General features: G+C 58.3%; 2 protein-coding genes across 2 annotated transcripts; one reads left to right on the top strand and one right to left on the bottom strand.

Annotated features, from left to right (window-relative positions):
• The first annotated feature begins 23,414 nt into the window (after positions 1-23,414).
• On the top strand, positions 23,415-28,339 carry HMX1 (H6 family homeobox 1). Its single transcript, XM_043448011.1, has 2 exons — positions 23,415-24,084; positions 26,951-28,339. Exons 1-2 carry the CDS (start codon positions 23,691-23,693, stop codon positions 27,601-27,603), a joined length of 1,047 nt encoding a protein of 348 aa, XP_043303946.1. The 5' UTR covers positions 23,415-23,690; the 3' UTR covers positions 27,604-28,339.
• Positions 27,717-37,111, bottom strand: LOC122428165 (collagen alpha-1(I) chain-like). The gene is made up of 12 exons (XM_043447973.1): positions 36,775-37,111; positions 36,583-36,722; positions 35,883-35,966; positions 34,595-34,603; positions 34,093-34,258; positions 33,903-34,001; positions 33,184-33,852; positions 32,772-33,070; positions 31,416-31,467; positions 29,720-30,687; positions 28,391-28,505; positions 27,717-27,865 (listed from the first exon to the last, which is right to left on the bottom strand). The coding sequence occupies exons 1-12, from the start codon at positions 37,109-37,111 to the stop codon at positions 27,717-27,719; spliced, it is 3,087 nt and encodes a 1,028-aa protein (XP_043303908.1).
• Positions 37,112-68,755: the final 31,644 nt, after the last annotated feature.

Genomic DNA, 68,755 nt, shown 5'->3' with positions numbered 1-68,755 from the left:
GTCTCCCAGCTGCTGTCCAGCCCACCCGCCTGCCCTGCTTCCCCGGTCCCCCTACTTCCCAGAGCAGAGGGCCCCAGGCCCGAACTCTTGAAGAAAGAGACGGAAAGGCCTGAGAGAGGCCCATGAGTTTGTGGGGACCTGTCCAGTCACGCTGGGCCCGATGCTCAGCAAGGCTTTTGGCTGGCGCTGCCTTGAAGTCTTTAGGCCTCTCAATTTGTAAATAAGAGGCCACGTTTTTGCCTTGACTGGGCCTCAGGACTGTGTAGCCCGAGCTGCGGGGCCCTGGGTACCCCGTGGGCAGTGAGCAGAGGGATACTCGGTTCCCAGGAAGATGTTGAAGCGGACAGCTGCCCTCCTGCGGCAGGTGCAGGGGGCCTCGGTCCCCCCAGGCCTCGCAGGCATCCCTGCGCTTCCAGGATGGAGGACCGGAGGGTCTGTCACTCACTGCGGGGTCTCGGCCTCCCTGGCCCCAAGCGCCCCCTGCCTGACCCGGCTGGCAGCGCCCGGCGGGGTGCAGGGTCAGCGCTCGGTGGGAAGGTTAAGCAAGCAGACGCTGCAGCAGAGGGGTGACGCTGGCGGGGGAGGCCCAGTTCCCGTCTGTGGGGGCGAGTCGGCTCCCCGCCCCACGCCGGAGCCTGGTGGGGGTGGGGAGGTCAGCCTTCTGGACGGAAGCACCTCCCGTCCCAAGTTCCCGGTCGGTCTGCCGCCTGCCCCGGGGCACCGGGGTGATGAGCGCAGATCCGGGGAGCGCGGAGCCGCAGGAGCGCAGGGCCGGCCGGCAGCGGTAAGAACTGGGTCACCCGAACCAGGCCGACCCGGGCCCGGGGCGGGAGGCGGCGGCCGCAGGATTCCGGCCAGGCCGGAATGGGCTCAGGGTCCGCGGAGCGGAGCGGGGGTGGCGCGGAGCGGCTGCGGGGATCGTTGGGGTGAGAGGCTGCGGCTTCGTTTGGGGAGTTTAAAACCTAGGGGAGACGCAGAAGCCCCCGAACGCAGCGTCCACAGCCTCGACCCAAGGCCACAGGCAGGGCTTGCGGGGGTCAAGGTCAGACCTGGGTCCCTGGGAACGCGTTCGGCTCGGCCGATAGGGCAGCGCGTAGGGCGAGCGCAGCCAGGCTCCGCAGGTTCCGCGCCGGGGGCTAGGGTTGCGCAGGTTTTCTGCGTCGGGGAGGCCCGGGCTCCTGGGCTTTGGGGCACCTTTGCGGGTTCGTCCATGGCGCTCCGGTTCTGACGAGGGGCACAGGCTATGGTGGATGGGCGACGTGCTCTGGGCTCATTTTTAGAGAGGGCGTTACTGCCTGCGGGCTTGGGGGAAACGGAGGCCGGTGATCCGCACACTCAGCCTTGCAGAGGTCACTGGATCCAGTTTCTCCGTTGGGAAAGTGGAGACCCACGGCGGCTCCTGGCAGAGGCCACGGGGTGGAGGGCGGTGGGGAAGAGCGAGAGTGCTAATGTCTCATGTCAACAGTGGCTCTGACCCCCCACCCCCAGCTTTAAAGGCCCAAGATGCTCGGGGAGCCCCATTCTCCAACGGGAATCCCTACTCTGGAAGCCCTTCGCCAAACCCGAAGCTTAGCGTTGGGGTTCCTGGGGTTGGGCTGCTGCGGGCCAGGCCTGGGGCCACGGGGGGCCCTCGCTGGGGGCAGCGGGTTTTCCTGTGCTGGGGGTCGGGGGCAGGGGGCGGGCTCCAGGGGCAGGAGACCTTCTGGGGATGCAGAGACCGAGAAACCAGCGGCCCTGCAGAGAGGCGGCGGCAACCAAAGAGCCAGACCCGGCTCTCGGGGCTTCCTTCTAACCTCTTGGAAGTCCCCTTGCGCCCTGTGCCCGCTGTGGGCACTACTCACTTGGTCCCGTGCCCTCTCTTCCCAGCCGGTGGGGCTGGGGGCTTTGGCTGCTCTCAGGACAGGTGCTGGGTGCCCCGGGAGCTCTCCACCGCCGTGCGTGACCGCAGCCCTTCAGAAGGATGCGCCCATCAGAAGCCTATGGGCTCCCCTTTGGCTAACCAAAGTCGGGGGGAGGCATTTTCTACGGAGTCGGGGGGTTAGTTCTTGGGTCGCCGGCCCTGAGGAGCCTGCAGCCCCGTGCCCGTGGCGTCCGGGAAGTGGGAGGCGCCTCTCTGGAGAGATCAAACCGAAGCCCAGGGAAACCTGGCAAGAAACACGACCACCCAGAGGGAGGCTCTTTGTCCGGCTTAAAATGCCCAGAGGTGGTGGGCCAGACGGCTAGAGGGATGAGGTGAGCAGATGCCCCGCAAGGGGATGAGCCCGCCCTCGGAGCCGTGCCTTGGGACCGCCGCTGCGCTTGGCACCCAGGCCGTGGTGCCCCGCGCGGGACCCAGGCCCAAGAGGTCATGGGAGGCTAGCGAGGGCCTGCTCCGCCTGACTTCCCGTGCGGGCCTCCTCGAGTCCCGGGGCTGCCCGCTGCCCCCTTGCCGCCTCAGGGCGGGTGGCACGCGATAGCCCCGCTTTGGGAGTTGCGGTGAAAGGGAGTGCGCCTTTGGAAGGCGCCTGCGTTTGCGGGGTGACCGCGGGCCCAGCGCACCCGCCGAGCCTCAGTCTCCCGGGCGATAACCCAGGTCGCCCGCGGGGCGCAGAGGCTTCGCTGGGCTTCTTGACCAGCCACCCGCAGCTCCCAGAGGGCCCGAGACCCACACCCGTAGCTTCGCGGGTCGCAGTCTCCCCAGCTAGCTCACTCAGACAGGCCCGCGCTCTCCGCGCGGGGCCTTGCGGGGACAGCTCCGCCGGATGCGGGAGGGCAGAGCCCAGGGCAGGGCGACAAAGACCCTGGGAAGGAAGAGCTAGGCAGGGGGCTCAGTGGGGAGGGCCGCACGGAGGAGGTGGACACAGGCTGCGTGCGCCGTGGAGGTCAGCGGCTGTGCTGACAGTGTCCTCCTGTCGTCCCCCCTCCGCTGTGTCCCCCAGTGGAAAACGGCTTTGTGGGGTCCCAGTGGAACTGGGATTCACTCCCTCCATCAGCAGATAGTTTCTAAGTGTCTTATCTGTGCCGGGCAGGGTTCTAGGCCCCTGGGGGTAGGTGGTGGTAGCCGGGGAAGCCCCGGGGATGGGCTGGGTGGGCAGGGAGTAATTTAGTGAGCGGATGCTGTACACTCTGAGGTTAGGGAGGGTGGCTGGGAGGCATTCAGGCTGGGACTGAGTGGCAAGAAAACCACCTTCTCCTTGCTTGGGTTCGGGGAGGAGAGACAGGACCGTCCAGCACCCAGGGAGGTGGGGTTTGTGGAACTGGAGTTGAAGAGGGCCGGATTTGGGGTCATCGTGCCTAGGAAGAGGCAGCCAGCGGTCCCTGTGGCTGGGGCGTGTGGGTGCCAGGCTTCAGGGGGCAGGTCAAAACTTAGATTCTGGAATTCCTCTGCTGCAGAGTCTTCTCAATAAGACAAGGCCCTTACTGCCCCCCAGCCTCACCAGATGCCGGTATAGCTGGGGCTTCCCGGCAGCCAGGCCTTGCCCCTCCGCTGATCCAGCCTCCCGGGTTAGTGCGGGTGCAGGGTGGTCCCCAGAACAGCCCTGAGAAGTTAGGACCATGGCTGTACCCATTTTCCAATGCAGAAACTGAGGCTCCAAGAGTCACTTAGCAAAACAGCGTTAAACACAGTGGAAGGGGGTGCGCCCGGCTTGGGTCGACTGGAGGTCAGAATCATTTGGGACGGGCTTTCCGGTTCAAGGGACAGCTTAACACGAGGGAAACTGAAGCCCACCCAGGGTTAGCATCTGCCCAAAGCAAGCTCGAGACTGGCCTCTGCTCTGGCACAGCCTGGCAGCATGTGGAGGGACGGGGAGGGAAGGGGAGGTGTGGACGGTTGCTCACGGCTGGGCACAGCCCTGGGCAAGACCCCGGAACCTGGCACTAGGGTGGCCGGGGACACCCGGGTCCACACAGTCTACTGGCCGGCTTAATGGCCGTGTCCAGGGAGGGGAGCGTCAGGGCACCTGGTGGAACTGCCTGGCCCTAGCCAGAGGCAGCGCTCAGATTGGCTCTGAATTGGGATCCGAGCTGCAGCGGAAAGTGGTGAGGTGCAGAGTTTGGAGCAGGCAAACCCTGTTGAATTAAAACGGTGTGAACTGTGGCATTCCAGGTAACCTGCCTGGGCATTCAGTGAGCCCCTCACCTGCCCTCACCCTGTAACTCGGGGGCAGCGACAGCATGTATATGGGGAGGGATGCTGTCAGGCCCTCTAACCAACTAGGTCCTGTGCAGCGGCCCAGGTAGTGGGGCGCTTCTGGGGGTGTGCTCACCACCCCCTCCCATTCTGGGGGGCAGCTGGCCCTGTCCCCCTGGTTTCCATGGCCCCCTTTCCCCCAGGGGGTGGCGCTCAGCCTTTACTTTTAAGGGGGATGCACCCTCTGGCCCTGGAAGCTGGGGGGAGGAGGGTGGCCTCAGAGTCCCCTGGGGGAAATCCCAGCTCTGCCACCTCTAGCGGGCGGCCCTGGGGGAGCGAGTGTCATCACCTCCCAGACTTCTGCTTCTGCAGCAAAGCCTGGACCAGCGCGGGCCTGGCTCAAGACTCTGCCATGGCCATAGGTAGACCCGTCCTGCCTGTCTCCTTCTCTCATTTCAGGTCTGCAGACTGTTCTGCCTTGTACGCAGCGAAAGCTCACACTTGGCCCGGCTCAGACAAGTTGGGAAAGAAGGAAGGGACGGAGGGAGGGAGGCAGGGGAGGAGGGAACGGGAAGAGCCCTCTGCTGGTTTTCAGTCCCTGAGCTGTGCCTGACTCTTTGTGACCCCATGGACGGCAGCACGCCAGGCTTCCCTGTCCTCCGCTGTCTCCCTGAGTTTTCTCCAACTCATGTCCATCAGTGATGCCGTCCAAGCATCTCATTGTCTGTTGCCCCCTTCTCCTTTTGCCCTCAATCTTGCCCAGCATCAGGTTTTTGGTTTATTTTTTTCCCAGTGAGTGGGCTCCTCACAAGGTGGCCAAAGCGTTGGAACTTCAGCTTCAGCAGGCAGCGGGGGAGGGGGGAAGGGTGGCCAGGGGGCAGGGAGGGAGACAGTAGGGCGGACCCCTGCCTCCCCCTGGACCCAACAGAGAATGTTCTAGGACAGCTGAGCTTAGCAGGAGCCCCAGGGCTGTGACGCCAGTAGGCAGGTGTTCACCAGGATGCTGGGGACTCCGGGTCCTGCGGGCAGGGGCTGCCGCCACAGCCCACTTCCCGCACCAGCTTTGCACCGCAGGCTTCAGAACAGAGGCAAGTTTGGGAAGGTGGGTGGGGTGCAGACCCCACAGCTGCAAAAGCGAAGCACATTTGAGAAGCAGTGAAGCAGGGCTCCCAGACAGATCCCTTACAAGCCTGGAGTGTTCCTAGGAATCGGATCAACTCTGCTGTTCCCTCAGGCAGGGTGGAGCGGGGCCCTCAGAACCTAGGAAGTGGCTGCTGCCCATCCCCAGACAAGGGGTTGCTTCTGGGCTGGCCTTTCGGGGGGCTTCTTCCCCTTCTGATGCACTCAGCTTGGCCAGCTGTCTCCTTTGAAATGCTGAATGAAAACCCACAGGGAGAGGCTGGGGGTTGCACCTTGCTCCAGGCACTGGGGGAGGTGAGCCCAGCGCTGCCTCCTCCAGGGAGCTCGGCTCTCCCGAGGGGCTGTAGGAGGAGGGTGCCTGGGACTCAGACTGAGGGGCCAGGTGGCCAGGCCGGGCGCGGGCATTTCCCTGCCCATGGTCCACCTTTCAGAGAAGCCAGCTCTCCGGCTGCTTTCTGGAGATGGTGGCGGCCATGACAGGCCTGAGCTGTTGATGTCAGCCTGGCCAGGAGAAGACGCGGGGAGGAGTCGGGGGTCCCGAGTGTCCCCAGGTCGGGGAGGAAGTGGTCCTGGCTCGCTGGCCTCTGCAGGCGGCTCAGAACCGGGATGTGCGGAGGCCCGCCGCCCCAGGGTTCTGTCCTCTCTCCCTTTGGAAAGGGGGTGGCCTGCTTTCCTTGGGAAACGACTTTTCAGCCACATGGATCAGACTGACGTCTCAAGAGTGGCGGGGTCACCTAGCGGGGTCACCTGGTGGGGTCACCTGAGCTGCAGGGGGAGCAGAGGTGTGCCGCCCGCGGCTGGTGGGCGATCCAGGACCTTCTTGCTGCTGGGGAGGGAACAATGACCCCCGTCCTCATCCTGGTTCCTCCTGGGGTTCAGGTCCCCCCTGCACCCCAAGCTACCATCTCACAACACCTTGGCTATGTCAGTTCTGTGAGCATGTCTATTTTTATTTTATTTTACTATTGGGGTTATCATTGATTTACAGTGTTTATCATGTCCATTTCTCCACTGAGAGCACTGAGATTTAAAGAGGCGTTGGGACATGGAATCTACCAACCGGGGGCGGGGGGGGGTGGTATCCGGAAGCCAGAGGCTGACACAGTCTGGGCCGCAGGGGCCGAGCGGACAGCAGTGTGATATCTCTGGCCTCGACTCTCCCGTCAAGGACAGAGCCCTTGTGCGGTCAGGGGCAGGGACCTGAGTTGCTGTCAGAGACCTTGAGTTGGCCTCACGATGCTGCGTGGGGCTGTGATCCCCTGGCAGATCCCCCAGGACACCGACCTCTTGGTGTCGACCTGGGGCATTGAATGAAGACGCAGGGAAACGTCCTGCACGTGGAAGCCCCGCCCGCCGGCCCACAGACCAGAAGGGGGCATCCAGGAGACAGGGGTCCGATCACATTCCGGGTCTGGGAGTAACACTTATTTAAGTATTTTTCACTGAACACGATGATTTGATTTACGATGTTGTGAGGGGAATTCCACTTTAACAGAGGATTCAGTGAAGGTAAGAACCGTCCCGTGAGGGCCCACGATGTCCAAGACAGAGTGCGGGCTGCTTCCCAGCCGGGACAGGGAGTCTGCCCCCCAAGGCGCAGGCAGGTCACCTCTCCCCCCGACCCGCTTTCCCTCCCGGAGCGGGGCTGTGCTGGGCTCGAGTCTCAGCGACCCTCACACCTCCCACGCTGCTGGTTCTGAGTCTCTCTCAGCCCCGCCTTCTCAATGGTCATTTCATTAAGTGAGGGCTTCCCTGGTGGCTCAGATGGTAAAGAATCTGCCTGCAATGCAGGAGGCCTGGGTTCAATCCCTGGGTTGGGAAGATCCCCTGGAGAAGGGCATGGCAACTCACTCCAGTATTCTTGCCTGGAGAATCCCACGGACAGAGGAGCCTGGTGGGCTACAGTCCATGCGGTCCCAGGGTCAGACGTAACTAAGCCACACACACACACACACAACACTTCTCTTACGTACGAAGGGGAAAGAGTGGAGTTCAGGAAACTGGCGCTCCAGGGCCAGCAGATGACTCCTGGCTAGTTAGGACCTGGTGAGAAAGCATTTTTGCCCTCTGGCCTCTGCAAGTGGTTCTTGTTTTAGGAGGACAGTACTTGTCTGTACCCCCTCCCCAACTTTCTTCCTGTGGACCCTGACTCTGGGGCCCAGTTTATCCTCAGACCCACAAGGGCATCAGGGAAATATGCCAACTATATAAAGGGGGGCGGGGTGAGCCAATCCACCTGTCGTCTACGTGAGCGGCCAGGCTGGGCACGGCCCCTTGAACTTGGGTCTCACGTGGCGAGAGCTTATCATCCTCAGTGGATCCTCAAGGTCGCCTTAGCTCCTGGCAGCTCGGGCGCCCTCCTCCTCCCCTGTGGTCTTCGGCAGGACCATGAGGCGGGGGCCAGAAGGAGACGTGGGGTGGGTCTGCTGTGCCCTGCGCCTGTCCACAGAAGCCTTCATGTGGGTACAGTTCCATGAGACGCGTGGCCGAGGGTCTGTCCTGGCCTCCGCTGTGGGTGAGGACCAGTCTGGCTTGGCCTGGCCTCTCTACCAGAACGGGGCCTGGACGCTCAACTGCATCCTGTCAACGGATGCTGAGCAAATGATGGCGTGAACAGACGAAGTGCCTGTCTGCAGCCTGGGTCCACAGTTTGTGCGTGGAGGACGACCAGGGCTTGGGGGGGAGGTCTGGGTCGGGGGAGGAGGCCTGGGAGGTGGGGAGGCCGGGGCAGGGGGAGGCCCAAGGGGGGGAGGCCGGGTCAGGGGGAGGCCCGGGTGGGGAAGAGGCCTGGGGGGGACATGGTGGGCATCGGCAGCAGCACTGCCCCCACCCCCTGCTGCCCTTCCCGCTTCACCATCGTCCAGCCTTGATGGCCCATCCTGGGGACAGGCTGGGAGTGTAGAGTTCTCCCAGAGACAGTCAGACAAGCATTTTGGGGAATGGGGGAGAGGTGTCTTCAATCTCACTTCAGTCCTTCCTCGTGGTATAGGCCTAAAACTGCACTGGATACTAGTTTAGGGCGACACGTTTGTGGAACAAAATGTGCGGGATGTGGGGGAGCAGGTCCAAACCCGTATTTTTGCTTCGCTGCCCAAGAAAGGAGAGACGTTAAAAAGCAGAGACATTACTTGGCTGACAAAAGTCCGTCTGGTCCAGGCTATGGTTTTTCCAGTAGTCATGTATGGATGTGAGTGTTAGACTATAAAGAAAGCTGAGCGCCGAAGAATCGATGCTTTTGAACTGTGGTGTTGGAGAAGACTCTTGAGAGTCCCTTGGACTGCAAGGAGATCCAACCAGTCCATCCTAAAGGAGATCAGTCCTGGGTGTTCATTTGAAGGAGTGATGCTGAAGCTGAAACTCCAGTACTTTGGTACCTGATGCGAAGAGTTGACTCATTTGAAAAGACCCTGATGCTGGGAAAGATTGAGGGCAGGAGGAGAAGGGGACGACAGAGGATGAGATGGTTGGATTGCATCACCAACTCGATGGGCATGAGTTTGAGTAACCTCTGGGAGTTGGTGATGGACAGGGAGGCCTGGCATGCTGCGATTCATGGGGTCACAAAGAATCAGACACAACTGAGCGACTGAACTGAACTGAACTGCCCAAGGCTGGTATTGGGTTGTTACTTCGCGTCAGTTCCGGAAGCCTCCACACAGTGGTGCTCTTGGGACAGGCCCAGTCCTCCAGGCCTCGCGAAGCTTTTGCTTTTTCAAGCCTTCAGAATAAATCAGCCTTAGATGAATACGTCCACTGTGCACCCAGCCACAGAGGCGAGCGCGTTCCAGCAAAATCTGGCTTATTTATAGATTCAGGTCCAAGAAGATGTTTTGCTTTAGCCCCTCCTCCCCTGGTCCCAAGGATGGGGCGCTGGACGTCTCAAACATTAAATGTGTTTGGACAGTTAACTCAAGAGTGACTTTCACACTGCTATCTGTATTCACCGTCTCCAAGCTGGGGGCTGGCTGGGGGCTCGCACGCTGAGAGCCAGGCCCCATCTTGCAAACCGCTTCCAGGGATTTTTGGCTTATGACGACACAGGACAGGCGATCGCGTCCCCCATCCCGTGACTCCGGCTGGATGAGTCTTTCAGGGGAGCTTAGAACAGCCTGGTGAGTGAGAAGAGAGAGCAACCCCGTGGCTGAGAATCGCAGGCCTAGAGGCCACGCAGGCCACGAGTCAGAGCCCCGGCCGGGGTTCAGGAGTGGCTCCGTCAGGGACTGCACCATGGCCGGGGCCAAGAGCAGCATGCAGGGGGAGCTTCTTGGCTTGTTGTCCATGCAGAGGGGTGTGTGTAGACAGAGGCCTGTCTGAGGGGTTCAGGCGTCCTGGAACCTGGCCATGAGGCTACCACCCCCCCTGCCCCCAGGCATAGAGCATTCAGAAGAGCTGCCATCACCCACTTCCTTCAATGACATACATTTGGGGTGCTTATGGAGTTGGGTGACAAAGGCGTGAGATCCAGTTTCCTCCCCCACTAAAGGTCCCCTCCCTGCTGGCCCCTGACTGTCCCTGACCACACAGATGAAGCTCTGGCTAGCCCCCCCACAGCTGGAGTCTCACCAGCTTCTCAGAAGTGCAGTCTCTCTGCACATCATCACATGCATAAGTAAAGGTGGGGGTGGGAGCAGGAAAAGACGGCATGAGCTCCCGGGGTGGGAGTGAGTTCCCTGTTAGGGGAGGTGTGCAAGCAGCAACTCGACGACCCCCGAAAGGAGATTTCTATACTGAGCCATTGTTTGGGACCCTCCCTTTGAATTGATTTCCCAGATTAACTTAAAAAAAATCCCACTTTCTGGGCTTCCCTGGTGGACCAAGTGGTTAAGAATCTGCCTGCCCACGCAGGAGACACAGCTTTGAGCTCTGGTCTGGGAAGGTCCCACATGCCGTGGGGGCAAGTGGGTCCATGTGCCCTAACCAGGGAGCCTGCACTCCGGAGACTGTGACCCCTAGAGCCTGTGCTCTGCCGCGAGAGAGGCCACCACCCCGAGAAGCCTGAACACCGCAGCTGGAGAGCAGATCCTCCCCCCCTCCACCGCCATAGCTAGAGAAAAGCCCGTGGGTAGCGACGGAGACCAAGCTCAGCCAAAATAGGGAAATAGGTGAAATGGAGACTGAAAACCCCACTTTCTGTAGACATGGGGTAGCCTCACCCAGAGAACTCACTGCTGATGCCCCAACAGGTACAGAGGGACCAGGCCTGAGCTACTGCGGTAGAGGTTGGTGAGGCCTTAAGTGGTGTCATGGGCTGGATCATGTCCCCAGAGGAATCCCCAGGTCCTAGTCCCTGGAATCTAGAAACGTGACCTGACCTGGGAAGAGGGGCTCCATGGACGGGATCAGTTAAGGATCTTGAGAAGAGTCTCCAAGGGGCCTACCTGCCATCACAGGTCCGCTGACAGCTGGAGATGGAGGGAGACTGGTCACAGAGAGGCTCTTCCCGCAGAGCCTCCAGAGGGAGCCAGCCCTGCTGACCCTGGATTTCAACCTAGCCACGCTGATTTCAACCCAGGCACGCTGATTTCACACTCCTGGCCTCCAGAGCTGTGAGAGATTGCATTTCTGTGGTTTTGAGCCCCTAGTGTGTGCTGCTTCATTAATGCTAAGGCCAGGCATCCAGGGACTGGTCCCTGGGGTCTCGCAGACCAAACTCTGAGTCCTGGAGACACTCGGAGCCCAGCCGCAGCTGCGGGGGACCCAGGAGAAGGGCCTTTGTTCTGATGCTGCTCACTCCCTGCTGGTGTCTGGGTGGGGGGCTCCCTGGGGAGAGCCCCCTTCCCTGGGGTCCATACACAAATGCGGGGGTGGGGAGGAAGCTAAATACTGCACCCCGCCTAGTCCTCTTCAAAATCCTCACACGTCATCAAATTTATCCTGCAAATGCCAGAGGTGGGTGCTCTCTGCAGGGCCCGTGATAAGAAACAGCAGAATGCCTTCAACGGGAGGGTCTGTCCCCAGTCAGCCCCCTATGGCCGAGCAGCTCCGGAGACAGGCTATGTGCCCAGTGACGATCTGGTGCTTCCAGTTCAGCCCTCCGTCAGGCAAATAATGCTCTCCTTCCAGGACCTGTGAGAGGCTCACTGTGGTTTGGGCCAGCCGGCTCCAGGGGCAGGGAGCTGATGGTCCCCACGAGGTCTGCAGGGTGCCGGCGGCCCTTCCGTGCTCTGAGCTGTGCCCTGGGCTGGGAGCCGGGTGGGTGCAGACGCTTCCTGGTCCAGGAGCTCGCGGATGGAGCTTCGCGCGGCAGGGAGAGGCGGATGCTCAGAGGTGTTCAGAGACGCCCAAGGAGGAGGAGAAAGAGAGGCTGGACCTGGGCAGTGTAGCGGGGGACTCCCAACGCAGCGCCCCCCGCCCTCCACGGAGTGTGTCCCCATCCACAGTGGGGCCAGGGTGGGACGACTGAAGGAGGGCGCAGCCTCGCCAAACGTCCCCTGACTCAGAGTCAAAGCCGCTTTGCTCCCACGAATCTGGCAAAAAGAATTAAAAGGAGCCATGCTACCTGTTGGCAGAGGACGGAGGAAAGGCGTCCCCAGCCAGCGCTGATGTGAACGTGAAGCCTTTCAAAAGAGCAACCTGGAGCAACGCGTCTCACACACACACACAAGTGTGCACATGCACTGCACACACACTCAGGCTGTCGGCACACCGACGTATTCCAGGAATCTCTCCCACGTGAACCGAAGGACCAGCTCCTGGGGGAGTGGACACAGGTACAGGGTTTCCTGCTGAGATGATCTGAGGCTGGAGGACAGCTTGTCGTTGCCCAGTAGCTCGGTCATGTCCGACTCTTTGTGACCCCATGGACTGCAGCACGCCAGGCCTCCCTGTCCATCACCAACTCCCGGAGCTTGCTCAAACTCATGTCCATTGAGTAGTGATTCCATCCAACCATCTCATCCTGTCTCCTCCTCCCGCCTTCAGTCTTACTCAGCATCAGGGTCTTTTCCCGTGAGCTGGCTCTTGGCATCAGGTGGCCAGAGTATTGCAGCTTCAGCTTCAGCATCAGTCCTTCCACTGAATATCCAGGGTTGATTTCCTTGGTGGAAATACCGTTAATAGGCAGGTGGTGGGGACGTGTGGCCCCTCCGCCAGTAACTGCACAGAGGAGACCGGATGACTGGGGCTGAACTGGGACTGAGAGGGCTTCTGTGGCCCAGTGAGAAGGGTGTTTCCGGGGGTCAGCGGGAAAGGATCTGCCTGAGATGCAGGAGCTACAGGAGACACAGGTTCGATCCCTGGGTCGGGAAGATCCCCTGGAGGAGGGCACGGCAACCCGCTCCAGTATTCTGGCCTGGAGAATCCCCATGGACAGAGGAGCCTGGTGGGCTACGGTCCATGGGGTCACAAAGAGTCGGACAGGACTGAAGCGACTTAGCGTGCAGGCCAGCGAGAAAGGAGGGGCAGAAGCTCCCGTGGAAGCTGATGGAGGCTCCTCCGTTGGTTTCCATGCTGTATACCTCTGTGTTCACACAGATAAAGTGCGTACGGAGAATATACAAAGACGCACGTGAAGCAGGCCACGGGGGTTCTCAGGGGGACGAGACGGACGCGGCAGGGTGCGGACGGGCGGTCCGTGATGGAAGAGAAGCCCTCGGGTGTGACCTGCACCAGGACACATTTGGCATGTTCACCTGTGTGTGGGGGCGAGGTCAAGGGTGTGTGGACGTGCGACAGTGTGCACGGCTGCCTGTGTGTGTGGACCTGTGGGTGCTGAGAGGGGTGTGTCTGCGTGTAAGTGTCGGGGCGGGAGGGATGTAATGCGTGTGTGTGGGGGGCTGCGTTTGCTTGTAGATGTAGATGGTGTGTGTGAATGTGTGTGTAGGATGCGTATGTGTGTGGTTGTGTATGTAGGAGTGTGGGGAGGTGTGTGTGTGTGTGAGGAGTATGGAGGGTGAGTATATGCCGGTGGGGATGTGTGACATTTGTGTGAGGGTGTGGGGGATGTGTCTGTGTATATGGGTGTGTGTGTATCAGTGAGTGTGTATCAGTATGTGTGTGTATACATAAGTGGGTGTGTGTATATCTGTGAGCATGTGTGTATACATAAGTGGGTGTGTGTATATATTTGTGTGTTTGTGTATAAAAGTGAGGGTTTGTATATAAGTGAGTATATCTGTGTCTATATAAGTGTATGTCTGTGAGTTACAGGTATGTGTGTACAAGTGAGTGTATCTGTGTGTACATTAGTGAGTGAGGTGTGGGTGGGGGTCTCTGGTCCCAGGCTGCATCTGCTCTCAACACTGTGGGGCAAGGAGGGTCCTGGGATGTCAGCGGTGGGGTCTCAGGTGGTGGTACCCAGGTGGCCTGCATTATTTGCTCCATCATCAGGCATTTGTCAGATTCTCTGTGTTGAGCATGCATTATTCATATAATAAGCAAGCTGATTTGTTGTGGATGAAAAGCTGGGTTGAGGGCAGAGGCCCTGGGAGGCCAGCAGAGAGCCAGGGGCGCCTCTGCAGGTCGGGGGTGCCCTCGGGGGTGCCTGTCACCAGCATCGTCCACGAACTTCGCTTTCACCGTCTGGGCGCAGTTTATTCCTCCATCAGGTGAGGGAGTCAGGCCGAGAGTGGTCCAGGGGCTGCGGGTGGGCCCGAGGCAGAGCCCAGCACCCCCCAGGGCCTCTAGTAAGGAAGGAGGCAACCCCAGGACCTCACACCAGCCTGGGGGGTCTGGGGGGGGGTCCACCCCCCACGTGGACCTCCCCTCTGTCCCCATTTGAGAGTGTCGGTTGGTTGGTCTGGGGCTTTGCCCACTGAGCTGGTTCCTGACTGCCCCCCCAGGCCTTCTATACCTGCTGTCCCCACCCCCACGTCGATCACAGGCACAGCTGAATGCAGGAGGACCCCGGGCCCGCCAGGATCCCCAAACTTGCTCCTGCATCTTCTGCGCTCATTCCACAGCCTGGCAGCCTTGGGTCCCCCAACCTCATCAGCTTCTCTGCCGAATGCCCCTTAAAGTTCTCCTCTGCCAGGGCGTCTCTGAGGATTTTAACTTTGTCCATTCATTTTGTAAAATCTAGGAGTGCTCCCACCTGGTGCAAAACTCGAACAGAGCAGACAGTGTGGACCTCTGACATCCTTCTACCCTATTGCAGCGCCCAGCTCTCCAGGGTGGGAGCATCCCTCCAGCCCCAGGCCTCCTCCCACAGCGGGGGAAGCTGCACTGTGTCCCATGGCTGCAGGGGGAGGGGGCGGGGGGAGATGGGATCCCAACAGCAGAAGCTAATTGGTAAAAAAAATCCACCTGCAATGCAGGAGACCCCGGTTTGATCCCTGGGTCAGGAAGATCCACTGGAGAAGGGAAAGGCTACCCACTCTAGTGTTCTGGCCTGGAGAATTCTACGGACTGTATAGTTCATGGGGTCGCAAAGAGTCAGGTAGGACAACGACTTTCACTTTCACGACAGAGGTGCGGCTGGGGCCGTTCTCCCCTTGCAGATGCTCTCCCAGTGCATCTGGATCAGCTCCAGCCTGTGGGGTCCCTGCTCGGTGATGCTGTTTCTTTTATAAGGACACCAGTCATAGTGGATTAGAATGTACCCACGCCAGGGTGATGGAATTACCAGTGATGGAATTCCAGTTGAGCTATTTCAAATCCTAAAAGATGATGCTGTGAAAGTGCTGCACTCAATATGCCAGCAAATTTGGAAAACTCAGCAGTGGTCACAGGACTGGAAAAGGTCAGTTTCCATTCCAATCTCTAAGAAAGGCAATGCCAAAGAATGCTCAAACTACCACACAATTGCACTCATCTCACACGCTAGGAGAGTAATGATCAAAATTCTCTAAGCCAGGCTTCAACAGTACATGAACCATGAACTACCAGATGTTCAAACTGGTTTTAGAAAAGGCAGAGGAAACAGAGATCAAATTGCCAACATCTGCTGGATCATCAAAAAAGCAAGAAAGTTCCAGAAAAACATCTGCTTCATTGACTATGCCAAAGCCTTTGACTGTGTGGATCACAATAAACTTTGGAAAATTCTTCAAGAGATGGGAATACCAGACCACCTGACCTGCCTCTTGAGAAACCTGTATACAGGTCAGGAAGCAACAGTTAGAACTGGACATGGAACAACAGACTGGTTCCAAATAGGGAAAGGAGTACGTCAAGGCTATATACTGTCACCTTGCTTATTTAACTTATATGCAGAGTACATCATGAAGAACGCTGGGCTGGAGGAAGCACAAGCTGGAATCAAGATTTCCGGGAGAAATATCAATAACCTCAGATGTGCAGATGACACCACCTTTATGGCAGAAAGCGAAGAACTAAAGAGACTCTTGATGAAAATGAAAGAGGAGAGTGGCTTAAAATTCGACATTCAGAAAACAAAGATCATGGCATTCGGTCCCATCACTTCATGGCAAATAGACAGTGACAGAGTACTTTGGGGAGGCTCCAAAATCACTGCAGATGGTAACTGCAGCCATGAAATTAAAAGATGCTTGCGGCTTGGAAGAAAAGTTATGACCAAACTAGACAACATATTAAAAAGCAGAGACATTACTTTGCCAACAAAGGTCTGTTAGTCAAGGCTATGGTTTTTCCAGTAGTCATGTATGGATGTGAGAGTTGGACTATAAAAAAAGCTGAGCACCGAAGAATTGATGCTTTTGAACTATGGTGTTGGAGAAGACTCTTGAGAGTCCCTTGGACACAAGGAGATCCAACCAGTCCATCCTAAACGAGATCAGTCCTGAATAGTCATTGGAAGGACTGATGCTGAAGCTGAAACTCCAATACTTTGGCCACCTGATGTGAGGAACTGACTCATTTGAAAAGACCCTGATGCTGAGAAAGATTGAAGGTGGGAGAAGTGGACGACAGAGGATGAGATGGTTGGATGGCATCACCGACTGGATGGACATGAGTTTGGTGATGGACAGGGAGGCCTGGCGTGCTGCAGTCCATGGGGTTGCAGAGTCGGACACAACTGAGCGACTGAACTGAACTGAAAGCCAGGGTGACCCCACTGAAGTAACTCACTACCTCTTCAGGTGACCCAATTTCCAGATAAGGTCACACTCTGAGGCTCTGGGGGTTAGGGCTTCAGCATATGAATTTTGGGGAGACACCATTCAGCCCATCACAGGCGTTTACAGAAATGACCATAAATGAATGAACTATTATACCGTGTGCCTGTGTAATGACTCCTGTTTATATTCACTTCCCTGCACTTTGGGTACACATCCTGTACCCCGTTAGTTTGCCTCCCCCAGTCCATCTTCGGTCCTCGGGAGGCCCCCCTCCATCCAGAGCGCCCATTCTTTCTCCAGCAGCGTGTGGAGGTGTGAAGACGGGTCACTGTTTACACAACCCGCTCCCCTCTGCGTGCGGGAAGCGCGGTTCTTGGAGGTCAGGGGTCCTGCCGCAGCGATGCGCTCCGAGTCATCCCTGCCCACAAGGCCTTGCGGGGCTTCTAGTGCGGAGAGCTCACGCTTGCAGGCCGGGATGGGAGGGCGGCCAAACCGGCTGGACTCTGGGCTCTGGGCTTCTGGGGGAGGAGGGTGGGGTTTCCGAGCCCCGCCCACGAGCCCCGCCCCCACGCGCACCGCCCACGGCAGGGATAAAGAAGCGTGTAACTAGCGTTCTGCGCCAAAGATTTCTGCCAGCACCACGAGCTGGGCACCTCCCCCCACCCCAAACACGCCGGGATAGTCCACAGGCTTTCACTCCAAAACCTAGACGGGTCAGCCGGGTCAGACTGGCGGGGCTCCCGTTAGGCCCAGACGAGGTTTCCAAAAACTTCCCTCAGGCGCCTGGGAAGAGATTCCCTGCCCCGTGGTCAGACCAGCTCTTTGTTCCGGCCTCATTTCTCCAACCCCAAGTCACTTGCCATCAAGGTCACTGGCCGCCCGAGCTGTCTGAGGGTCCCCAGCGGTTTGGGTTTGGATAACTCCGCGCGTAAATCTTTGTTCCGCTGTGGAAACCCCCAGGGGTTGAACGCCCCCCACCTCGAGGTGCCCTTCACATACCAGCCAGACATCCCCGCACCCCAAGTCTCAGCGACCACAGCTCCACAAAGGAATCGTGCGTGATTGTATCATCATATTAAAGGATAAGCTTGAGAATGCCCATCCATGGCGTGGTTTTCTTGGGCCCAGTCCTTCCCTTCCTTTTCCAGAAGAGGAGGTGGCGCTTGGGGACAGCAAACAGCCTTGCGTCTCATTGCTGGTCAGTGGCTGGGCTGGGACCCAAATTCAGGGACTACTGTGATGTGATACGGATGTGATAAAGCAAGGAAAATAACATGCTCCTGGGGGAATCTAGATGGTGGGTGTGTGGGTGTTCTCTGGCCAGTCCCTTCAAAATATACCTGCAGAGGAAGAAAGGGTCCCTCCACCAGTGAGCGCTCCCGGCAGGGTCCAAGGTTTGCTGAGCACCGGGGCACAGAGATTTGGTGAGTGCCTGCCCCAAGCAGGGATAAGACGGACACAGCGATCGAGGCCGGGGAGGGAGTGAGCAGGGGGTGAGCAGGGGCCGAGAGGCTGCTTTGGCCCAGACTGGGGCTCCTGGCAAAGGCCCCGAGGGCGGGAGGGGGCGGCCTCCTTGGTCCAGCTTCCCGCTCGCTCCTGGGGGCGGTTTTGTCCCGGCGGTGGCAGGTCTCCTCCTCTGCCGAGCCTCCCGCGGGGCGGCTCTAAGCTGGGACCCTTCCGGGGTCCTCCCGCGGAGTAGGGGACTTCTCGGCTGGCTCCGCAGTTCTACCTGGGGAGGGGTCACCTGCGCTTCGGGAAAAGCGGTTCTGGCCGCGCACACACGAGGCTCTGGGCCGAGTCCTTGAGAACCGCCGGGCGGAACCAAGGGCTCCCACCGGCTCCAGTCCTCCCTCCTGTGCGCCCGCCCCGCCGCGCTAGGCGGATGCCGGCCAAGCCGTCTGCCTTCCCCCACTCCCCGGCCCCTCCTCCTCCCCTCCCCCTTCTCGACCCGCCCCTCCGCCTTCCCGCCCCTCCCCTCCCCTGCGTCCCAACCCTGCCCCCAACCTCCCAGCGACTGGAAACTCTGGGAAGCATCCACTTAACACTGGGAGCACCTTCCTCCCCTTTTCAGTGTTTAAAGGGAGACTCACTCAGAAGGAGGTGGGTCAAAAAAAAAAAAAAAAGGAGGTGGGTCGACCTCAAAAGGCAGCCAAAATCATGCTCAAACATTTGGTCTTTTTCAAAGCAAGCATTTTCACATGCTGGCTCGCTGGCATTGTTATCTCCACTCAACCCGAGGTCAGCCCCTGCACCGGGCAGGTCTGTTATTCCCACTTTGCCACTTAGGACGCTGAGGTCCGCAGAAGGCGGTGACTTGCTCGTGACCACAGTGGGACTCAGCAGCTGGAGTCCTGGACTAGAGCCGGAGCCTGCGTGCACACCTGCACAGCTGCAAGGCCGCGGTCTGTGGCTGGGATGTGGGGAGCGGACCCCTGGACAAGCCCATAAGCACGTGTCCCGAGGCTCCGCCACCCTGCCCGCCCCTGTCCAGCCTGTGGGCCACCGTGTGGACACCTGAGACGAATGTGGCTCCTTTCCATGGCCACTGCCCTCCTGAGGCTTCACTGCTTGCCGCTAGGACAGTGCCAAGACCCCCTTGGACCTTACTGTCTCCCTGCGTCCTGCACAAGCTGGTGCATTCAGGTACTGGTCCTGACGCCCAGCTCCAGCCCTGGCCCTTCCCCAGCTCAGCAGCCTCAGTGGTTCCCCATCACTTTGCAAACTAAGAACCCTGTCCTTCAGCTTCCCAGCACAAACTGCGTCCCTGTTCTCCAGCCCTCCTCCCCGCCCAGGTCCTCCCATCAGGGGCCGCACGGGACCTCCCTCACCGTCCCCTCATCTCCGTGACTCTGGCCGCAGAGCGAAGCAGCCTCACCCTGTTCGCAGCCAGAGAATCAAGACCCAAAACACCCTGGTTTCCTTCTTATACCCTTCACCGAGCCAGCCAGCCAGACGAAGGTCCAGAAAGACCAGGTGCCCATGAGAGGAGAGGAAAGGGAAACTGACACAGCCAGTCTGGAGAGTCTTTCTGAAGTGCTCGGGATCCAGAGTCTGTGTAGATCCGTACCCCGGGAGTGCTGCTGGGGGGGGGGGAAACGCACCCCCAGACGACTCTCCAGCCCATAGTCCTGTTCATCCTGACATGATCCGCAGCAGTGGAGAGCTGGCAGCAACCCTGAAGTCCCCTAATAGGGGGCCCACTATCCTGGGGGCATGTCTCTTCCTGGGTTTTTTATCCTATGATCTGACCATCCATTCACCGGCCAGAGAGATGGGGTGCAAGCCCCTCCCCTTGCACCCCGTGGGAGCTGTGACGTGAAAGCAGTGTAGGGCTCGGAATTCCCGTGACATTCCATGTCCCTCCCACACACACCCCGCCCTCCGCACCCAGGGTACTGAGAACCGGTGTGACGAAGCCCAGGCAGAGGGGTCCCTTCTCTGACACCAGCTGTCAGCTCCCAGATAAAGGAGCCAGGTAACATTCAGGAAAGTCCCCCTCCCCCTAAGCTAGGGCCCAGACCCCATGCAGTGGAGACACCCGACTCCAATCCACAAACGCCACGAACACGCTGGTAAATGGTTGCTTTACACCCTGAGTTGAGGGGAGATGTGTGATTGGTCCGTGGTGACTGGAACAAAGGCATCTCTGACTGCGGGGTTAGTACGCGGTGGTTAGAAAATCACTGCTACATTTATCAGTATCAAATTCCTAGTTTCAGGTGATAAAACTGCGAGATGGAGAGGGTATACAGTAGATACTGCTTCTGTAGATTTATCGCCAACAGCAGGGATGTGGGGTGGCATGCAGTGAGGTGAGGACAATTGGAATTCAGATGAGGGATGAAAGGAAGCAAAAGCAAGGTGAAATCTGAATTGTAAGCGGGCATTCTCTAGAATTATTCTGAAAGGAAAAAGTTTATTAAAAAAATACACGACATGGGAGGGGGGATCAGGATGGGGAACACATGTAAATCCATGGCTGATTCACGTCAATGTATGGCAAAAACCACTACAATATTGTAAAGTAATTAGCCTCCAACTAATAAAAATAAATGAAAAATAAAAAAATTTTTTAAAAAGAGAGAAAAACAATACATGACAGGCAGTGGCTGCTGCAGCTTGCTGACTTCTGATCTATGTTCTTGGGGTTATGCCCACCAGCTCCCTCCCCCTGGTTCAGGCGGCACCTTTGAACACTAGGGCTGGGCTGGGAGGTGACAGGTTCTCCGTGCCCAGTTAAGAAGAGAGCCCCTTAGGCTGTGTTGCTGAGGGTTTTCCCGTGGTCCCACCGCAGAGCGGGGACCTGGTGGTGGACGGAGGATAAGGAAAGAGGAGAGTGGACCGGGCAGTAAGGGAGGGCGGCCGTGGCTCGGGGGTGCGGGGTGCCTCAGAGACACGCCGCCCAGAGGTGCCAACCTGCGGGCCGGAGGAGTCTCCACTCACCTGCCGTTCTGCGCGCTGCCAGAAGGTGACCAGAAACTTCCCTGGGAGCGTCAGAAACCTGCTCAGGGCTGTGAGACTTCGGAGCCCATCTCCGGCGAGCACCCCACTGCAAGATACCCTCCTGGGTTGAGTGTGATCAACAGGAGCCGCCAGCCGGGTCTGCCCCTGCGCGCCAAGCCTCTGCCCACAAGCCCCGCCGCCGAGCTCGGGCTCCTCTACTCTCCACGTGGGGCAGGATCCGCTCCGGGACCGCATGGAGCACAGAGGCTGCGGCCTGGATTAGCGCCTGGGCGGCTGTTTCACGCCTCCCTACCCGACCCGGCGACTCCACTCGCCGCGGAGGCCCCGCGAGACCCCCGCTCTGCCGCCAGGAGGAGCATCCGCAGTGCCGGGACCCAGCGCCCAGGCCCGCGGAGGGGATGCGTGCTTCAAGCCCCCGAAGGCCAGTGCTTGGGAGAAAGGCCGGCTCTCTTTCACCCGGTTCCCCTCACTCCGCCCCTGCGCACGTGCTCCCCAGAGGCGGTGGAAAGAAATCAGGCAGCACCCCCCCCACCCCCCAATATGTGGCCCGAGCCGCCCCGGCCCCACTCCCCACAGCCTGGCACAGGCAGGGACGCCTACCACCGGAGGTTTACAGGAGAGGAAACAGGATCAGAGAGGCGAGGCACCCTGCCCAGGGCCACTCAGCCCTGGCGTCAAAGAATTGAAATCCAGACTCTGAAGAACGCTCTCCCCGCCCCCGCGCCCCCGCGCCCCCGCCCTTCTGAAGGTGCTAGGAAACCGCGGAAGTGACAGCCGGCTCTTGATCTGAAAATCTGTGCGCTCCGGCGCCACTGACAGCCAGGCCCAGGGAAACCCGCGTAGGGCAGGCGGGCACCTGGAGGGCATCTTCCTCGCCCGTGTCGTTTCCTCCAGGTCTCTCTTTGGCCTCAGTTTCTCCATCTCTCAGAAGCCCCTCGAATTCGATGGTGGGGTTAGAAGGAGAATAGTGCGTCTCTGTCAAACAGACGGGGCAGTCGTTTCTCCCCTTGGCCACCCTCCCCTGGCTGCGGACCTCTACCCTGGCGTCTCCCAGACCACGGGCGCCCCAGGGAGCAGGGCGTGGGGGACCACAGCTCTTCCCTGAGACCCAGGCTCGCCAGCTTTGGCTCCGGGTCCTCACCCAGGCAATGGAGTTAAACAAAGCAGTAAGTGCCTGTGGTTGGTCATTTCAGGCCCTCCTGCGGCGGCGGGACGTGAAGGTCGGGGAGACGGCCCTGGAGTCTGCATAAAAGACGCGAGGTCTCCAGGCCGCAGGGCACCAGAGGTCCTTTCCGGCACTCGCTGTTTTGTTTCCCAGCCACAGGCCGGCTGCCTCCCTCTGCTAGGCCTCAGCCCCGCCCGGCCTCCCGACCCGCTGCTCTTCGCTCCGGTTCGACTTCGGGGGGAGTGTCGGTACCAGAAGGGTCTTAGGCCCTGAGTGTCGGAATCCCAGGCTGGCCAGAACCACTTACCATCTGGGACAGTCTCTCCTCGCCTCCGTTTTCCCCTCTGGAAAATGGGGTTGATGCTCCCTCCACCGTGGTTGTTCTGAAAACTAAATCCAGGCTGCGGGCTGCCCTCGGTTGGACGCGGCCGCCGGCTGGCCCTGGGAGGCGGCTGTATCTCTCCGCGATAACCCGCGTCGGGTGAAGCCGGCTGCGCCCGCGCGCGTCCGCGCTGCGTCCCGGTGAGTCCGTCAGAAGGTTTACTCCTGAGCGGCCACAGCGCCGAGGGCAACGGCGTGGGCCGCGATGCACTGTCGTCGCCGCGCTCCCCGCGGCAGAAGTGGGAGGGGACTCCCCGCTGCTGACAGTCGGGCCTGCCCCCAAGACCTCTGCGGCCAGGGGTGGTGGCTGTCGCTTCCCTACTAAGGCTGGGGCCTCAGGAGGAGCTGGAGACGCGCCCCCTCCCCCGCAACTCGGGTGTGACCCCGGACGCGTGGCCCTGCGGAATGGGATTGAGGTGGGGGGAGCATTTTCTTACATTTTGAGACTGAATCTGAGAACCGCAGAGTTCTGTCGTACAGCCCTACTTTTGGAATTAAAAGCATATTTCATTAAGTGTAAATATTAAGATATGCCTTAATTGTGCAGCTTTGACACCCGGGATCTTAAAAAAAAAAAAAACAGTGACCAGCCCATTCTCTTGCGGTTTCTAGGAAGGCCCCGGGTCTTCCTGCCCCGGTATACGCAAGCACAAATACACATACAAGCGCACACACACACACACACGTGCACACATGCACATACCACACACGCTCCCGCGCGCGCGCGCGCGCACACACACACACACACACACACACACAGTTCCTCACGCTTCGTCCAACAATCTCCCCGCGACGAGGTAATTACGGTCCTTGCCGGACAGTGATTGGCCAGTCTGTTTCTCATCGGGGCCCCGCAGCCAATGGGTGGACCCCCGGCCGAGGCCCCGCCCCGCTCCCCCCTACCCCCCCGCTCCCCGCCCGGCGCGGGTGGCTCGGGCCCGGGGAATGCCTCACGCGGGGCCGGACAGGCCGTGACCCCACGCCTGGGCCCTAGGCCGCCTGCCCTCGGCAGCAAGACTGCCTGCGCGCCCAGGTCCGGGCGGTGTCTCCGGGCAGTGGCGGCGCGCGGGGCTTGCGCTGCGTCCTCGAGCTGAGTCGGCGGCCGCCAGGCCCGCGCCGCCCCGCCCCTGCTGGCCCCTCCCCTCCCCTCCCCGCCCCCAGCGGGGCCGGCCCGGGCGGCGACCAGCGCGGCGACGGGAAAGGCGAGCGAGGCGGCTGCCCGGCCGGCTGTCGGCACGCACCCGCTCCCGGCCGATCGCAGTCCGGCAAGGAGGCCGCTGTCTGCCCCGCGGGGCCCGACGCCAGCGCTCCGGGCAGCGGCTCTAGGGCCGGCCCGCGCGTGCGCCAGAAAGTCGCGCGCCACGGTCCCCAGAGGGAACCAGGACCGGCCGCGCCCCGGGCCCCCAGAACCTCGAAGAGTCCGGCAGAGTCCGACGGACCCGCGGCCGCGATGCCGGACGAGCTGACGGAGCCCGGGCGCGCCACGCCGGCCCGCGCCTCCTCCTTCCTCATCGAGAACCTGCTGGCGGCCGAGGCCAAGGGCGCCGGGCGCGGGGCCCAGGGCGGCGGCGGCCGTGAGGAGGAAGAGGACGACGACGATGATCCGGAGGACGAGGACGCGGAGCGGGCGAGGCGGCAGCGGCTGCAGCGGCGGAGACAGCTGCGCGCGGGCTCCGGGCCGAGCGGGGAGGCGCGGGCCCGCGCGCTGCTTGGGCCGGGCGCGCTGGGCCTCGGTCCCCGGCCGCCCCCGGGTCCCGGGCCGCCGTACGCGCTGGGCTGCGGCGGCGCCGCGCGCTGGTACTCGCGGTCGCACGGAGGCTACGGAGGCGGCCTCAGCCCTGACAGTGAGTGGGGCGTGGGGAGGGGTGGCCCGGGTGGTGGGGCCCGGCTTCCTCCCGTCGCATTTGCTCCGGGACTTTGGGTTCGTTGGAGCCCTTTCTGGGCCGCCCTCCTCCTGTGTCTGTGGTGGGCTCTGGGGTCGCGTGGGGAGAGCCCCTGGTTGAGCAGGTTTGGAGGCCCATTCTCCAGGGCAAGGTCCCCCACGCAGGGAGAAGCTTTGGCAGGGTCTGGGTTTCGCCCACAGCCTTGGGAGAGCAATCTGGGGACAGGGGACAACAGCTAAGAAGAGGAAAGAAAGGGAGGGTGAAATAGAACCAACAACAACAGGACACGTGGGGGGGGGGGACACGGTGGGGAGAGGCAGAATCGAAGAGGGAAGAACAGAAGAAAGATGTTGGGAGTGGAGGAAGGAGACGTGGGGAAAGAGAAGATGAAAAATAGAAAACCGAAAAGAAAGCCCTAAGTGATGGGGAGACAGAGAAAAGATAAAGGGCGGAAGGACAGGGGACCAGAAGAGGCGGTAGAGTCAAACTCAGCAAAATGAAGGGGGCACGGTGCGGGGGCGGGTTGGGGGGAGCCCCTGCTCTGGAGCTCCGGGTAGGGGACGGTGGTCTTCCACAGAATCTGTGTCTGCAAAGCTCCGTCTCCTCTTGAAGCCACAGACCGGGCCTGGGGCAGGGGCCTAGATTTCCCTGTTGGAGCTCCACGGCCCCCTGGCCATGGCTGTGGCAGGCAGGGAGGCTGTGTTCTGAAGCCCCCCTCTCTCTCCTTTCTCTGCCCCTCCCCCTCCCTTGCCTTTGTTCCCTGCTGAGAGCTCCCAGGCTGGGGGAGGCGGTTTGCAGCCCCAGAAACCACTCACCCGTCTTGCCCGGGCATTCTGGAGGTGCGTTCTGCTCTCCCCCTCCCCAGGGTGGCTGCCTCCCTTGGGGCCCTGCCCTTTGGAGGATGACCCCAGGAGCAGGACTAGGAAACTATGCTAACCTCAGCCCTGGGCTTTGCCAGCCCCCGCCCCCTGCACCCCAAAGTGTACCCTGCGAGGCCAGCGGAGGACTCAGGCTCCTGCTCTGTAATGCTTTCAGCTCCTAGCAAAAGTTAGCACAAAAAGAGTGCTGTGGGTGGGGGTGGGGGTGAGGGTGGGGGTTAGACCCCTGTCACCTCTTGGATAACCCTCTCCTTGGTGTAGGAGTGAGCGCTTTGCAAAGGGACCCACCTCTCAGAACCTATGCCCAGAAGGTCCAGGACCCCCTACCCTCTTCATTTCGCTTCCAGGAAACTTGAGCAGGCCTCTTTGGTTATTTGCCCTGAAATTGAGTGATCAAATGTAGTGACCTTCTGGGGGTGTTTCTGAAAGGGTCTCACAGGGTGAAATGTGTTCCCCTCCTGCCCCTGGAGTTTTGCCCCAGCCCCAGGCGCAGCCCTAGCCCCACCAGCAGCCCTCAGAGACGAGCTCCTTCCTAGTTCGTATAATGCGGGTTGGGGGTCCCTGTTTTGTACCAGAGCTGGCAGGCCCGGCTCGGCTTCCTCTGGCAAAGCAAGGGTCTCTGAATCTGGGGACCCCCCCCCAATGGTGCACATGCCAGCCTGGAACCTGACCCCTCTTTGGACACAGTGAGGGCTCACACCCCTGGCACCTGCGTGGCTGCTGGGTGTGGGGTGTATGCACCAAGCTGCTCACACCAGCTCACCAGTGTCTGCTGTCAGGCACTCACTCTGGGGGCACACTGCTGCTTTCGGTGGGCCGGCCTGGCCAGACTCGTTGACTGTGGGAATGCCGGCCCAGGGCCTGTGCGCATGCAGAGGCGGAAGGGACGCTGGCCTGAGTCGGCCTCACAAGCCCGGAAGTCAGGCAGCTGCCCCCTTTCAAGCTGGGCTTGGAGTCTGGACCAGCATCTGGGTCCTGGGCAGGCTGTCACCTGAACCATCATCCTTTGCCAGCCCTGGGGTGGGGGTGGGGGCGAGGCATCACCTCACTTCTGGAGGTGGAGCTTGGTTCTTGCAGGACCTGGGGTGGGGGGGACTCTGTGGGCTTCTGTACCCCACACCCTCAGGTTCAATCAAGGCCTCATGGGCTTCAGGTGGCGTGTGGGAGCTGAGTGTTTCTGCACAGCCAGAGCCTTCTGAGCTGACTGCGGGCAGAGAGGGCACACCTCTGTGGACATCTGGATTAGGGGCACAGGAAACGGAGGTGAACAGACCACCCGTGTCACCAGGGAGTTTTATTGGCCGGTCATCTGCATCCGCTTATTCTCCACTGATGGGAATGTTTCCATGCAAGCGGGAATTCTGCATCTTCTCCTAGGAGTGAGTGGGGAGGGATCATGGCAAGTCTTTATTTCTGGGTCTGGGGGTCTTGGCAGAGGGCTGAGTGCCAGGGGTGAGGTGGTCTCTCTGCTGGTTTTCCGGGTGTATATTTCTCAGAAGGACCTTTCTTTCCTCTGTGAGGTGAACCCCTGGGGCTGTTGAGTGTTGTTTTGATTCGAAGCCAGTGATTATGGGAGCCAGTCTTTTTCGTGTGTTTCTGTTTGTGTTTTGGTGTTTCTTTTCTTCCCTTTTTTCTTCCTTCTGTGGATGCGCCTGGAGCATGTTCCCAGCGTGTTGGTTTGGAGCCTAGCTCAGGTCTTCAAGTTCACCTCTGGATGTCCAGCCTCTCTTGGTTCTGGGAGGGGGGTGAGATCTACCGAGCGTGCTGGAGGACGACCGCCGCCATCGGTGGAGCTGTCTGGGGACTGTTCCCTTGCTGTGGTCGTGGGAGACCTCACGGGGTGCGGGGAGCAGCTGGCTTCAGCGACAGGTTCGGACTGGGGGGGGGTGGTGGCGCCGGGAATCAGCCTCCAGAACCAACCCGTGTTCCTTCTCCTTTCCCCCCTGCAGCCAGCGACCGGGACTCACCGGAGACGGGCGAGGAGATGGGCCGCGCAGAGGGCGCCTGGCCGAGGGGCTCCGGGCCGCGAGCGGTGCAGCGAGAGGCGGCGGAGCTTGCGGCGCGGGGACCGGCGGCCGGCGCGGAGGAGGCGGCGGAGCTGGCCGAGGCCCCTGCGGCGGCGGCGGCGGCCGGGGAGGCCCGCGGCGGGGTCGGCGGCCGCAAGAAGAAGACGCGCACCGTCTTCTCGCGCAGCCAGGTCTTCCAGCTCGAGTCCACCTTCGACCTGAAGCGTTACCTGAGCAGCGCCGAGCGCGCCGGCCTGGCTGCGTCCCTGCAGCTCACCGAGACGCAGGTCAAGATCTGGTTCCAGAACCGACGCAACAAGTGGAAGCGGCAGCTGGCAGCCGAGCTGGAGGCGGCCAGCCTGTCCCCGCCGGGCACGCAGCGCCTGGTCCGCGTGCCGGTGCTCTACCATGAAAGCCCCCCGGCCGCCGGGGCCGCCGCCGCCGCCGCCGCGCTGCCCTTCCCGCTGGCCCCCGCCGCGCCCGCGCCGCCGCCGCCGCTGCTCGGCTTCTCCGGGGCCCTTGCCTACCCGCTGGCCGCCTTCCCGGCTGCCGCCTCCGCGCCCTTCCTGCGGGCGCAGATGCCCGGCCTGGTGTGAGCATCCCCGGCCCGCCGGGCCCACGCCCGGAGGCCAATCGGGACTTGTGCGGAAGCGCCCGCCGGGGGCGTGGCGGCAGCGGTGGAGCCTGGGGGCCTTCGGTCGATCGGGGGTTAGGGGGCGCTCCGGTGGACCCCCTGAACCTCCGGAGCGCAGGCTGCCGCCTCCGGGCCGTGCTCTACGCCTATCCGAGGATCGGCCAGAATGTACCAGAGACGCAGGTGATTGTGGCTCCACAGACAGTCGCCAGGCTGGCTCCCCGCTGGGAAGACAGTCTCACAGACAGTCGGCCTTGCAGCCCAGGGTCCCCCCCTCCCGGGGACAGGCCTCAACCTCTGAGCAAACCCAGCTCCCGCCCCTCCGGAGTCAGCAGCTGGGCGCAGTCCGCGGCAAATCCAGGCTGTCCAGGATGCTTTGTGGAAGGGCCCACTCTTCCAGGCTCAACTACCTTGCCCCGGACTATGCACCCACGACCTGGGGAGCATTGTGATCAGCCTGATGGCCTTGACCTTGCCTCCCGCAGAGAGAGAGAGATTCCCAGGGAGCGAGTCCTGGTGAGGGGAAGGGATGAAGATCCTGCCAGGTGGTGCTTCCATCAGATCAGATCATCCATCCTGAAGGCAGGGCTCCTCTCCTGGGCTTCGGTTCCTGGTTATCCCAGTGAAGACTTTTTTTTTTTTTTTTTAAACGAATCTACTTATTTGCGTATGGAATAAAAAGGGACATTTTCTGGACAGTTGCTGCTGCTTTGTGATCCCTGGGGCTGAGCTCCTCTCTGGTGACGCACTGAGGTGGGCGCCATCCCCAGCCTCCCGGAGCACTTTCCGGTACTGGCTGGGGGCAGGTGGGTAGGTGGGCAGGGCAAGCCCCCACTTTCCCCGGACAGGGGGGCCCAGCGAGGCCTTAGGGGAAGTCAGGGTTGGGGAGGAGAGGGACCTAGAGTGGAAGAAGGGACGCCCTCCAATCCCGTGTCGCTCGGTTCTGGGACCTTCAGTACAACCAGAAGTCAGGAGTCGGGTGAAGGGAGAACCTAGCACTTGGCCCAGGGGGCTGCCAGCTACGTGAGCCCCTGCGCCCACAACTCCTTCCTGCCCTGGAGCTGAGAGTCATCTCTGACACGGGGGCGGGGGGGCGGTGCTAGGAGCAGGGTTCTCTGGCCGGGGCCTCACCCCCTGGACCATCGGCAGTCTCTCTTGAACTGACGGACTCAGACCCTGGGCAAGGTCCTGAGTTTATGGGCTCTGAGCGAATGCTTATTGCTTAGCTCGTTGCCCTGGCTGCATCTCTGCAGCCAGCCTGTTGCAGGGTGGAGATAGTGGTCTCCTGCATGAGGGAAAGATGCTTTATGGGGTGTGCTGCTCAAGCCTGGGGAAAGAAGCCATTCACTTGCTTGAAAGGGTCACTCCTGAGACAGAATGGAACCCCCCCCCCCAAACCTGTCTCCACCCCGCTGGCTTCGGGGTCTTTGGGTGGAGCAGACACTCCTGGGCTGAGATGCGGGCTGAGATGCACACGGTCCCTAGGTCTGGCCCGTGGAGTTTTCAGCGGTGGCACCAGACAGCCCAGGAGAAGGTGCCACGGGGCTTTCCCCGCCCCCACTGCCCCGGGGTGGGGGGAAGGAGGTCCATCTGTCTGCCCCTGCGGCCCAGCTCCCTGACCCAGAATCATCCCCTGCCCCAGCCTTCCAGTTGGTTCCCTGTGCCCCCAGGCTGGGGGCAAGCTGGGGGGTGGGGTTCCTCTAGGGGGACGGTGGGAGTGGGCAGCCCGGGGCCTAGGTGGTCCCCACCTTCAGGCTCCCAGGGCCCAACCACAGCAGGCTCCTGAGAGCCTCACAACTCACCTCCAACCTGCCCCTCCCATTGCTGCAGTTCCTCCCTTTGAGGGTGGGGTCTGCTCTTCCCGGAGAAGGGAAGAGCTGCCCTTTCCCCATCGCTTTCACTGGATTTTGTCAGGAGGGACTTACCATCTGTTTCCCTACAGTGAACTGGCTCCTAGCTATCTCCAGAAGCCTTTGGTCCAGACCAGAGGCCACGGGCGGAAGTGTGTGCCAAGACCTCTCAGCAGCAGTGGCATCTCTCCTTCCTCCCTCTCTCTCTCCCACTGGGCCTCTGCGCACCTTGGCTGGGGCTCCACGTGGGACCCTGGCCCTCTGACCCTCTGGGGGTGGCCTCACACGGTCAGCAGACAGACCGCTGCCGGCTCTCCGAGAGGTGTGCACCAGCCTGCCTGTGCAGAGCTGGCCGCAAGGGCCAGCGCAGGTCCCCAGCTGCGCGCGAGGCGGGCAGCCGGGCGGTGTCGCGGCTCTGCTCCTGGCCCGCGGCACCGCACACCCGCGGATACAGGGCGGCAGAGGCGGGGTGGGGGTGGGGGGGATTCGGCTACTTCCGGGATCCCGGGCACAAAGACCACGAATGGGATCGTTAAAACGCTGGTTAAAGACGTGTTGCCAGCGATGCAACCGTTGGACTCTTTGGTGGCTCATGCTGGCGCGGTCCCCAGGTCGTGGCGACCAGACCGACCGCAGGGCGCAGCGACGCACGGTGTGGCGCCCACGTCCCAGGGCGGCTCGCCCGCCGCGGCGGGTCGGTCCGCACCAATCACGGCTCCAGGCCGGCTGGGGAGCCGCGTGGCGCCGGGGCCACAGGCAGCGAGGGGCTGTGGGCCCCGTGTCCAGACCCTCGGATCTGCCCACCCGGAAGGAGCGAACCTGGCCGCCCGGCCTGGGACTGCCGCCGGGGTCAGAGAGGAGGTTTCTGCGCGGCTGAAGGACTGCCTGGTTCCGCGGAGGCAGAGACAAGGTGGGCCGGGGAGCCGCTTCCTTGCCTGCCAGCTCCAAGCTCCGCTGGGTGGGAAGGAAGCGGGAGGTGGAAGGGAGGCTTGTTCCCTCTTTGAGGTAAGGGTCGGGAGCTAGAAGTCTAACTCTGAAGTACAGAAAGTGGATCCAAACGGGGATCGGGCCAGCGGGACTCCGGGAAGCTGGTTTTACCCCGTAATTACCCAGCGTGCGGAGTGTCCCACCAGGGGCCGCACAAACCACAGCGAAGCCGGAGCGGAACAGGCAGCCCGAGGGGGTCGGGGGCCAGGCTGGGGAGGAGCCGGGCTCCAAGCTCCAGCGCCATCAGCGCCCCTCGGCCTCACCCAGGTGCGTGTTGGCTCCGCTCCTGGTGGGGGATGAGTGACTTTGGTCTGTTTCTGCCCCGCGTGCCCTGGCTCTCTCCAGCCCTCCAACTCTAGCTTCTCCTTACAGGAAGCCTGATTCCAGCCGCCGTGGGTTGCCTAGGGGCTTCTACTGCAGAGTCCCCGAGCCCGGCTGGGTCTACCAGGCTTTGAACACCTGGGCGGACCTGCAAGTTTCCTTACTGAGTTCGCGCAGAATCAGACCTGCTGAAAGGGACAGGCAGGTCCCATTCTCCACCCCACCGCCCTCCCCCATCCCCCCCAACTCCCCTCCCTTTCCCTTCCCTCCTTCCCCTCCCCCAACGGTTGCTCTGTGCCCCCCCCCCCCCCCCCCCGCCCACTCCAGATCCTGGTTGAGAGCTAGCAGGCAGCACCTGAGCTCACCTCCACCCACCTCGTCCAAAGCCCTGGTGAGGGGCTGATGAATTCTCCAGGAATTGCCCTTCCCCTAGCTGGCAGTTTCCCACCCGCACTCTGCCCGTGGGGATCCACCGACTCCTACCCAACCAGGGTCTCCCTTCCTCATCAGGTACAGGTCAGGGGCTGTCCATGCCCCACCCCCAACCTCCTCCCCAAAAGCTTAGCTTGGCTTCAGGAGGAGAAGATTCCCCAGAGTCTTGGCACTCTGAACCTACCCAGAAGAAGGGGACCCACCTGGGCGAGAAGGAAGGGGCTGAGAGTGGTCACCTGGGGCCCGAGAGGGAGACACCAGGGCTGGGCCAGCTCCCGTCTGCAGGTGTCTCCCAACCATCCTTTAAGGCCTTCTGGCCTCACCCGGAGATTCTCCCAAAGGGAAACTGGGGCTTTGAGGCCAGAGACCCTGAGGCAGGGACTCCATGAAGTAAGTCACTCAGCCGCTCAGGCCCAGATGCCCTTTCCCGCACCTGGCACTGCTACTATGGAGGCCGGGTGCCCTGTCCGGGGGGTCACTCTTCCCAGGGCCAACCGGAATCAACTGGATCATATCCTGTGGCCGCCCTCACTGCAGGCGTCCACAAGAGAAGGGTCCCCAGCCTCCTGCATGCGTTAGCTATGATGCCTGAACCCAGGGTTCCAAAGCGGGTCCCCAAGGCGGCTCACCCCACAACTGCATACAAAGACCGGCTGCTCTTGAGGGGAGAGAGACTCTTCTATACGGATGGATTGGAAAGGGGGCCACCCTTGTTCTGATAGCACTGAACTTTGGATCCAGACACTTGGGCCAAAGATGCAGAGAGAAAGATCTGGAAGAGTTAGTCTCTGGGTTCACCACCTGGAGAGCAACCAGGTGAGCGGAGGGCTCATCCCTGGCCAGATCCCGCAGCTGTTGGCTTCAGTTTATGTTTGTTTGTTTTGCTATAAAAGTGATATTGCTTATTATTATCTGGCAACTGCAGAAAAGTCAAAACAGAAATAATTTGCCTGCATTTCCACCATCAAAAGTCAACTGCTTCCAAGTGTGAGATGAAGCTGTGGATTTATTGTGAGGCGATTTATAGTTGTATTGTTAATTTTAAAATTCTTGTCAGTTGAAGATGCACTCAACTATTTACCAGTAAAATGATGTGATGTCTGCGTTTGTTTGAAGAGTACTGCAACAAAAACAAACAAATTAATTGAATAGTAAATAGGAGGGAGACACACAGGATTAGCCAGGCATTGATCATTGTTGAACAGAGGTGGGTACATGGTGGGGGGGGGGGGGTTCATTTCAAGGCTTCCTCTATTTTGTTTTATATTTGAAAGCTTCCAGAATAAAAATGCTTTAACACCTGACTTAGCAGAAACGTCACCGGTGTGTACTCCTAGCGGCGGATTCTCCGCCCTGGGCCGTTTTCGTTACAGGTTTGTTTTCATCAGATCGCCATCTGACCTCGTTTGCACCCCGCTTGCTTTTTTTTTCTCCCCATCCTTACTTCGAAGTGCGCATTAAAACCCATTAATTCGGTCTCCGCAGACATGCTTCATTAAGTCTTCAACCTCTCTCTCTCCCGGAACCTGTCCCTGCGCACATCTCTCCCCCACTGGCCCTGCCGCCCCTCTGGGTCCGGAAGGCCGGGGCCGCCATCTCCTCCGCCCGGGAGGCCTCCGAGAGTCGCGGAGGACTGGTCTGCGCTGCCGGGGGTCTCTGGCGCCGCCTCCCGGCCCTCGCGGTGGGAGTCGCCCGCGGACCCGGGTCCCCCGCAGCCCGTGCAGCGCAGGTCCCAGGTCCGACCCCGCTGCCGGTTCGGGGGACTAAGCCCCGCGGCCGCCCCTCTGGCCCTGGGTTCGCGTGTGCGGTGTCTCGGAGCCTCCTTGACGCTCTCGGCGCCTGGGTCCGCGGCGCCGAGACTAAGTGTAAACTGGGGGACGGTGTGTGTGTGTGTGACCAAGGCTGGGGGGGCGGGGGCAGATCCCTGGAGGACGTGTGGGGGAGAGGCTCACGTGCTCGGAGCTCCGTCTCGAGAGACAGACCGGTCCGAAGGGCGCTCCCCATCCCTGGGAGACGCGGTGCGCTCTCGGCGTCGGCCCGCGAAGCCCCTGGCGGGGCGGGGGCTTCTGGGATGCGGGCGACCAAGCCCCGAATTGCAGGACTCCCCTGGGTCTCGCTGCCCCCGCCCCCGGAGCGGGGTCCGACGTGCCCAACCCGCAGGACCTCGGCCCCACCCGGCCGGCCGCGCGCTTCCCTGCCCGCTCCGCGTCTCTGCTTCGGTCCCCTCCGCCTCTGCGTCTCTCGTCTCCATTCTTCTCCTCGCGCTTTCCTCCTCCGGGGCTCGGGAGTCGGCCGGTGCGTCGCCTCTGCTGTCGCGCGGCCTCCTGGGCTCCATCGCACCCCTCTCCGGGACACGATTACCTCCCCATTCGAACGGCCCCAGGTAGGAGTCTGGGAGGCTGGGACCCCCGCCTTGAAAGGGCGGAAGAGCGCGCCCCTCGGACGCGGCGGCGCAAGGACCCCCTGCCCGCCGAGGCCCCGCGTCGCCTCGATCGGGCTGCTGGGAGTCGGGGTCGCCGCCTCGAGTCCGGACCCCGCGCCTGCCCCTCTGGGGGCTCTCGATCCAGGTTCTCCCCTCTCCTGGTCCGAGTGTCCCCCCTCCCCGCCCCAGGCTGACCGAGCTTAAAGGAGAGACACGGGCAGTGGCGCCAGCTCCGCGGCTCCCGGGAACCGGCGGGCGGCTGCCGCGGAGCGGCCGCCTTCTGCTCCCGGGCCGCCGGGCTTCGGAGCGCTAGGCCGGCCTGGCTGTGGACCCTCCGAGCCCGCGGCCCTGTCGGGGGGCGGGGCGCCCCCTCCCCGCAGTCCTTCCGGCCCCGCCTCCCCGCTTCCCGCAGGCGCCCCCCGCCCCCTGCCCGGCTCACCTGGCGTCGCCTCGGCGTCTCGGAGTCTGGCTCGGCCTTCGCGCCCCGCCCCTCGGTTCTCACCTCGCCCCTTCCCGCTCCCCTCCCCCCTCGGGCTCCGCGCGCGCGTCCACGCGGTCCCCGAGCCGGCACCTCTGACGCCAAGCTCTAGCCCAGAGGCCCGGAGCTGGGGCCGGGGAGGAGGGAGGTGCCTGAGCCCTCCCGGGTCCCTGAAGGCTTCTCGGAGGAGGCAGTATTAAACCCGCAGAGAGGGGAGGAGCTGCGGGCGGCCGTGCGCAGGTGGAGACGGCAGTTCACCTCGAGTCTTGGACCTTGGTGTGGGCATCTCCCCTCCACCCTCCGCTCTGTGCCGCTGGCCCTCGGGTCGCCTCCCGCCCCACCCCCCCAAGCACTCTTCCCTCCCGGAAAGATGGGGCGCGGATTTAAGAGTGCCCAACCGTGCTCAGCCTTCGCCGCCCGTCTGCGTGGATTCAGGAAAGTCATTTCCCTTTTCTGAGCTCACCTTGCCCATCTGTGGAGTGGGTGGGCGGCAGTGGTGAAGGTCGTGCGGCCTAATGGCAAGAGCGCGGGCTCAAGGCTTGCTGCTGGGCACACAGCCTTCTGCACCGACAGCAAGGCAGGCCGCCTACCGCCCACCCGCTCAACTCACAGGTCAACTCACAGGTTCCCTTTCCTTCGCCTGTGCAGGGCAGGCCACGTGGTTCCGGCTGGGTCCTGAGCGCGAGTCCAGTCGCTCCCACCCCCATTGGCGGGCCTAGTCATGATCGCACTGGGGCTCCAGGGACACCTGAGCCCACCTGCCTGCCCACCCTGGCCCGCAGGAGGGTGCATTGTATGAGCAACAGGCCCCCCGAACGACAGCTGCACCCCAAAAGCCAGCACTGTCTGCCCCTCCAGGGCCCAAGCTCCCACACTCCCGCACCCATAAATCCTCTGACCTTTGCCTCCTTCCCAGCGGAGACCCAGGCTGTCCACGCGCCTGTGTCCCCCAAGCCTGGTCCACCACACCCACCACAGGCAACTGGGAGCTATAGCCAAGAGGCTGGGGATGGGGATGGGGCTGGGGAGGAGGAAGCTGCCTGAGCCTCCCAGGTCCTCTTCCTTTCCAGCCGCCCAACTGGCCTCAGAGATTTGACCTCCAGAGGTGGACACAGACCCTGGCCCAGAGCCTTGGGCCAAGGGGCCCTGCTCCGCTGTTTCTTTCAGGAGCTCGTGGTGGATGGCCCTTGCTCTCATCCACGTTACCTTGGGGCTTTCTTGGAGCTGGGAGCTGATCTAGCTCTTTACCCAGATTGTCTCAGGGCATCCCCATAACACCTGGCTGGCGAGCAGTGTCCCAGGTTTATGAATGAGGATTCAGGCCCCACCCGACTCCAGGTCACGCAGACCGGAGCGTGGGGGAAGACAGAGCTGGGTCCAGCACTCTTTCCAGTGAGGAAATGACACAAGCCATTGCGTGTGCTCCAGAGCTCAGCCCTGTGCCTGGCCGGCTGCCTTGGTGGGGCTCTGGGAAGATGCCTGGTGAGGGCAGCCAGCCTGCTCAGAAGAGAGGTGGCTTCCATGGTTCAGTTCCTCCCACCCCAGCCCTCCTCGCTGCTCCCCCCAACAGCCCACCTCGCCCCCCCAACAGCCCACCTCTCCCTATTCCAGTGGACTTCCTTTCCCTACCTCTGTCCCCCACGTGGGTTGGGGGCGGTGCCTCTGAACCCAGGCTGCCCCAGGGAAGGCCCCACACGGTGGAGCGCCCACCTTGGGATTTTCTAAGCCCCTTTGGAATGGCGGGGACCCACCAGGGTTTTAGTGGGGTCTGAGAGGAGAGCCCCAGCCCCTTGGGGGTCCTGCGTGAGGAGGACTCCTGGGGGCAGCCCGGCCAGCTGCAGGGTGGGAGAGGTTGGGCCGCCGGACTGATGCTGACACAGTGATTCGTGATGATTCAAATTGTTTATGTAGACAGGGGCCCCTTAAAAAAACGTTCCACTGCTCTGCTGGGGGAGCGGTTGGTGACAGCCTCTGGGCCTCTTTCCCAGAAAATCTCCAGCTTCCTGCAAGGGACCCTTGCTAGTCTCAATCTCATTTCCTGTGCCCATTTCACAGATACACCCAATGCGGCCCCAAGAAAGGCGGAGGCCAGCACCCCGGGAGCCTGCGGCCATGTCTCCCTGCAGGGCCAGGGGGCAGGCCCCATCCCAGGAGTGGAAGAGAGGAGGGGGCCGGGAGGCCCTGGTGGATGCGTCTCAGAAGCAGCCCATGACCATGCTGGTGCCCTTTGCTCTCATCCGGCTTTCCTCCGGGACGTCCCAAGAGTCGCTTCCCTGGAAGTCATCCTCCTGCAGGACGCCCAGCCAATGATCTGAGCCTGGGGCTGGCAGTGACGAAAAAAGACCAGGGGATTGGGTGTGCGTGCCTGTGTGTGTGTGCGTGTGTGTGTGCATCTGTGTACGCGTGCCTCTGTGTGTATCTGTGTGTGCGTCTGTGTGTGTGTCTGCAGACCTCTCCCAGCCGCAGAGAGGGAGGCTTGACCCGGCGGCTGGAGGAGGTGGTGAACTCAGGGTGCGTCCCCGCCGAGCCTCTCAAGTCCTGCTGTCGCCGCGCGAGGGGGCTGCCTCGGCTACTCCGGGGCCGCACAGGGGCTCGAGCCGGCGGGCGCCGAGGACCTGGGCCCAGGGACTGCCCGGGCCCTACCGACACTGGCCCAGGAGCGCAGCCTCAGTCTCACTGCCCGGTTGGTTCTGCCCAAGGTCACCGCGCGCCGCTCTGATTCCCCGCCCGCCGCGCCCCCTGCCTCGTCTCCGTTTCTCGGCCTCAGGCCGCCCCCCGCTTCCCGGAGCCGCTCTCGGGGCTCCAGCTCCCGTAACCGCAGCGTCAGCACATCCGGGCCTCGCCCGCTCGGGTTCCGAGTTTTCTTAAATCGTGAAAATCCATTTCCCCAAATGGGCGGGAGCTGAGCCTCGCTTCGTCCAGGGGCGGTCGCCCCGGCCTCCCCCTCCCCACCACCAGCGCGACCCTCGAGGCCCGGCATTGATCCCGCAGCCTGTACACATCGCATTAGTCCTAATGGTTTTGCTGATGATTCAACTTTTTCGTTAAAAGCCGCCCCTCGGTCCTCACCGCTCCCCTGCCTCCGCCTCTGCCGGCCGCGGGCCCCTCGGCGGCGCGCCTGCCCAGAGCTTTCTTGGCCGGTAGAGACGCGGTTCCTGCAACCCGGGTCCGCCGCCCAGGGCGCGTAGATGCCTCAAGAGGAGCCCGCTCCCCGCCGGCAGGGGCGAGGGCGGGGTGGGCAGAGGGCCTGCGGCGGTTTGGGGACCCTTGGGGACCCTGCGCTCCCTGGCGCGTAAAATGCGGAGCTTAGATCGAGGTCATCCGGACACTTACGAGGTCAGATCCTCGGCCTTCCAGACTCGGACCTAGGAAGAACCGTAGAAGGATCCAGAAACTGAGAAGTCCCGCACCCTCGCGGCGCCTCCGTTGCCCATTCCATCAGCGGGGAGGCCGATGTCCGGCGACGGGCTCCAGGTCGGCTGTCACACGGGAACGGAGCTGGGCCTGAGCGCAAAACCGAGGACGCGCACGACCTGGACAAGGGGAGGCCAGGGACCGCCTTCGACCTGCGCCGGCTCAGGAGGGCCCCAACCTTCGCGACGGGGCCGATTCCAGATGGCCCTGCCTTCCAGGGCGAAACCGGGAGCCCGCTAGGCCCTGCGGCCCCAGCCCTGCGCCAAGGGCTCCCAGCGCGATCTGCCCTGACACCTCCAGGCTGGACCACGAGGAAACACCCTTCGTTTCTTATTCGTTTGTTGTAGAAAATTCAAAATATATAGGCCAGAAAAAAAAGGTTAGGGCACCACAAACCTAGTTAACTACCCAGAAATAGTTTTCAATGGTATGGGCTTTTTTCCTTATTATTTATAAGCAATACATTGTGCATGCGTGTTCAGTCATGCTGGACTCTTGCGACCCCATGGACTGTAGCCCGCCAGGCTCCTCTGTCCCTAGGATTTCCCAGGCAAGAACACTGGAGTGGGTTGCCATTTCTTCTTCCAGGGGATCTCCCCCACCCTGGGATGGAACTGGTGTCTCCTGCGTTGGTAGGGGATTCTTTATCACTGAGTCATCTGGGAACGCCCCAGATGGAACCAAGTTTGCTGTAGGAGGACTCTCCCTTCTCTCATCCTTTTTAAAAATGAAGCTAAATTTACCTACAGAGAAAAATACAGATCTTCAGAGTACAGTTAGATGAGCTTGGACACGTGTACACACTCGTGTACCATCATCCAAATCTTTTCTTTATAGAGAAAGGAAAGCACACACAGACGTGTCTGAAAGATTTAAACTGGGAGAACCACTGTTCTCTCTCTTTTTAAAATTTGTCAGTGAGGCATGCACACAATTTCAAATGTCCTCTGTTTCCACAAAAAGAATAAAAAACGCCAACCAGAAAAGAGTTCCCACCGCAACTCCCAGCAGAAGACACAGCTGTTCACCTTGCCAGCTCTTCCTGCTCCTAACCTGCTCACATTTCTAAACGGCACCCTTACACTATTTCTTGATTTCATTTTGAAAAAGAAATCTAGAGATTTCCCAGGTAGCCCAGTGGCTGGGGCTCAGAGCTCCCAGTGCTAGGGGCCGGGGTTTGGTCCCTGGTCGGGGAACTGGATCCCACATGCTACAGCTAAGACTTGGCACAGCCAAATAAATATTTTAAAAAAAGAAGAAATCTGCCATGTGCCTATGGCCTCTGGGGTCTGGAAGATGGGAAGTGATTTGCTCACAAGTCAGTGCAGTAGTCATAGCCCTTTCCTACCCCCTCCTCAAAATGCCAACCTCTGTGGGGAGATGGGGACCCAGACTTCCCAGTGCCGCCTGCCACACATGCCCTCCACAGCTGGCTGTGAGTTTGGATCTGTCTTTTTCTTTCCTACTAGTGTTTCTGCTTGGCTTTCTCTATACTTGCCATTCATCTGTCTCCAAACTCCCTTCCAGAGGACCAGTCCGCTCTAGGGGGCGTTAACACCCAGAGACCTCCAACCCACGGGTGGGAGATGCAGGCTGGGGCTTCTACACAAGACCATCTGAGTTCCAGCCTGGCTCCAATCCCCAAGGCTTTAGGCAGCTCTGACGGCCAATCAGCTGCCCTCACTCCTGGCCCCTCCCATTTTCCAAACACCCTCCAGGAGTTTTTAGAGGGGCCGGATGCATCATTCCCAGGGTCTTATCTCCAAAGGCTTTTCAGTCTTCCCCTGCGGCCCCTGGGACTTGTTCCACTCTGGTTCCCATCTGCAAGGAGCAGGTGGGTTTGCCCAACGTGGACTTTGAATTTTGAAGGGTCCTACTGGAATGTGGCCCCTCACTGGGGCTGGTTCCCCAAGGGTGAGCATGAATGCCCTAGTGGTCTCCCTGGAAAACTCTGTTTAATGAAGGTGCCAGGCACCCAGTACCAGGGAAAGCCAACATTCCTTATCTCCAGTGGGACTCCTTCAACCAGGGTTCACCATGCAATGAGCCTATCCTGGCTCCCCAACCCCTTCCCACCCCGTCCCACCCCCACCACTGGGCCAGATGACCCCTTCCATCCCTGCAGCCTCACTTAGTCCCTGGGGTCACTACTACTTCTTATCTGACTCCTTTATGAGGCTGTGAGCTCTTTGGGGCTCTGCCATCCAATCAGGCCACTTAGAGGCTGTCCCCAATGGGCGCTTAAGCAATAGTTGTTGGATAAATAGTGAATGAGATCGTGGTTTAATTCTCCTATCAGCCATGTGATGTGGATGAAGTCTGTGTGGCCAGCAAGCTGGGGAAGGAAATCCAGATCTATAAAGCAAATCTAATTGTTTTGGTTCTTCTGGTTTGTGATGAGCCAGTGGAGACTGGCAAACACATCTGTGTGGAACTGGGGGGCAGAGACATTCAGGTGCGGTGGAGAAAGCCCAGGGGTGGGGCACAGGCACTGTCCAGCTTTCACAGTCGAGGGCGGCCTGGGTATCAGTGCCGCCCTGCACATGTGTATTCTGTGAATAATAAAGATGCTAGGGGAAAAAGGAATCCAGTGCTTCTCAGCTTTTAGGATCAGCATTGTTGACTGAAGTTGCTTTTCCCACTTCCGTATGTGTGGATTTATTTCAGGATGTAAAATGCATTTCTTACTGTGGTTATATCTACAGGAAGAGTTTGAAGTTTGCTGGATGGTGTTGCGATTATTTTTGTTTTCATACACTCTTAAGATTTTTAACTTGGCAGGAGAAGCAATACATAGTTTTCTTCATATTGTTCTTAGGTCTTAGAGTTCTCCAGAGAAACAAAAGCAGGAGAAAAAGAAATGTACATATAGAAAAATATAGGATATATATATATATATGTATGTATATATGGGCTTCCTGGGTAGCTCAGCTGGTAAGGAATCCACCTGCAATGCAGGAGAGCTGGGTTTGATCCCTGGGTTGGGAAGATCCCCTGGAGGAGAGCATGGCTACCCAGTCCAGTATTCTTGCCTGGAGAATCCCCATGGAGAGAGGAGCCTGGTGGGCTCCATGGGGTCGCAAGGAGTTGGACACGACTGAGCGACCAAGAACAGCATATGCACACCACACATGTGTGTATATATGAGTGACGGGGAGAGAGGGAATTCACTTTAAGAAGTTGGTGCATGTGACTGTGGGGCTGGCAACTCTGAGTCCTGAAGGGTAACAGGCTGCGCATCTATTCAAGAGAGGATATCGCCCAAATCCTGGAGGCAGCAGGCTGGAACCGCAGGCAGTGTTTCTAGGATGCGATCTCGGGAATCCCTGCTACTTCAGGGGCCCTCAGTCTTCGCACTGCTGTTGTTCAGTTGCTAAGTCGTGACCGACTCTGCGACCCCACGGACGGCAGCACGCCAGGCTCCCCTGTCCTCCACTGTCTCCTGGAGTTTGCTCAAACTCGTGTCCACTGAGTCGGTGATGCCATCCAACCATCTCATCCCCTGTCACCTCCTTCTCCTGCCCTCAGTCTTTCCCACATCAGGGTCTTTTCCAATGAGTCAGCTTTTTGCATCAGGTGGCCAAAATATTGGACCTTCAGCATCAGTCCCTCCAATGAATATTCAGGGTTGACTTCCTTTAGGATTGACTGGTTTGGTCTCCTTGCTGTCCAAGGGACTCTCAAGCGCCTTCTCCATCACCACAATTCAAAAGCATCAGTTCTGTGGCTCTCAGCCTTCTTTATGGTCCAACTCTCACATCCGTACATGACTACCGGGAAAACCACAGCTTTGACTAGACGGACCTTTGTCGGCTAAATGATATCTCTACCTTTTTAATATGCTGCCCTTTGCCCTTAAGGCCTTCAACTGGTTGGATGTGGTCCACCCACACTGTGGAAGGTAATCTGCTTCCCTCAAAATCTGTTGATTTAAGCGTGACTCTCACTGCAATAGGCCTTCACCGTGACGTCCAGGCTGGAGTGTGAAGGGCACACACACCCAGCCCGGTTCATGCAGAGCCTTAACCACCGCAGGTGTCCGGCCTCCGTCTGAATTTTGACCTCCTCCCTCCAGGTCGGCAAGGGAGAGGTCACCCTTGCGCTGGTACTTTCAGTGGCATAAGGAGAGTCTGTGGGTGCATTCGAGCAGCCTCTGTGCGCCGCAGGGCTCTTCAGTCCACGTGGGGTCTTCCGGGTGCAAGGCTGTCCCTGCGGGGAGCAGGACGGCCCGCGCACCTCGGGGTCAGCCACAGCGCTTCTCAGCCTCCCTGGCAGCCATCCAACCATCCAGTGAGCTTCTGGACGGCGGGGATGTGTGTCCATCACATCACATCTGGGTCACCAGGAGCCACCAAAGGCGGGTCCAGGGAGAGGTGGGTGTGTGGCTGGGGGCCTGTTTCTCTCGCGTCATCTGGGTGGCGGCCGTGGGGGGGGTAGGAGGGAGGAGGGGCCGTGAGACAGGCCCACACTTGTGCTCTGTCGTCGTTTAGTCGCTCAGTCGTGTCTGACTCTTTTGCGACCCCGTGGACTGCAGCCCGCCAAGCCCCTCTGTCCGTGGGATTCTCCAGGCAAGAATACTGGAGGGGGTGCCATTCCCTTCTCCAGGGGACCTTCCCGACCCAGGGGTCGAACCTGTGTTTCCTGCACTGCAGGTGGATTCTTAAGCACTGAGCCACCAGGAAGGTTTTGTTTATTTCAGGTCCATTCAAGATGCAAATGTAAGATGAAAAGGCATAAAAAGACCGAGAGTGCTCCTAAGTTTGCCCCTGATCCCAGGTGAGGGGAGGTGTGCGGATTCTCCCCTTCCGCCTTTCACCAAGTGTCGCCGATCACTCAGCTCGAGGTCATGGCTCCCAGTCACCCTTTCAGGTCTTCACCTGGATGGCTGACAAGGTTCTGACCAGTGCTGCCTGCAACTCTAGACCTTTCTCTTAGCTAGGAAGTGGGCAACCCTTGCCACCCTCCTCTCCCCGTCCTGAGGAGGGGGAGATGGCTTGTGAAGTTCTGGTGCGGACATGCCGCTCAGAGCAAAGCAGAGCTGCCCATCCCCCTGGGCCATTTGTCAGCTTGCATTTTTGTGTGAGATAAGACCTTCTGTCTTACATAAGCCACTATGACTCGGTATCTCCTTAGGAAACTGAGTCAGTGTCCTAACTAATACGGGAGGCCTTTCTCAGCTGGGCTGATCAGCATTTGCACTTGGCTGCTGATGACTGAGCACTGGCCACAGCAGCATAAACCAGATCTGGAGGTAGTGGGCTTGGGTGGTGTTCTATGAAGGGGACCCAGGGACCCAGGGAATCCTGCCTTTCTTATCTGCCATCCTAATACATGGGCTCCATCTTCCAGGTCACAAAACAGCTGCTGACGCTCCAGCCCTCCCATCTTTGTTCCATTCAGGAAGAAGGGCAAAAGCAATAGGCAAAGGGGCTTCTTCCCCTCTTTTAGGAATTCCCAGAGGCTCCTTTCACTGACTTCCACCTTTATCTCTTTCACCACCCCTACATTTCAGAGAGAACTTTGTTACTACAGCAGAATGGGGAATGGGTATTGGGAGGCAACTAGGAAGCCTTGCCCAGAGAAAGCTGTGAACTAGAGCCACAGATCAGCAACAAGACCAAGACCTCCAGTTGGAACCCACCTCCCCAGTTCTCCCCTGGCCACTGCCCCACCAGCGGCTCCACTGAACTTAGCCAGTGCAGTGAGGTGTGTTCAGTCCCCACACCCAGGCCAGGCTAGAGCTCTCATGTGCCAAAGCGGGTGCAGCTTCCTTTGAGACTGGGTGGTACAGGGTTGGGAGCCTGGCTACTGTCAGACAGACCAGGAGGAGTCAGGACCCCCGTTCTCTGGCTGTGTGGCTTTGGACAAAGTCCTTAACCTCTCTGAGCTATTCCTTCCTCCGTTAGCTCTTGCTGCACTGAGGGGATCCCAGGAAATAAGGGAAAAAAGCAGTGCAAACACCTCCCCGCCGCCGGGCCACAGTGGGGTGCCCAAGAAGCCGTAGCAGCGTCGCCCCCCTGTTCCTTGGCCGAGCATGAGGAGCAGACCCTGAGACGCAGGCCGCTTCTCCAGCATCCTGGCCGGTTCATTTCCTCCCCTGAACCGTGTGGGTTGGACGTCTGCCCCACTGGCTGAGCCCATCTGTCATTTTTATTACAAATTGCCACTCACTTGGCTTAACCCAAAGCCTGTTACCCCAAATAACCTGAGTGATTGCTTGCGAACCCAGGCTCAATACTCCTTCCACGCTTCTCACCCACGGCCCCAGGGAGCTCCCGCGGGGGGCCTGAGTCACTCTCTCCCAGGGCCGGGGGACCAGCCCCCTGTAAAGGTTCTGTCTGTTCCCCCGAGGATTTCAGAGACTGGGTTTCTTGTTGGTGCCACCTTGAGACAGGGCCTGGGTTCTAGTGCCCGCTCCTGGCCTGGCCTTGGGGCTCCTCGGGGGGCTCCCCCAAGTCCGAATCTGAGGCTGGGAGATGTGAGGGCAGGGGCTGGTGGGGTGCTCCCCCACCTCCCCTGCAGATGGTCTAGAGATAGCAGCTTTCGTGTGGATTTCCAGGAACTGGGGCCGAGCAGGCTGGTGAGTCCCACGTGGGGTGCAGACCGCAGAGCTGCAGGGCCGGCCTTCCTGGCCCAGGGACCCCGGGCTGTCCCTGCGTCCAGGCTCCGGGAAAAAGGACTCAGGGTGAGAGGATCAGGTCCCTGCTGCCCCAGGTCATTTGTTCTCCCGTGAAGACCCTGGTCCCTCCCGTCCTTCCCACCTGGGAGGGCGGTGCATGGGCTTGGATCAGATACACGCGGGCCCTGTTTCCCTGCTCAGGAGCAGTGTCTCCCTGGGAGGGGTTCCGAATGATCCCTCCCCGCGCAGTTTCTGCATCCGCAGACCTCTGTATGTCCAGAGTGCCTGCCGCAGGGCCAGGACTGGACACCGGGGGGTCAGCCCAGGACTCGAGGGCCCCTTGGTCCTGCCTCGGAGTCGGATGAGCCCAAAGGCTGCAGCCTACCGCCCTGCCGCCGGATGTTGTGACTTCCTGGGTGTCCACTGCGTACAGGGACCCCAGTCCCCATTGTAGGGAGTCTCAGTCTAGCAGAAGAGATGGCGGATGGAGGGAACGCAGATGGGGCCATGGGGCTGTAAGTGTGGCCACAGGTGTAGATAGATGCTGGGCGAAGGGGTGGGGGAGCTCCCGAGGAGGTGGAGCCGGCACCCAGGGTGACAGGGAATTACCCAGATTTGGGGGTGGGGAACTGGTAGAATGTTCCCGAAGGAGGAGCTGGTGGAGTCAAGGTCAGGTGGTGAATGAGGGCAAGCGTGGGTGGTGCTTGGGTGCAGTGGGAATGGCTGGGCATCGGGGCCAGGCCTGCAGGAAAGCGTGGTCTTGACCCCTGGCCAGGAGTCTGGGCATCATTCCAAGAGTCCGGGTCAGGGGAGGGGGCAGTCCTTGGTTTGAATCCCTCTGGCCTTGAGGAGCCATGAGGCATGTCAGCAGGGCCCCTGGATGCAGAAAACCCAGGAGGTGGAATATTTCCAAAGTTAGACGGGGTGTCAGAGGGCAGAGCTGAGCAGCCCAGGAGGTGTCTGGGACTCCCCAAGTCATGCAGGGGCTCCCCGCAGTGGAGGGGGGACGGGTGTGCGCTCAGGTGTGAGGTCTGGGGGCCCAGTGCATCTAGTGAGTGTTCATCTCAGCTTGGGGCTCCCTCCTGCCCCCCTCCAGAGCAGCACGTGTCCTAAGGGGCTGTGACCTCCACGCCCTGGGTGGGTGCCCCGCCCTTCCAGCTGCTCACCGCCAGCGCCGTCTGCACCGCTGACGCCTCTGACACTCTCATGGCCCGCCCCGTGGGTGCCAGCCCCAGGGGTCCCTCGCGGGGTCATCTCCAGAACGTGGTCGGACAGGGGAGGCTGGAGTGAGGGAGCCATGGACCAAGGAGGCCCAGAGGGACCAGGGGGTGGGCCAGGCCCAGGGGACCCACATATCGCACACCGCATGGCCTCCCCCACGGGACCCGCGGGGCCGGAAACAAAGGCTGAGGACCTGGCCCGACCCAGCATTGCTAGCGGGGTCAGGGGACAAGCCATAGGCCGCACAGGGTGACTAGGCTGGGTCCACGGTCAGCGCAGGCCCTGGAAAAGGGATGCTCACACTCGGAGCCCCTCCGAGCTCCCTGTTTCCCCCTGCATGGCCCGCAGGGTGGGGGGCTTCGAGTGACAAGTTGGGAGGGGCTGGGGGGCTGGAGGAAGCCACGGGGTGGGGGACGCGGCTCTGGTGGGGTTGAGCTGGGGGCTTGCTGTGGCCTGGGGCCCACCGCCGCTGATGTGTGAGTGTCCTGGGGCTGCTGGAACACCCAGATTTCACCTGTCACGGCTCTGGGAGCCAAAGTCGGAAGTCAGGGTGTCAGCCGGGCCCTGCGCCCTCACAAGGCTCCCGGGGAGAGTCCTTCCGGCTCCCGCCAGCTCTTGGCGCTCCCCAGGGCCTGTCCCGCAGCCATCTTCTCCCCGGTCTGCATGTCATCTTCTCTCTGGGCCCAGATTTCCCCTTCTCATCTGCACCCTGGCTTGTGGGCTGAGGGCCCACCCGAATGACCTCAGTTTAACTTGATCCCCTCCGCAAAGGCCCTTTCTCAGTGTCAGGTCGCATTCCCAAGTCCTGGACGTGAGGACTCTCCAGCCTGTGAATCTGGAGGCTCGGTTCAGCCTTCCACAGCTGCCGTGGTTCTGGGCATGCGCCCTTGTCACATGCCTTCACACGGCAGTTGTCCCCATTGCAGAAGCAGGAAACTCAAGACCCCACATCGCGAGGAGGCAGCCCCTCCTCGTGACTTCTGGGTCGAGGCACCTGCCTCCAGGCCCTGCACCTCCATGCCCGGCGGGTGGCAGGGCACAGACTGTTCTGTTTGGAGGAAAGGAATTTCTGTCTTGGTGTAACATGAGCCGCTCAGGAGACCCCAGGTTTGGAAGAGCCTCTCTGTAACAGAGGGGAACAGTTTTCTCTTTGTAGTGAGAGGCCCCCTGCTGCTCACCAGGAAGGTGGGGCCGTGTGCCAGATGGCTGCGTGCTGAGGGCCCTGGGCCCCTCTCTGGGCACAGGCTTTGGTCTGCAGGGCTGGCCAAAGCCCTGATGATGTCGCCTGCCAGTGTGTTAGTCACTCCGTCATGCCTGACTCTCTGTGACCCTATGGACTACAGCCCGCCAGGCTCCTCTGTCCATGGGATTCTCCAGCAAGAATACTGGAGTGGGTTGTCATTTCCTTCTCCAGGGGATCTTCCTGACCCAGGGATTGAACCCAGGTCTCCCGCATTGCAGGCAGATTCTTTACCGTCTGAGCCACCAGGGAAGCCCAATGATGTCTCCTGGCTGCCTTGTTAATGGCCCTGGGGTAATCTTTAGACCAGGGTCAGGTGTCATCCTTGCCTTGTCTCTGGTGGCCTGCAGACCTGAGTCCCCCTGGGGTGTCTGGGGAGCCCAGTCTAGGTTTGTCCCAGTGTGGTTGACCCCTCCAAGCTGTTATGGAGCAAATGCTAAGTTCTGGGCCTGGCTCCATCCACAACAAGCTATGTGGTCCCAGGATGCTGACTGGCCCTCTCTGGGCCTGCGTTTTCTCCTTTGTTAAACAAGGGCATTCCAAGGTCTCTCTCCAGATATGCCAAAAAAAATTGTGGAAGCTTTCTACAAACTCTTCCATTTTATTAAAGTATCATAGGCAATGCTGTCCAACAGAAAATATAATGAGGTCACATATGCAAGTTAAATTTTCTGGTAGCTGCACTAAAGAAGTAAAAAGAAACAGGTGCAGATAATTAAACCATCATTCCCTCTAATGCGTTCTAGACCATTATCATTTCGGCGTGTAATCAACATCAAGATTGGGGACAGTTTATATTCTTGGTGCCATCTTTGGAATCTGACATGTGCTTCACACTTGTGCACATCTCAGTTCAGAGGCGGAAATTTCACTGGAAATACTTGGCCAGCAGCCCCGCCCTGGCTCTCAGAACAGTGCCTCCCGGAAGTGTGGCTTGGTGCATCCGGTCCACTGGTGGCGTTCCCTATGGAAGCAGCTGGTTACCTGTGGCCTCACCTGGGACAGCATCTTCCAAACCACGTTCCCGGTTGTGTGAACAGGTGGTTCTCAAGTCACTACTTGAATCAGATTTTCTTGGGAGCATGTGTGCTAAGTCGCTTCGATCGTGTCCGACTCTTTGAGACCTTATGGACTGTAGCCCGCCAGGCTCCTCTGTCCATGAGATTCTCCAGGCAAGAATACTGGAGTGGGTTGCCGTGCCCTCCTCCAGGGGGTCTTCCCCACCCAGGGACTGAACCCTTGTCTCTTACGTCATCTCTGGCATTGGCAGGTGGGTTCTTTCCCACTAGCACCACCTGGGAAGCCTCTTTCTTGGGAGACGTCTGGTCAAATGAAACTCAGCAGCTTTTGCTTTGATTGCAGGACTTCTCAGAGCCTTTGATGTGGCCATGAGAATTGTAAGTAGGTGAGGTAGGCAGTCCCCTTGCGGCCAGCACACTGAGAACCCTGGGCCTGATACTCTGAGGCAAGAACTGAGTCAAACTTACCCCTGAGTCTCCAGGCCACTCTGGCCCAGAGTGGCCCCCTAGGTATACCCTGCCCACAGCAGGGACCTGGCAGAGACCAGTCGTTATGAACAAAAAAAAATCTGGCTAAAGGACTTCCCTGCTGGTCCAGTGGTTAAGAATCCACTCTGCCAATTCAGGAAGATGCCGGCTGGATCCCTGGTCCAGCAGGATCCCACCTGCTGCCAGGTAACTAAGTCCGTGCGCCCCAACTGCTGAGCCTGTGTTCCAGAGCCCGTGTTCTGCCACAGAGAAGCCCACACACCGCAACCAGAGGGCAGCCCCCACTCACTGCAGCTAGAGAAAGCCCCCCCCAACAGCACAGACCCAGCACAGCCAAAAACAAACACATTTTTAAAAATTGGGCTAAAGAGGAGAGCGACAACAAAGATACATTAAAGCTCATGGGAAGGGTCAGATCCTCCGCTTAGAGGATCAGGGAAGACTGCCTGGAGGAGGTGACATCTGAACTGAGCCTGAAGGGTAAACCTACCAAGAATAGGGTAAGGGACGGGGAAGATACTTCTGACACCTGAAGACCCAGAGGAGCCCTGTGCATGGTCTGATGCCCAGAGAGGTGTGTGGGGTATCGGTAGGGGAGTGTGAGAGGCTGCCTGGGACGCAGGGCACCACAGTTCACCCCTCACTCTGTGTGGGTCAGTGCTCCCCTGGCGGGGCGGGTGGGGGAGCGGTCCTGCCCTGGAATCCCCGGGAGTTTGCTAAACCCCAGCCTGAGACGCTGCATGCTGACAAGCTCCCAGGGGACTCCGGGCCCCATGTCTGGTTTTCTCCCTGACAGACACATAGACAATTGCATCTCTCAGTGGGGGCAGCAGGTGACTGGCCCTGACGAGTACGAAGTGGAAAGAATGGAGCAGTGGAAAATTCTGGACAATGCTCCGACCTCTCTCCCCTGGCTCTGGAGGCTGAGGGCTCTGCAGGTTCCGGATGGAGCAGTTACAGTATGGTAGAGCCTCTATTAGCCCAGGTCCCTGGGTACAGCCTCCATCAGCCTGGGTCCCCGGGTAGAGCCTCCATCAGCCCAGGTCCCCGGGTAGAGCCTCCATCAGCCCAGGTCCCCGGGTAGAGCCTCCATCAGCCCAGGTCCCTGGGTAGAGCCTCCATCAGCCCAGGTCCCTGGGTAGAGCCTCCATCAGCCTTCGTCCCTGGGTAGAGCCTCCATCAGCCCAGGCCCCTGGGTAGAGCCTCCATCAGCCTTCATCCCTGGGTAGAGCCTCCATCAGCCTGGGTCCCTGGGTAGAGCCTCCATCAGCCTTCGTCCCTGGGTAGAGCCTCCATCAGCCTGGGTCCCCGGGTAGAGCCTCCATCAGCCTGGGTCCCCGGGTAGAGCCTCCATCAGCCCGGGTCCTTGGGTAGAGCCTCCATCAGCCCGGGTCCTTGGGTAGAGCCTCCATCAGCCCGGGTCCCCGGGTAGAGCCTCCATCAGCCCGGGTCCCCGGGTAGAGCCTCCATCAGCCCGGGTCCCCGGGTAGAGCCTCCATCAGCCCGGGTCCCCGGGTAGAGCCTCCATCAGCCTTCGTCCCCGGGTAGAGCCTCCATCAGCCTGGGTCCCCGGGTAGAGCCTCCATCAGCCTTCGTCCCCGGGTAGAGCCTCCATCAGCCTTCGTCCCCGGGTAGAGCCTCCATCAGCCTTCGTCCCCGGGTAGAGCCTCCATCAGCCCGGGTCCCTGGGTGACCACATGCAGCAGTGTCCCCACATGGGCCATGCAGCGTGAGCAAGCAATATGCCTTAGTTGTGCTAACCTACCTGAGATTCTGCTCGTTATTGCTGTGTAACTCAGCCTGTTACGATGAATACACATCCATCCGCTTCCAGTCGCTCCAGGGGGCACATTTCAAAATGTTTGTGTGCACTGGATTCTGAGCAGTTAAGATGGTTCACACCCCGTCCCTCCTTCCTTGCCCCTCCCTCCAGAGTGGCAGCTAGCCTGGACGGCACCCTTGTGAGAATTACGAGAAGGCTTGCTGTCTGGGCTGCTGGGCTTGGTGAGAGTGAGCAGAGAGTGAGCTGGACTTCAGCCTTGACCCGCCCCCCATGGCCAGGCACTTTTGAGCAGTGCACGACCCGCACAGCCATATGGGGAGGCTCAACCATTCCTCTGCGGGGAGCAGAGGACACTGGGAGAGACGAGGAGAGGGTGGGGGGGAGGGGGAGAGAAAGACTGTTGAGTTCCGGGCCTGGGAAATCTCCAGCAGGTAGATGGAAAAGGTGAGGTGGGGACTGGGGAGAAGAAAAACCTGATAGCCCTTTCCGAATGCTTTTCTCCTGCTCAACAGGATTTCGCTGTTGGTGAGAGGTATGTTCCTTAAGATTCCCAAAGGAGGGAGGGGTTCTGTGGCATTGGGGTCTCCACCGCAGAAGGACATTCCTCTCCAATATCCCTTCCCACCTGCTGTGTTCATCTGTCGCTGGCATCAGAACCCTGAAAGGAGACACTGCAGTGAGGGTCCAGCCTGGACCACAGGCAAGGCAGAGAGTGTCCCGGAGCCACCCAGCCGCAGGGCTCAAGGCTGAGGAAGCCCTTTCGCAGCACAGAATCACAGCGAGCCCTCGTTTCTCACTTGGAAAAAGATTCCTTCCCCTTAATCTGTCAAGATGTATTGGGGGAACTCTTTTAAAATAACAGCTTTATTGAGACATAACTCACATATCATAAAATCACCCCATTTTAAAGTGTACAGTTCAGTGGTTGCTAATGTATTTAGATTTAGGTAGCTCAGTTGGTGAAGAATCCGCCTGCCATGCAGGAGACCCCAGTTTGATTCCTGGGTTGGGAAGACCTGCTGGAGAAGAGATAGGCTACCCACTCCAGTATTCTTGGGCTTCCCTGGTGGGTCAGCTGGTAAAGAATTTGCCTGCAACGTGGGAGACCTGGGTTAGATCCTGGGTTGGCAAGATCTCCTGGAGAAGGGAAAGGCTACCCACTCCAGTATTCTGGCCTGGAGAATTCCATGAACTGTATAGTCCATGGGGCCACAAAGAGTTGGACACGACTGAGTGACTTTCACGTTCTTTCATCTCTAATTTCAGAACACTTTTATTACCCCTAAAAGAGACTCAGGTTAAAAAGGCTGAGTGCTGAAGAATTGATGTTTTTGAACTGTGGTGCTGGGGAAGACTCTCAAGAGTCCTTTGGACAACCAGAAGATCCAGCCAGTCCATCCTAAAGGAAATCGACCTGGAATATTAATTGGAAGGACTGATGCTGAAGCTCCAAAGTTTGGCCTCCTGATGGGAAGAGTTGACTCACTGGAAAAGACTCTGATGCTGGGAAAGATTGAGGGCAGGAGGAGAAGGGGACGACAGAAGATGAGATGGTTGGATGGCATCACCGGCTCCATAGACATGTATTTGAGGAAACTCCGAGTGATAATGAAGGACAGGGAAGCCTGGCATGCTGCAGTCCATGGGGTCACAAAGAGGGTCGGACACGGCTGAGTGACTGAACAACAAAAGAAACCCAGCCCTCCACTCCCCTTGCCCCCAGCCCCCAAAGCCACTCATTTATTCTGTCTCTACATCCTTGCTAATCCCGTACATTTCATAGACATGAACCATACAGCATGTGGCCATTTCTATCTGGTTGCTGTAACTTAGCATAATGTTTTCAAAAGTCATTCATATTGGAATCAGAATCAGAACAAGAATCAGAACTTCATTCCTTTTTATGGCCAAATAATATTCTATTGCCTGGATATACCATTTTGTTTGTTCAGCAATCAATATATGCACATTTGGGTGCCTTCTACTTTTTAGCTGTTATGAGTATTGCTGCTGTGAACGTTTGTATATAAGCTTTTGTGTGGATGTACGCTTCCAGTTCTCCTGGGCACGCGCCTAAGAGGTGGATTCTGCATCCAATGGCAACTCTAACGTGTCTGAGGAACCGCTGGACTCTTCCAGAACGACTGCGTCATTTTACTTTCAGCAACGCATGAGGGTTCCAATTTCTCTACAACTTCACCAACACTTAATACTATTTGTCTTTTTGATTCTATTAACAGTCGCCCTAGTGGGTGGGAAGTGATGCCTCATTGTGGTTTTGATTGGCATTTTCCTGACGACTAATGACATGGAAACTCTTCACATGCATCTATTGGTTTTGCATGACTTCTTTGGAGAAATGTCTGTTTGTACCGTTTGGCCATTTTTAATTTGGTTTACCTGTCCTTTTTATTCTTGAGTTGCAAAAGCTCTTTATAAATTCTGGATACTTGTCTCTTGACATACAAATGTTCTGCAAATATTTTCTGCCATTCTTTGTGTTGTCTTTTTACTTTCTTGATAGAGTCCTTTGTAGCAAAAATCTTTCAACTCTGATGTAGCTAGTGAGGAGATTCTTAAATCTAAGATAATAAAAAACAGTGGCAGCTGCCATGTGCCATAGTAGGGTATTTATTGACTCACACCAACCAGTGAGGTTAGGACTGCCATTGTCCTCTGGGTATAGTTGGGAGAACAGAAGCACAGACAGATCAAGAAAGAGGTTCAAAGTCATGAGGCCACTACATGACTGAGGCAGAGTTTTAATAAGCCAGCTTTGTCCAGAGCTCAGGTTTTTAATCACTGCTTAGGAGAGGCTCTTCTCTATAACCTTTACCATGGACAGGGAAGCATCATCATCGCCCTCAGTGTCTCTTTGTTCTCAGCATTATCAACTTCATCTTCATCGCCCCCATCCCCATGCCCAGCATCATCTTACCCTGATGTTCTCACCCTCACCACCATCGCCATCATCTTACCCTGATGTTCTCACCATCCCCTCCATCACTGGCCTCCTGTCACCAGCATCGTCCCCATCCCCTCCATCACCACCACCACCATCACCCCGAGATCATCCACACCACCAAACTCATTCTCATCATCCTCACCATCACCACCATCACCACCATCATCACCACCATTATTTCAGTTCAGTTCAGTCGCTCAGTCATGTCCGATTCTTTGCAACCCCATGGACTGCAGCATGCCAGGCCTCCCTGTCCATCACCAGCTCCCAGAGTTTACTCAGATTCATGTCCATCGAGTCAGTGATGCCATCCAACTATCTCATCTTCTGTCATCCCCTTCTCCTCATGCCTTCCATCTTTCCCAGCATCAGGGTCTTTTCAAACGAGTCAGTTCTTTGCATCAGGTGGCCAAAGTATTGGAGCTGCAGCTTCAGTATCAGTCCTTCCAATGAATATTCAGGACTGATCACCTTTAGGATGGGCTGGTTGGATCACCTTGTTGTCCAAGGGACTCTCAAGAGTCTTCTCCAGCACCACAGTTCAAAAGCATCAGTTCTTTGGCGCTCCACCACCATCATCACTGTCAAGGCTCCCAGACAGTCTGCCAAGCTCCTCACTTGGGACCATGCCTGGAGCTCCACAACTCCCACCTACTGAAGCGCCCAAGTGCCCTGCAGGTATCCTGAGGCTGGGAGAGTCACGGCCACCTACGCATCCCAGCGCCTCATGGAACCTTCACTCAGGCCTCTGGCCTCTGCCTTTACTCTTGGTCAAGTTCCCTGACTCATCTCGCAGAGACGAGTGTGTCGGAGGTGAAGAGAGGGGAGGGGCCGCTGGGGTCGGGTCCTGGCCAGAGCTGTGGGCTGGCCGAGTGGTCTGCGGACTGTGGCGTCCAGGAGGAGATGCTCCAGAGAACCCTGAGACAGGGAGGCTGGAGGCCTGGCTCCCAGGCATGAAGCCATGCTGGATGAGGGGGAGGGTGGGGGGGGACCATGCCGACCCCATCAATTAGTGCAATTAGCCATCAGGATGGAGGCCCCGCGCTGATTGCCTGGTGGCCAGCTGAGGTGCTCAGTAATGGATTAGCGGAGCGCTACAGCGCTGCAGAGGTGGCCTCCACCTCCCAGGGTCAAGGCCAAGTGCTCCGGGGATGCCTCTGCTCCCAGGGCAGCCCAGCCCTGCCAGGCTCTGCGCCCCCCGCCGCCCCCCGCCGCCCCCCGCCCTGGTGCCCCCAGCCACCTCCCAGGACTGAGAAAACACGGCTCCGGGCCTACCTGGCCACAACCTGGGGGAAAGCGGGTCACCAGACCAGAGGCCCAGGTCCTTGAGTAAAACCCTGGGAGTCCATTCCCCTGGGACAAAAGCCCTTTTCTCACAAGTGGGCTGAGCTCTGGGGGCTTAAGCCCCCCTCCCCAGGAAGCACTCGGTCAGGCGGGACCTCCGTGAAGACCCCGGTCCCTTTCTCGATAGGATGGGGAGACGGGGAGCTCACCTGCCCACCTTGCATCTCTGCCAGGATGAGAGGGGTTTGTGTCCCTGAAGGTCCTAGAGCAGGACATGCCACCTGGGGCAGCTCAAGCCCGTGGCCAGTGGGCCCTGAATGGCAGCTCCCAGCTGCCTGGAGAGGCTCCTGTGTCTTCATCCAGCTGGCACGTACCTGGCTGTGTCCCGGGGAAGGTGTGTGTGGTGGGCGCGGGGCTGGAAGGCAGGCCAGGCACTGGGCTTTCCCCTGAGGGCGATGGGAAGCCCCAGCAAAGTCTGTACTGTAGGATAGCAGCACTGAAAGAGGATGCTTCAGAGGTTGAGGGAGCCAGGAGAAGCCTCAGTGGGGGGTGGGGAGGGGTCCTAAGCCTGGCCTGTAGTGGTGGGGGGATGGGGAGGAGGCACAAATGTGCTAGACCTTGGCTGGGACTATGTTCAGCACTTGGGACTGGTCTGAGGGAAGGCAGCCTCTTCACTGGCCCTCGAGTTTCAACCAAAGCACCCCTCCTCCAGGAAGCCTTCCAGTTCTGCTACTGCCTGTCTCTGGGGCCGCATCACCTCCCCTGTCCTGTCCCCATCCCAGTTTTCCCAGTGGCCTCTCCCTCTTTCTCAGGGCTCCAGGCATCAGGGCCCCCTCACTTCCCAGCACCACCCCCTACCCCCCAGCTGGGTGGGATTTCTTCAGGGTCCCTGAACAGTGTGGGCTCCTGGGCCCCGGTCAGTGAGCGGGCTTCATCTGGCTCTGGCCTCCTCGTGCAGCAGCTCTGGGGCAACCAACTAAGGAATTAAAATAATAATAATAATAAGACTTTACTTTTAGAGCAACTTTTAAGTTTACAGGGGCTTCCTGGTAACTCAGATGGTAAAACAATCTGCCTGCAATGCAGAAGACCTGGGTGCAACCCCTGGGCTGGAAAGATCCCCTGGAGGGAGGGCATAGCAGCCCACTCCCGTGTTTCTGCCTGGAGATTCCCATGGACAGAGGAGTCTGGTGGGCTATGTGTCCTTGGGATCGTGAAGAGTCAGACGCGACTGAACAGCTAGCGTACTACAAGGCTACTAGGTTTACAGAACAATTGAACAGGAAATCTGGAGTTCCCTCCTGCTTTCCACAGATTCCTCTGTTGATAGCCTCTGCCCCCTCCTCTGCCTACCCCACACCCTCACTGTCGGTACACTGTTAACACTGATGAGCCAGTACTGATACATCATTGTTAGCCAAAGGCCTTAGTGTACCTGAGGGTTGACTCAGGGCTGCACATATGATGGGTTTGGACAAATGTACCCCTGGCGTGCAGCCACCGTCGCAGGATCACAGAGAGTTGGTTCACGTCCCTAATGCTCCTCTGCACCCCGTCTGTTCACGCCTACTCCCACCCACGGGGCAACCACTGATCTCTTTACGGTCGCTACAATTTTCCCCTTTTCCAGAATGTCACAGAGTTGGAATCACACACTCTGTAGCCATTTGAGATTGGTTTCTTGCATTTGGTGACATGCCTTTAAGGTCCCCTTATGTCTTTTCTTGGCTCCATAGCTCATTTCTTTTCAGTACTGAAACATAGAACATTGTCTGGAGGTACCGCAGTTTATTTATCCATTCACCTCCTAAAGAGCATCTTGGTTGCTTCCAATTTGTGGTGATTAGGAATAAACGTGCAGTGAACATCTGTGAGCAGGTTTTTATGTGCATATAAATTTTCAATTCATTTGGGTAAATACTGAGTGCCAGGGCTGGGTCGTCTGGTCAGAGGACGTTTGGTTTGCTAAGAAACCCCCGCCCTGCTCTTCCCGAGTGGATGTACCATGTTGCATTCTCACCAGCGATGAGAGTTCCTGTTGCTCCATGTCTTTGCCAGCATTTGGTATTGCCAGTGTTCGGAATTTTAGCCCTTCTGTTAGGTGCATAGTTCATATTTCATCGCTGATTTAACTTACAGATCCCTAATGATGTTTGCATTTGAAACTGGCCCAGATGATGAGAGCTGGGTAAATAGTGCAAAGTCAACCTTGGCACCCTCCTGCCCTCCTCCTCTGTCGCCCCGTCCCCAGGTCCTGCCAATTCCAGCCCTCTCCCTCCTCCCGGCCACCCTGTCATCTCTCTGCCTGCCCCTTCCCCTCTCCACCCTGACCCCCACCTGACCTCAGTCCTCCATGTGGCACCCAGAAACACCTCCAAACCCAAACCTGCCCGGCAGACATGCTCCACAGCCTCCTGCCACCCTCTGTTCTTACATCTCGGAAAGCGCCCTGCACCTACCTGACTGCCTCACCTCCCTCTCCAGTTGGGAGGGCAAGGGCAGCCAAAAGCTGGGTTCCCCAGAAAGAGCTGAATGTAAAGGGTTTATTTAGGGGTGCAGGGCACAACAGCATCGGGAGTGGGGAGTTGAGGCAGGAGTGGGGGGCAGCCAGTTACCCCCTGGGCAAGGAGCCCTCCTGCCATCTTGGAGCTGCCCCTCCGAGGCGCCAGGGAGCCGGGGTCTGAGCCCAGCCTTCCAGTCCTTGGCTAAGAGCTGCTGGCCCGGGGGTTGTTTCCTGCACCAGTTCCCGCCCCCCCAGGCAAAGAGTTGCCATCCTCTCTGGGGCTGCCCAGTCCTTCGGCACAGGGCTCAAGCCTCGCCCAACCCCAGGGGTCAGAGGGGGCCCAGGCCTTCTCAGAGCTGGCTGGGCTATTTAAAAAAAGTTTAGTGGAGTATGGTTGATTTACATCGCTGTGTTAGTTTCAGGTATATAGCAAAGCGATTCAGTCATACGTGTGTGCTCATTCGTGTCCAACTCTTTGCAATCCCCTCAGACTGTAGCCGGCCAGGCTCCTTTGTCCATGGGGCTTTCCAGGCAAGATTACTGGAGCAGGTTGCCATTTCCTCCTCCAGAGGATCTTCCCAACCCAGGGATCGAACTTGCATCTCCTGCAGCTCCTGCCTGGGGCAGGCGTATTCTTTACTACCACACCACCTGGGAAGCAAGGGAAAACTCAGGCCCAGAGAGGCAAGGTCTTCTGCGGGAAACTTTCACCCAGCTTTTTAGCCCCGGGCTAAGCCAGCTTTGAACCCGAGTCTGCTTGCTGCAATGCCCTTGTTTTTTTTTTTTTTTTCCTGCATCTCACCGACTTCTGTGTTACCTCAGGTAATCAAATAAAACTTTCTCACAAGGAGAGATGAAATGTGAAAAGCGCTTGAATTTCTAAATCCAGACAACAATCATCACTTAGGCAATGGTATTTGTGGCCTTTTACGGTTTCCTCCGAAGTGTTTTTTGTTTTTTTTCAGTAAGCTGATGAGAAAGACTCATTTTATGTCGTAAAAGGATGGGAGTCTGGAAACAATAAAATCAGCATTCTCATAATTAGCCCTTAAATTGTTCCTCAGTATAAAAGTTTCCCCTGGTCCCAGCTCCATCTTGCCTCTTGCACATTCTCACTACACAAATCTGAACAATTTTTGACAAGATTTTTGAGTTTTGTCAGATGTGAATTGTTAAGATTTAATTGAAAAAATGAACAGAACGCAGCCAGTATTTCAAAGGGAGTGACCCAGAACCAATTAGAATTTAGTAACAATTGACCATTCAGCACTGAAATCCATGTTGGGAGCATCAGATTAAAGCCACTTTAATTCCCCCGCCTGCCCCCCCTCCCTTCTAAACTCAAAATATCATTAGTGGGAGATTTCCCTGCAATTTTTTTCCAATCAATTTTCCTGGTTTTAGAAGTTGAAGTTCAACCGGCGGGGACTGTGTGAGGGCGGGTGCTGGTTGGTTATCTCCCGGGCTGAGATGATACACAATATAGGTTACCGTCTTGAAAAAACAGGTCAGGCCAAGTAACATTCCTCGTCAAATTGCTGCTGACAGCCCAAACAGGAGACGGGGAAGGCCACAAAAAGGGCCTTTCATCTGAAGACAGCACAGCGCATAATTGGTCATTCTTTCCTCCCCCTGCCTCTCCCTCTCAGCTGGGGGAAAGTCCCCAAACAAAGCCAGGGCTTCCTCGGGCAACTCCTTAATCCCTTCTGGCAGATGCTCTCAGGGCAGTGTCAGCTGAGGGTACGCGGCTGTGCGCGGCGGGCACCGTGCCTGGCGCGTAGTAGGTGCTTGGGAGGGGAGCTGGGGAGGGCAGCCAGCCCGAGAAACTGACGAATGACCGAGGGAACCAGGAGCTTCCAACCAAGCCATCAGCTCCATCCCCTGCATGAGGTCCGTGAGGGCTGGTCTGATGGGTTCCAGCCCTTCTCTGCAGACAGGGAGCTCCGTGGGGCCCCAGAAGCTTCCAGTCCACCCTCATCTAGTCCACTCCCTTTTGCGCTCCTCTGGGACTTCCTTCCCTGGTGGCTCAGACGGTGAAGTGTCTGCTCGCAATGTGGGAGACCCGGGTTCAATCCCTGGGTTGGGAAGATCCCCTGGAGAAGGAAATGGCAACCTGCTCCAGTATTCTGCCTGGAAAATCCCAGGGACAGAGGAGCCTGGCGGGCTACAGTCCATGTGGTCACGAAGAGTTGGACACGACTGAGTGACTTCACTTTCTTTCTTTTCTTTCTTTCTCCCCCATTTAGATGCAGGATGCTACAAGGTTTGTCTTACCCTCATGACAAACCTACAAGGAAATTGCAACTTCAGAAGGTCAGGTGGCCTGCTGAGGTTCCCTGATGGTGCCAGCTGAGTGGGCCCTGGGAATCCTTGTGACCCCTTGAGCAAATCTGTGGCGCGTGGGCTCCACTTGGGGCCCCCAGGGCCCCCATTCATTCTCCAAGGCCGGGTCCTGGAGTGTCTACAAGCAGGGCCCTGCCCCGCCGGCCCTTGTCTGTCTCGTCCCTGTTGGAAGAGCCCAAAACCAGGGCACATTCCACATCTTCTGACATTTACGTGATAAACCATTGATGCTGACATCAAGGGTTTCTTTCCACTATTACTTTTTGAAAGATGTAATTAATTATTAATTTTTGGCCGCCTGGGTCTTTGTTGCCGCTCAGGCTTTTTCTCTGGTTGCAGTGAGTCGTGGTTTCTGGGCTCTAGAGCACAGGCTCAGTAGCTGTGGCTCCCGGGCTGAGTTGCTCTGGGGCTCGAGGGATCTTCCAGGACCAGGGATTGAACCGGTGTCCTCTGCATTGGCAGGTGGATTCTTAACACTGGACCCCCAGGGAAGCCCCATTCTGACTTTGGAGGTGAACTTGAGGAACTCTCCTAGAACTGGGGACAACCCACCACCTTCAGGGTCACTTCCACCCCAAACTCCCTTTCAATATATTTCTGTTCACTTCCAGAGGTCAAGTGAGACCCCAAAGCTTCGATGTGAAGTTTCAGAGTACACACACACAAAGCAAGCAGAAACAGCCCACAAGGTTCACGTTACTGATGTGGAGTTTGGGGTATCTCAGAGTCTTCAGTCTCAGACCTTTGGTGTCTTGGGTTGGGTTCTCAGAGGTGGACACTGAGATACAAACTGATGGACAAGTGCTTACTGGGATGGGGTTCCGGGAAGCATGGGGGTGGGGGTGGGGAGGACCCCGGCAAGCCCTACGCTGTCAGATAGGCCTCCACGCGGGCAGGTGGGGTGAGTCCCCGTGGACCCACCAACTCCTGCCAACTCCTGTCAGGGCTGTTCCCAGGAGGGGGCAGAGGGGTGCGGGGACGTGATGGATGCCCTGGTGCTTCTGGCCACGCACAGGCAGAGAAAATCGGGCCGTGAGAGAGCGCCCCCGGCAAAGGGACCTAGCTGCTGGCAGTTGGCAGCCAGGGCACCGAGGCAGCTGCGACAGTGGGAACTCGGGGTCTGCTGAGCGGGCCACACAGACTCAGCCCACCCTCTGGTTAAGCATTGGCAGAAGGGGGTCTGTCACCGCCGGCTGGGTGGCCTCAGGCAAGTTGCTGTCCCTCTCTGAGGCTTGGTTTCCTGTCCCGTGCAATGGGAAGAAAGGTAGTCACTCCTAGATCTGTCTGTGGGGCTTAGCCCAGGCGCTGTGGATTAAGTGTCAGCTCCCGGCAGGGGCATATTCCCGAGAGTACCTGCAGCGTGCGTGGTCTGTAGCTGGGTCAGAGTCAGGCTCGGGTCAGGCACGCTGCCCCAGTGAGAGGCCGGTTACAGGTTCTTCTTGGTAGCTAAGTTGCTCAGAGGTTGAGGGTGATTGGGCTGTGCCTGGCGCTCAGTCCTCACCCTGCTCCCAGGGTGCGGAGTGAAGACACTTTAGGAACAGGGTCTCGCCACCTTGGGGACTTCGGGCCCTGGCAGCTCCATGTCTGGGAAGAGGGGATACGCACACCCTGAGGACTGCAAGTGGAGATACAGGTCTCAGGTGCTGACAGTGGTGCTCCATGATGTAGTGAGCTCCCCATCCCTGGAGGTGTGTAAGAGGCTGGGCATCGGTGTTAAATTTTCTCGGTCATGTGGGGCGTGCCAAGCCCTGGATGGTGGTGGGGTAGATGGGGATGGCTTGATAGCATGCCTTTTAAGATCTTTCCACCCCAGAGAGTCTAGAATTCCATTTGTCTGTTCGGGGCCAAGCAGTGCAAACGTGCTCCTCATTTGATGCATTGCATCCGTGACTCCTTGAGGCTCCCCAGACAGAGTTCAGCAGCTCAGGCCTGGTCTGAATTAGTGGGACATTCAGGGGGAGATTCTGGCTTCAGCCTGAATGATCCGCTGAGTGGTGACCCGAGCCTTGATGGGAGCAGAGGAACCGCTCGCCAGTGGAATCCCCAGGGCCCAGACTGGTATGAAAGCAGAGGGCATTCTGCCACGGCTGGGGTGGGGAGTCCGGGTGTAGGGGAGGACGTCCTGTGAGCGTCTAAACAGGCGGCAGCTCACGGCTCTGGTGGCACGGAGGGCATAGATCCCACAGGGTGAGCCTGGGGGAGGAGACGCCACGAGAAAACCCAGCCACAGGCCGTCTGCACGCCTGGGTCACACTAGGAGCGCAAGTGCTGCTTCCATCCCTGGGGTCCGTCCTCGAACTCCCCTGAGCCCCCCTGCCTTCCCTGTGCAGTGGTGATGCCCCCGGGGTTCCCCCTCAAGGAGGAAGTACCTAGGGGCGAGGGGCACCAGCCCGGCCACTTCCTGGGGTGCAGCCAAGGCCACGCCTGACCAGGGGGCTTTCCTTCTGCTCCGTGGGCTCAGCTGGGTATCTTCAGGGCGCTTGGCGGGGGGCCCCGTGCTGCGTTCACTTCCTGTCCTCTCGCCGTCGTCCAGGGTTACTCGGACACTGACACGCACACAAACGGAAACACAGGAGACCCAGGTGAAGCGTGGAGGTGCCAGGCCCTGGGGACCTCGAGGAGAGCAATGGCCCTGTGACCCCCTGTGGACCCTGGCGGTTTCTAGGGGTGAAGAAATGATGGGCCCTTCACTCACTTGTTCACTCAGCAGACACTGAGCACTCCTCTGAGTCAGACTCCGTACCTGACGTTAATTGACGCGATTGATCATGGTTGAGCCGGAAATAATGGCTAAGGCTTCACAGCTGGTGCGGTTCCTGGGTCTTGCCCTAGTTCCTGCAGGACCCACAGGCTCTCTCTCATGGCAGCTGCGTCTGCACCTTTATAGCAGTAGGTGCAAAATACACATGTTGTCTTGTCCAGCTCACTTCAGAGAAACTGACAATGAGCAACGCACGCCTTTGTTGTTGCTGTTCAGTCACTAAGTGCTGTCCGACATTTGCGACCCGTACAAAGAAGGCTGAGCACTGAAGGGCTGATGCTTTGGAACTGTGGTGCTGGAGAAGACTCTTGAGAGCCCCTTGGACTGCAAGGAGATCCAACCAGTCCATCCTAAAGGAAATCAACCTTGAATATTCACTGGAAGGACTGATGCTGAAGCTGAAGCTCCAATACTTTGGCCACCTGATGTGAAGAGTCAACTCATTGGAAAAGACCCTGATGCTGGGAGAGATTGAGGGCAGGAGGAGAAGTGGGTGACAGAGGATGAGATGGTTGGTTGACACCAACTCAATAGACAAGCGTTTGAGCAAACTCCAGGTGATAGCGAAGGACAGGGAAGCCTGGCGTGCTGCAGTCCATGGTGTTGCGGAGTCATATGTGACTGCCCATCTTCTCCTCCTCTTCACAGAATTCAGATGAAGGGGCCTTGCACACTGAACCATAGAGACAGACATTAGGTCCCAGTGGGGCTGCAGGGATGTCTGGAGCGACCCCTGACACCTGCAAGCATCCGGACAATCAATGCACTAGAATTACATCTTAGAGTTGAATTCAGACTTCTCTTGCTTGTTGTGGGCCTTGAACAAGCTGTTAAGCCCTCTGGGCCTCAGTTTACCCATCCATAAAGTGGAAATAAGAACTCTGCCGTATGCAATTTTGAGAGGATTAAGCGAGTTAATTGTGCTTCTGGAAGACTGCCCAACACAGTGATGTACTGAACTGAACTGGTCCAAGGAAATCGAGGTGAGCAGAGGCAAGAGCTCGGAACCCAGGTCTCCCGGCTCCCAGACTCAAGGGCTCTGCCCTGGGAACCCACACGCTGGGGGCCAGTTTCCCAAGCCTGAGCATCTTGGTGGATTCCACCCCCAAGTCCCCCCTCCCCACGAGGCTCCCATATTCTGCAAGGAGGATCCAGCTTGCCTGTCTCCTTAGGGCGGCAGGGGTGGGCGGAGAAGAAAGGCTGAAACTGTATCCTCTGTCGGCCTGGGGGTCAGGGGAGCAGACCCCCACGCTTTCTCCACCGTCAAAACCCCCGTAGGATTTTCTTGAAGTTCAGTTTTCACATCATATGGCTGAACATTTGGAACTTTTTAAACGGAAATTGTAGAAAAAATGAAAAGTATTTTCGTCTCGGAACACAATACCTTCCTGGCAGGGAGCCACAAGAGAAAGCTCGATGGTGGAGAAAAAAATGGTCATAATTGTCAATCTGGATTAATCCGGGTGTTCTTCCGCTTAACCTCGCGGCGGGCTGAGTGGGCTAATCAGCGTGCAGAAGACACTGTCTCTTGTCACTGTACCGAGACCTAGGTCTCACACGCCAGCTAATTTTCTGATCACATTTCTTTAATTGTAAGCTGGGCTTAATGGAGCCCCCGATGAGACCGACACATAAGGGAAATGGGAGTGCCCCGGGCAGACTGTGCCAAGCTCATCGCCCATGGCTTAGCAGAGGAATGGTCTAGACACACACGGTGGCCCTGGAGGAATTAAGTCAGGGCGGGCAGGCGGGGCTGTGGGTGGCAGGCTCACTTTAAGGGTGGTGCTGGGTTAGTAAGCCCATTTCACAGACCCTGAAGCCGAAGAGCAGACAGGATGGAACTGAGTCTTTGGGAACAAGTAGCTTCTGTCCCAGCCCCGGGCAGGGCTGCACCTGTGGGACGGACGATGCCTTTCTGGAGTGGGAGGACGCGAGGAGAAACGGCCACCCCTGTGCTGGCCGGGGCAGGGCGGAGGTCTGCACTGAGCCAGAGGAGGTCCATCTTTCTCCTTGACGGCAGCATCCAGGCCAGGCCGTCTTTGCCCAGTTTCACTTCCTGGGCCCTATCTCTACCTTCCAGACTCTCATCCCCCAGCATCACAGCTCTTGCAGGAAACGGGGGTCGGACTCCCTCCTCCCTGCCTGCCTGTCAGACCATGGTGTCCTCCAGGGGCTGGCAGTGTCAGCTGGGAGTTGCTGAAGGTGGCAAGTCACGGGGAGGTGGGGCCTTTAGGCAGGGGAAAGCGCCCTGGCCAGGGGACCACCGGGGACCAGCCCAGGCCACGACAGGTGGGCCGTCATGTGTGACTCAGGGCTTTACCTCCTCTGGGGGGCTTTGACAGAGGGAACACCTGCTCCCCGCCAGCTTGCCCACCTTTTCCAGAACCTGGCAGCTGAGTGTCCAGGCCTCAGTGATCTCTGGCAGAACTGCCCCCTCCGGCGGGGCTTGGAGCAGCTCAGGAGGCCACAGGACCCTGGGGGAGAGCAGCCAGCATCCTTGGCATCCTCCGTTCAGGAAGGGAACCCTTCTCTGGCTGAAGCCGCTGCCGGGCCTGGCCTCTCTCAGGTCACCAGGCCAGAATCGAGCCAGGCTGGGGGCATCCCTCACCTCACCAGCTCTCAGCGAGTCCCCTTTAGGGGAGACATCTCACCCATCCCCATGTCCTGGGCACTGTGGTCGTGAAAATGAGCAGGGCGTCAGCATGAGGCCATGGGGGAGGTCGTTCCCTCTCAGCCAGAGGGGAATCCCTTGCCACCAGCTGCCGCACGAAGGTGGGAGATCACCTCCAGTTGGCACCTCCAGGAAGGCTTCCTGGAGGTGGTGTCACTTCAGAGATTCTTAAAGATCCATTGGGACTCGCCAGCTGGATGAGGTTCTGGGAGCAGTGGGAACAGGGGAACAGGAATACCAAGCTGGCGTGGCCCTTTAGGGGCCCTTGGGACAGGGGATATGGTCAGGGGAGAGTCTGGGGGTCTCCCCGGGCCTTGAGTCCCTGGTTTGGGAAGGGGACTTTGTGTTGCAGGCAAAGGGGAACCACACAGGGGTTTGAGCTGTACGGGGAGGGGAATCGATCCCGGTCGGTGGAGGCACGAGCCATGGGCGAGCAGTGAGGAGGTCCTCTGGATGCCAGGAGCCCGGAGTGGTGGTCACTGCAGGCAGCCACATGGGCCTGGGGGAGAGAGCGGGCAAGGCGGGGGCCACGTGATTCTGGAGGACTCGATGCCTGGTAGGTGGGTGCGTAGCAAAGGCAACTTCCGTGTTTCCTGGTCTGGGCAAACAGACAGACCCAACATGGAAGTTGCAGGAATGAGTCACAGGGACCATCAGATTCTCTCATGAGTCCCCGAGTGACCTCTGAGACCCTCGCAGAGTCTTACAGAAGTGAGATGCACCCTGCTCGCACCCACCCCCACCCCCACCCCGGGGCATCCCCCCGCGGCTGCTTCTGGAAGGAAGTCCCTTAGGACGTTCGCAGCCACAGACCCTGCACCCCAGGGTCCCCGGTAACCCCCGTGCCCCTCCAGGGTCTCTCATCAGCGTAGCGAGGGCTCTGCGAAGGGAGGGGCAGCCCCACACCTGGACCAGCTGTGCCCCATGCCCGGCAGGGCTGCTGAAGGGAGTGATTAATGAGCACCTCCGTCCTCAAAGCTCTGGGGTGAGTCGACTCTGCAGGCCGGCGTGAAAGGGGCTCCTTGAAATCTCCTTTTGACCTTGGCTTCCAAGCTCGGATTTCCAAACTGGGGCCCTCGGTGGTCTGTGTCCTGCCTGGGTATCCGCTCTGTTCTCTTCTCTGGTGTCAGGTGCCAGGGCTGGGGGCCGGGTGGACATCACACCTGCCCTCCTGGAACCTACACACACTTTGCAAGGCTTCTTATTGTTAAGTCGCTAAGTTGTGTCCAACTCTTTGTGACCCCATTGACTGTAACCCACCAGGCTCCTCTGTCCGTGGGATTTCCCAGTCAAGAATGTTGGAGTGGGTTGCCATTTCCTTCTCCAGGGGATCTTCCCCTCCCAGGGATTGAGCCCACGTCACCTACATTGGCAGGCGGATTCTTTACCACTGGGCCACCAGGAAGGGATGGGTTATTCTGACTCAGTCGTGTCTGGCTCTCTGTGGCCATGTGGACTGTAGCCTGCCAGGCTCCTCTGTCCATGGAATTTTGCAGGCGAGAATGCTGGAGCGAGCAGCCATTTCTTTCTCCAGGGGATTTTCCTGACCCAGGGATCGAACCCGCGTCCCCTGTGTCTCCTACACTGGTAGGTGGATTCCACCACTGCACCTCCTGGGATGCCCCAAGCCTCCAGGGAAGCCCCGTTAAACGTTTCTGGTTTTGTCTGAATCACCATGTTTCTCTGAGCATGCCGTCCTCTTGTTTGGTGTTCAGTCCCTTTGGAATGAGTTCGGGAGTGAATCTGAAATAATTGCACCAAAAGCTCAGTGTTCTTGTGATGAACCTCTTTGTACTTAAGTTGGGGGGCCTGCACTCTGCCCCCGCCCCCGGTCCTGGCTCACGAGGGCAGGTGGGTCACAGCGGGACCGAGGAGCTGTACCTGAGCAGCCCTGGGTCCTTCTTTCCCAGAAGTGAAGTGAAGTCGCTCAGTCGTGTCCGACTCTCTGCGACCCCATGGACTATAACCCGCTAGGTTCCTCTGTCCATGGAATTTCCCAGGCCAGAATACTGGAGTGGGTTGCCATTCCCTTCTCCAGGGGATCTTCCTGACCCAGGGATCGAACCCAGGTCTCCCGCATCCGCAGGCAGAGTCTTTACCATCTGAGCCACTTCTCTCCATCACCTTGCTTAGGTGACCACCTTGCTTCCTTGACCACCAAGGCTGGGTGTGGGAGAACAGTGGTGAAACTGGCCCCAGCTCTCCGCCCTCCTCTGCGTCTCTCTGCGGCTTTGCCACGTGACTTTGTAGCTCCTCCCTCTGCAGGTGGGGTCTGCTTGGGCCCATAGGATGTGGCGAAGTGATGGCTTGCCAGGTGCCAGAGAGGACTCAAAAGACAACGTAAACTTGAGTCCCAGTTGTTGATAGTTCCTTTTATGGTTTGTGTTGTTTATGCTAGGTTGAAATATTCCTCCCTGCTATTAGGGCTTCCCTGGGGGCTCAGCTCATAAAGAATCCACCTGCAATGCGGGAGACCTGGGTCCAATCCCTGCGTTGGGAAGATCCGTTGGAGAAAGGAAAAACTACCCACTCTAGCATCCTCGCCTGGAGAATTCCAGGGACTGTATAGTCCATGGGGTCGCAAAGAGTCAGACACGACTGAGCAACTTTCATTTCACATGGGATCATGAAGATATTATCTTCTGCCTTTTTTTTTGTCTAGAAGTTGTATAGTTCTTTCACCTTTATGTTTCTCATCCACTGGAAACTGACTTTTGTGTACGGGGTGAGGTAGGGATTCAGTTTTTCATGGAAAGCCCCCAAATGGTCCCAGTCAGCACCTGCGTTGGATGCTCTATCCTTCTCTTGATGATCTGTGTTCCTTCCTTTGTCAAAAGTCAAGTTTCCATTGTGGCCGTTGTTCAGTCACTAAGACGTGTCTGCAACCCCAAGGACTGCAAGACACCAGGCTTCCTTGAGTTTGCTCAAACTCACGTTCATGGAGTCGGTGATGCCATCCGACCATCTCTTTGTATTTCTGAGATTTGCTGTTTGTTCTATCTGTCTAGACCCATTAGCACTCTTTCTTAATGGTCACAATTTTAAAGTAATGCTTTATATGTTTACATTTCCTAAACATTTTAAAGTTTTTTGATCCTTTTCCCTTCTATTACCTTTATATACTGGCTTTCCAAATCTCATGGGGAAAAAAAATCTGTTAGAATTTTTTATTCAAAGTTCATCGACTCAATGGGCTAGTTTAGGGAGTATTGACATTATTATGACCTGAGTCTTTATATCCATGAATGTATTATATTTCATAACTTTCCCCAGTAAATACTGCACATAATTTTAAAGATTATAGCTTGACTTGCTTAAGATTGGGATTCTTTTCTCTAATGATGTTGTTATTGATCACTGGTGGCATCTAGGAAATCTGTAGTGTTTGTATCCAGCAAATATGCTGACGTTAGTTATCCCTGTATAGTTATTTGTGCTACATGTACCAGTTTGTTTATAGATTATCTTGGGCTTTCTACGTGACCAATCATAGTGTTTTCCAACAGTTGCTTCTTTGATTTTTTTTCTTGTCCTATTGCATTATCTAGATCCATCAGTACAATGTTGAACATCAGTGATGACGAGGACATCCTTGCCTTGTTCATGACTTTAATGGGAATACATGGAAATACTCTATGTTTTTGATAGATTATTTCTATTGGCTGTGGCAGAGCCTGGACATCGCCTCTGGCTACCCCTTCTCCCTTAACTTTTTTCCCTGGTAGTAGAACTACTTCGGGTTTTAGCAGGGCACGTGGATATCAGATGGAAAGTTTATTTTCCAGTCTTGATTTGATCACGTGCACAAGAAGTGACATGTGCAAATTCTATGTTATTTTCTCTCTCTGCTGGTGAGCCCACTTTGACCAGGTGGGAAAATCACTCAGGAGGCTGGAGGAGCCTGCATCCCTAGGGCAGCAGAGCCGCCTGTCGGATCGGTACCCTGCTCTCTGCGATGTTACACGTCACAGGAAAAGTGATCTTGTCCTGATGCCTCTTGCGTCCCTTGGTTTGGCAGTGTAGCTTGTACTTTATTTGAACTTACCCAAATAAGGAATTTTCACTCTATTCATGGTTAGTTATTTTGAAAATTAGACCATCGGTGAATGAATTCTATTGAATGCTTGCTTGGCATCTATTAAAATGACCAAATTGATTTTTCACTTTACATCCCTCCTCCCTTCATCTCTTGATGTGCCATTGCTCATCACTACATTTTTGAATTGCGAACTCTGCTGGCATTTGTGGGATGAACTAAAAGGAGCTGTAGTTCTCTACACAGCTAGATTTGCTTTGCAAACCTTCCTCTTGA

This window comes from Cervus canadensis, chromosome 26 (genome assembly GCF_019320065.1).
Source record: "Cervus canadensis isolate Bull #8, Minnesota chromosome 26, ASM1932006v1, whole genome shotgun sequence".
Taxonomy (NCBI): Eukaryota; Metazoa; Chordata; class Mammalia; order Artiodactyla; family Cervidae; genus Cervus; species Cervus canadensis.
Note: the sequence above shows the minus strand (reverse complement) of the source record. Positions and strands in the feature narration are given on the sequence as shown.

Bases quoted from the DNA above. Each gene is read 5' to 3' on its own strand.
- HMX1 (XM_043448011.1), top strand. From the start codon at position 23,691: ATGCCGGACGAGCTGACGGAGCCCGGGCGCGCCACGCCGGCCCGCGCC. The intron at 24,085-26,950 runs GTGAGTGGGGCG...TCCCCCCTGCAG, and splicing joins AGGCGGCCTCAGCCCTGACA to CCAGCGACCGGGACTCACCG.
- LOC122428165 (XM_043447973.1), bottom strand. From the start codon at position 37,111: ATGCCGGGCCTCGAGGGTCGCGCTGGTGGTGGGGAGGGGGAGGCCGGG. The intron at 34,002-34,092 runs GTGAGCCGGGCA...GCCCCCCGACAG, and splicing joins AGACGCCGAGGCGACGCCAG to GGCCGCGGGCTCGGAGGGTC. The intron at 28,506-29,719 runs GTGCGCAGAGGC...ACTTCCCCTAAG, and splicing joins CACGTGGAGCCCCAGCCAAG to GCCTCGCTGGGCCCCCCTGT.